We start from the raw sequence: 68686 nt of genomic DNA, 5'->3' as shown, positions 1-68686 counted from the left end.
TTAGATAGTGGTGATGATTGTACAACTTTGTAAATATACTAAAAGTCCACTAAACTGTACACTTTAAGTGGGTGACTTTTGTGGTATGTGAATTACATCTCATTTTTTTTAAATGTTAATAACATTATTGTGTGAAAGTAATAAGATCTAAATAAACTGAGGGATATATCATTTTCATAGATTAGAAGAGTCAATATTATAAATATATCAGTTCTTCTCAGATTACTCTACAAATTCAATATAATCCCAATCAAAATCCCAGATGTCTTTTCCCCCCTGAAGTTAACAAGCTGATTCTAAAATGTATATGGAGAAATGTTAGCTATCTTGATTGCGGTGTGGTTTCATGGGTGTAGACATCTATAAAACTTCATCAAATTGTACATCTGAAATACGTGCAGTTTACTGTCCAGGAAACATACTACAAGAAAGATGTTTGGAAAACTAAAATAAAATGTATATGGAGATGCAAAGGAAAACCCATTTTTATCAAATAAAGAACAAAACCAGGGAACTTACTATACCAGACATGAAGAACTATTGTAAGGACAGGAATTTAAATAGTGTGGTGTTTCTATAATAGACAAACAGACTAATGGAACAGAATAGAGTCCAGAAACAAACCCACACATGACACAAAGTGACACTGCAGTGTGGTGGGAGAAGGATGATGTTTTCAGTAAATAGTGCTGGGTCAACTGGAGAGGCTGTTGTGAAGAAAAAATGCATCTTGACCCCTATAATAGCTTCCTGTGGCTGCTGTAAAAAATTACCACGAACTTGTGGCTTCAAACAGTAGAACTTTATACCTTCACAGTTCTGGAGGTCAGAAGTCCAGAATCAGTAATCACTGGGCCAAAATCAATGTGTTAACAGAGCCAACCTCCCCCTGGAGGCTCTAGGGGAGAATCTGTTGCTTGCCTCTTCCAGTTTCTGGAGTTGCTGGCATTCCTTGGTTCATGGCTGCATCAATCTAATTGCGAGGCCAGCAACTTCCAATGTGTGTGTCTCTCTGCTGTTTCTTCATAAGGGCTTCCGTGTGTGTGTGTGTGTGTGTGTGTGTGTGTGTGTGTGTGTGTAATCTCCTTCTGCCTTCTTCTTATAAGGATGCATGTGGTTGTATTTAGGGCCCAAATAGATAATCCAGGATAATCTACTTCAAGACCTTTAACGTAATAACATCTGCAAACCCTTTGCCATATAAAATAACAGGTTCCAGGGATTAGGAGGTGTGCATCTTTGGGAGCCCATTTTTCAGCCTAACATAACCCCTATCTCACGCCATAAACAGAAATAAATGCCAGACCTAAATGTGAAAGATTAAAACAATGAAGCCTTAGAAGAAAGCACAAGAGAACATCTCCATGACCTTAAAACAGGAAAAGTTTTCTTAAACCGTAAACAAAAAAGCTAATCATTTTTTAAATAGAGTATATTAAATTTAAGAACTAGCTTCAACAAAAAACGCACTTAGAAGAGTTAAAAGACAACCCACAAAAGTGGGAGAGGATATTTGCAACACATGCATACAGCAAAAAAGCTTCTGCTTGAAATATATATAGAACTCCTATAAATCAATATGAAGAACATCCAATACGAAAAGATACCCCAACAGAAGAATAGTAAAGACTTGAACAGCTAAGAGAATACCCATGCAGCCAATAAGCACAAGAAAAGGTGCTTGGTTTCATTAGCAATCAGGGAAATGCAAATTAAAACCACAGTGCAGTAGCACTGCACAGCTACCAGAATGGCTAAAGTGAAAAGGGCAGAAAATATCAAGTGTCAGAGAGGACATGGAGTGATCAGAACTGGTGGGAGTGTCAACTGTTACCATCATTTCGGAAAACTTTTTGGCAGCTTCTGCTACAACAGAACACATGTAGACTTTTGACCCAGCAATTCTGCCTCTAGGTATAGACCCAACATGGTCACCAAAAGACACATACCCCAGGAGAATATTCATAGCAACACTATGTGTAATGGGCAAAACCTGGAGACTATCCAAATGTCCACCAACAGTAGAATGGATAAGATACAGTGTGGTGTATTAACTCAGTGGAGCATCACACAGCCATACGGATAAAGAACGTACAACCACGGGCAACAGCATGGATGGATTCTACAAATAGAACATTGAGTAAAAGGAGCTGCAGACAAAAGAGGACATGATTCCATTTACACAGAGAACAAAAGCAGATCAAAATCTTGAGAGCTCAGGACAGTGATTCCCTTTGCAGGGAGTTGAAAGGAAACACCAAGGGAGCTCATGGGGAGTTGGCTGTGTTCATATCTTTGTGTGTGTGTTCACGTGTTTATCTGGGTGCTGGCTACATGTCACGTTCATCCTGTATACACTTATGATAGATATATAGATAGATAGATAGATAGATAGATAGATAGATAGATAGATAGATATTTCGATAGAAAATTGTACTCCCAAAGTAAATTGTATGTAATCATATGGGTTAAATGCAAAAATGTCATTAAGTAACAAAAGCAAATGCAAATTGTGTATTGCATGCCACTGTTTTTTTAAAAAGTGGACGGGGTGACTATACACACGTGGGTGTATATATGTGTATGTACATATACACATATATGCATATGCAAAGATCCTTCCTGGAAGCATGTGGAAAAACTGCCATCGGCTTATTGCCTCTCAGAGGGAACTTGTTAGCCTGCATAAAGTTGTTATCCTGTAAGTATATTTCTTAAACTATTAAATAGTTCACACATTTGAAAATGTTTAGAGAAAAACAACAATCAGCTAAAAATTTTTTTAAAAGACCGATGTTTGGAAAGTATGGGGAAGCAGCAAAGTCCCTGTGGTGCCTCAGCGAAGGGCTAAGTTCAGGATTCTTCGGGTTTCTCTACAGGGGTCCCCTGGGGGGCTCATGTGCACCCCCCACCCCCCTTACAGGTGGGAAACAGAGACTGAAAAGTCCTGCAGCCGCAGCAGCCCAGGTCGACAGGTCCCGCTCGCATTCGTGCAAGTGTTTGGTTTTTGCCCTGCGGCTTTGGAGTCAGACAGTTGTAGGAGAAGGTCGTGTGACTTTGGCAAGTCACGGCCTCCCAGAGCCGGGGTCTCTAGGTCTGGAAAATAGGGGTGGTAACCCCCGCTTCGCACTGAGGCCGGCCGAACGGATGTGTGCCAGGAGGCTGGCGGACAGCTGGAGCTCTGTAGGTGGCCGCGACCAGCCACTTGTCCCCAGGGCAGGGACCTGGCCGAAGCCTCCCACCGCACTGCTCCGAAACGGACACAAGGTGGCGCCCACCCCCCACAGGTCCAGGGAGGTCCCGCGTCTGAGGGCGTTGGCTGCTGGAAGGAGGGAGGGGAGGGAGGCAGCTGCTTCTGCACACGTGTACACACACTTCTGGGCCCTGGGGGTGGGGCGCCGTGCCTACTCATGGAGGCAGGACTAGGGGTACTGGGAGCCCAGAAGGAGGGGAAAGGGGAAAGACTCTCCACCTAGGATAGAGCACTGGGATTAGAATTTAGGATCTTGAATTGTGTTGAATGGTAACCCCCACAAAAGATAGATCCACCAGAATCCATAAGTGTGACTTTATTTGGAAAAAGCGTCTTAATTAAGATAAGGATCTTGAGATGAGATCATCCTGGATTATCCAGGTGGGCCTGGAATCCAATGACAAGTGTTCTTGTGAGAAGAGACACCGACACGGAGAAGGTGACGTGGAAAGAGAAGCAGAGGTTGGAGCAGAACACCTGTGGTCGCCAGAAGCTTGAAGAAGCAAGGACCCTCCCCTAGAGCCTTGTGAGGGAGCACAGCCTTGCCGACACAACAGTGAGAGAATAAATCTCTTGTTTTAAAACCGAGTGCCTTCAGGCACCCAGTTTGTGTCATTCGCCACAGCAGCCACAGGAAATTAACCCAGATGTTTACATTCTCTTCCTTCTGCTCAACCTGCTGACCCCTTCACACCCAAGAGCCTGCAGATGGCACCTAAGGTTTCCACTGATCCCACTATTTCCTCCCCAAACCCAAACTGCACTGTATCCACTGCTTTTCACCATGACACGTCTGCTTTTGTTGCCCTCTGTCCTTGCAGCTTGTGGGTCCCCTGGGCAACCCCTATGCACCATTCAAGGTGCCCCCCTTTAACGTCCTCTTCTAGGTATATTAGTATATTCTGGATCAACAGCTCCCAGCACACCAGGACTCCTCCTTCCCCTCAGCTCACTGCATCTACTCACTCACTGTATCATCGCTGTCAGTTCAGCTATGTGTCCCCCTACCCAATGTCCTCACCTCCAGGCCTCTCCATCCCCACAGCTACTGCCCTAGTTCAGGCCCCCTCCAAGTCTCACCAGGACCTTGTGTCACCTCCTCACTGGTCTCCCTGCCCTAGTCTGGCCCTCCAGCCCATCACCACTGAGCCTTGGTGCTCAGATCACCTCTCTGCTCAGGGTGCTCAGGGTCACTCCTCTGCTCACAAGCCTTCCATAGCTCCCTGCTGCCCTAAGGAAAGTGTCCACAAGGGAATGACTTCAAACGCCCCTTCCCACCTCTCACCCTGCCCCACCAATGTCCAACACACCCAAGTGCTGCACACCCCTGGGGCCTTGCATAGGCAGTGTCCTTCGCCTGGAATTCCCTCTCCCTTTCTGCCAGGCACACTCTAATTTTTGTCTCAGGTCGTCCCTCCTGCAGTACTCACCAGTTCTCACCATTTAGCAGTGACAACAGCTAAAACATCACCAGGCTGACCACAAGCCAAGGGCTGTTCTAAGTGTTTTACATGCTTTATACATGTTAACCCTTTGAATTCTCATAACAACCCCAAGAGAAATGCTCCATTACTGTGCCCAGTTCAGAGGCAGGAAAACTGAGGCCTGATAGGAGAAGAACCATTCAGAAGAGGCAGAAGGATCTGACCCCAGTCTGCATTGTCATTCCTCCTGGGAGAGGCCTCAGAACTGCTGAAACCTCTCCCATCCATGCTGCAACCACCCAGCCCCAAATTAATCGCTCTCTCCTCTGTAGATTCTGAATTTTGTAAACCACCCCCTCACTGCGCTATGTAGGAATTAGCAGATTACACAGTGGTCTCCCCAAAAAGAGCTCCTGGTTAACTTCACTTTACTTCTCTAGGTCCTTGGTAACTGGCGTGGGTTTGTAAAGGGTTCAGTAAACTGGAATGAATGAGTGAATGAGTGAATGGTTTCCAGGGATGTCAGATCCTGGGGATTTCTCACCCTCCTCAAAGAAAAGAATGCATTATGCAAATTATCTGGGGCCAGACCTTTTCCCTTCTCCCTCCCACGCTCCCTCCTCCTAGCCCCTCCCCTCCCCCACCCCCCCAGTTTCTGGGAGGGCACTGGACTCTCCAGAAAATGCCCCAGGCTCTCTACTGGAGCGTTTTCTGATTAGTGATGAAACTAGGGCTTAAAGCTGGTGAATCACTAGCCGCTGCCAGCCAGGGCACGTTGGGGTGTCAGGAGGGAAGGGAGAAGCCAGGCTCCCCGTCAACCTCCTATCTCATCACTGTATGGCCTCCCCAGCCTTTGAAGTCCTGGTGACACTAGCTGGAAAAGGACCTAGCCCTGGGTGCAGGTGAGTTTGAGCAGCTCCTAGACTGTCCCCACTCCTCTGACACACACACCCCAACCTCCGCCACTCCCAGGTCCCAGGGAACTCAAGGCCCCAACAGTTCACACACCCCATTCCCATCTTTGGTCTGGCGACTCACTGATGACACCCAGGGAGGCGCTGCATCCACATTTAGAGGTAGAAAACCAGCTTAGGGAGACGGAACTCCCAGCGACCACCCAGAGGAAGTAAGGAGGACACAGGAAGTTGAATCCCAGTGCTCTGCCTCCCAAGGGGGTTTCAAGCAGGACCGGCCATTTCTTGATTTAAGGATCGTACCCTTGGAGGACAAAGTATGCATTGCCAGCTCCAACCTTGAGACACCTGGAGGAATCTTAACAAGCGTCCCAGGGGCTTGAGGCAGGTGGGGAAACACCAATCCGACGGTTCAGGGCTCACGTCCAGGTTCAAGTCCCAAGTTGACGCCTAACAAGTCACAGTTCCTGTGACCTTGGACAAGTTTCTTAGCTTCCATAGGCCTCAGTCTGCCCATCAGTAAGATGGGAGCAACTCTGAGTACTTACACATCACAGGATTCTGGTGAGGATTGTATGAGACAACACAGAAAGAATTTAGATCAGGCAGTGCACACTCAATGAATAGCACATTTTTTAAAGGGTATTTTGAAAGAATGGTTCCCCAAGGAGGAAGCATTTGGAGTGAATCCTTGTCATCAGAGAGGAATGCTCCCCACACCTGCCCAGTAGAAGGCTCAGGCCTGTGGCCTCCTTACAGACCCGGAGGCCTATTCCACACCACACCTGCCAGGTGAGAGTCTGGAAGGTGGGAAGCTGGTATTTTTAACAAGAGCCCCAGGGAGTTCCTTGGATCAGGCAAGCCTGGGAATCCCAGGGGCTGAGTTTCACTTTTTTTCCCTTGTAGGCTCTTCTAGTAAAACCCCTTCCACCCACTTGTCAGCATGTCCTTAGGGGAAAACCAACTTTCGCTTTTTCCCAAGTAGTAATAACATTTAGCTGGTATTAAAGCCTCACTAGTGCCAGGGGCTTTGCTAAATCAATTCCATTCACCACCTGAGGACCACCTGGGGCAGGTCCTCTCTTTAGCTCCATTTTATAGAGGTGGAAACTGAGGCCAGGGAAGTTAATAACTTGCCTAAGGTCACAGAGCTGGAACTTGGCAGAGCCAGGACTCTCTCCACCACACAGTAGGGCCTTTGCAAGCAGCCCCAGCACCTTGGGGAAGTGCCTTGATGCTCCAGCCCAGAGCAGATCTCTCAGGAGCTGACAGCCTGCAGTCTGCCTTTTCCAGGCAGCTTCACAGAGCTGGTGGCCAGGATCCCAGTCCCAGTCCCCAGGCCCTTCCCCTCACCATGTCCACCCTGCCACACTGAATCTCAATCTCAGTAGTTCCTTTACTCGACCCCTCCGCCTCCTGGCCCTGGGGCAAAAGAAAGTGCTCTGGAGTCACGGAAAGCCCAGGCTTTGAGGCCAGGATGAATGATCCTGTCCCCAAGCCCACCCCATCCCTCCGGTCCCACAAATTTCCCCTCGCTTCCTCATCTGCACCTTTTCTCAGGCCCGTCATGTCTCTGGAAATGTTTGCCTTTGACCAAGCTGTTTCCCAGTTCAGGCACATCCCTTCCCAATTTTAGGCTTCTGTGTTGAGAGGGTGGCCTCCTCCAAGAAGCCTTCCATGACTGCCTCCTCTGGGTTAGCTGGGTCCTCAGTAACCCCACACCCCTCTAGGGGAGACTGCCTCAAGCACTAATGAGGTTGTGTCCTAAAGGTCTATCTCCGGGTCCTCTGAGCTAGGGTATGGGATGTGGGGGAGGGGAGACAGAGGACAGGTTTCACTGACCTCCTTCCAGATTAGGTTGGGGAAGAGGAAAAGGGCAGGTTTCCCTCTGCCCAGCCTCTTCCACTGGCCATGACCCTCAAGCCCTCGATCAGTACCTCCTGTTGGGCAACCACAGGACTGATTGGCTGGGACTGCCTGGAGGCAAGGAGGGCAGGGCTGTTTGCTTCCCCCTGGGCACCTTTGGCCAGCCCCACCCCACCGTCTGCCCCTGACCCCAGCTCCTCAGACCTGGGGCTTTGAACATGGAGGGATATTTCAAGGTATGAAATGACACCTTGGTCCCAGTTCTCTCTGGCTGGTCCCAAGGCATCCGGCAGCCCTGCCCCCATCCTCCTGGCGTGGAGGCCACAGAGGAAAATGCAGTGGGTGCAAGATGAGGCTGATGGAGTTCTGGCCCATCACTCCCACCCCGAGATGAGAGACTGAGGCCACCAGAACCTGACAAAGCCAGAGCTGAAGCCCTGTGGCCCCACTGGGGCAGAGTGGGATCTGGCCTCCTCCTTCAGCTCTCCCTCAGGCCCTCCACCATCAAAGCAGGGGAGGACTCTGGGGTTAGGGGAGGAGAACGGGGCGGAGCACCCAGACGTGGGGGGGCTGGGCCCCGGAGCCAGGGATGCTTCCTGCGGACACTGGACTCTCGACTCCCACATTCCTGGCCATTCCGAAGACTCCTCTCTCCTCCTCCCTCCTTGCTCTCCCCAGCATGGGGGAGGGCAGTGCCTGGGTCTGAGCTGGCTGCTTGGGGGGCCTCTGCAGGGAGGGACTGAGGTCTAGACTAGAGGGGCTGCCCAGGAGGCCTGGCCAACACACCACCCTGGGGGTCCTTGTGATCTCATAAACAGGAAGTCTCCCTCCTCCCTGTAGACCGGCCCCTGTGTACGCAGGCGCTGGACTGGAGGCCCAGCGGCCCTTGACCTCTCCGGCTGCTTCCTGTTAGCCAGGCCAGAGGAGAGAGAGAGGCAGACAGAAATGGTCTGAGATGGGGGAGAGGGCTGAGGGAGGGTGGGAGCTGAAGAGAAAAGCTCAGAGAGGCTGAAAGGAAGGAGGCAGAACAAGGCTGGCACATAGTAGGCACTGAATAAATATTCCGGCCTGAGGTCGGGTAAGGAGGGGAAGGGCTGCTTTGGGGAGAGCAGCTTAGTTGGGGGAAAGAGAGGCCTAGCACGTAGTAGGTGCTCAGTAAATACTTGAGGCCGATGTTTAGGCTAGGCGGGGAGGGAATGTTCCTGGGAGGGCAGCACTGGATGGGGGGGCGGGAGAAGGGGGCTCCCCTGGCCTGGCTGCTCCCTGTGAGTGAACAGCCCTCAAGACTCAGCATCCCATTGTCCCTGTCTGGCCCCAACCCCGCCTCAGGCCGCCCTGGCCAGGCCACTGTCTCAAGGCCTTTATTTTTAAAATCCCTGCGGTGTTCCCACCCCAAACCAAAGGAGCAGTGCCAGCTGCAGATCCGCCTGCGGCCTCGGCTCAGGGCCCAGAGGCGCCGGGGGTGGGGCATCCGGCCACCCTGCAGCTGCCGCTGCAACTCTGGGAGGGCTACTAGACCAGCCAGCATGCCCAAGCAGAAGGAGGCCCTGGGATGCCCCCCAACACTGGGCCAAAGGTTAACCCAGAAACCCACTAGGGTAGCTAGGGACCAGATTTGCATGTGGAATCCAGTGGCTTGTTCTGTAAAGCAAATCTTTGTTTCCCCACCTTCCACCAAATACGTGCACAGCACCTACTGTGTGTCAAGAGGGAGGCAGGGGCTCGACCTTGTGGCAGGTGGGGCCTGCAGAGGATGCAGGCGATGCAGTTTTGGGGCACTTCTGGAAAGAGCCCGTGCCTGGCTCCATTCCTTCTGGACTGTATGGCCTGGGGCAAATCATTTGGCTTCTCTGAGCCTCAGGCTCCTCCCCTGTCAGATGGGACAATGACAGCTACCATGGAAGGCTGGGGTCCATCTCCAGACCCAGCAGTGAACAAGGTAGACAGTCATGGTCCCTGCCCTCACAGAGCCTAATGTCCAGGGGGAAGGTGATTCCTTCCCCCACCACCATGAACAAGGTCATGGCAGTCACAAAAGGCAGAGTGGAAGGGAGGGTGGCAGTGGGTAAGGGGTGTGGGAAAAACTAATTTAGATGAGTGGTCTGGTAGGTGACATTTGAGCTGAGAGGGAGCCAGCCTTTCACTCACCTGGGGTAAGAGTTTTCTGGGCAGAAGGAATAGCAGTGCAAAGGTCCTGAGGCTGAGGGGCAGGTGAGGGGGACCTGAGATAATGGGTATGGAAAGACTCTGTAAACTCTCCAGGGCTATGAACTTGGAAGAAGTGGTTACTATTGCTATTGTCACTATGTCAAGTCTAGGGAGGAGACAGGGATGTCATGCCACAGCTGAGAGCTGCCCCTGCATCCCTTCCGGTTCACTTACTCCACCTTGAGAATGCGCAGCTGGCCGCCCAGCGGATGTGCCTGGGTCCTTGAACTACAAAGGGCGTTCACTCTGGCCCAACTTGTTTTCTCCTTTGATCCTCCCGACAGCTATGAGGTAGGGCTGGCAAGGCTTATTATCATTGTGTCCATTTGATGGTCAGGGAAACTGAGGCAGAGGTGGACACAGGATGGTGACAGTGGCTTGCTGAGATCACCTAGCTCAGTGATGGCAGAGCTGAGCCACAAGCCCAAGTAGCTGGGTTCCCAAGCTGGTCCATCCCCCTGCCTTGCCCCAGCATCTGGCCCAGCACCCACAAACTAGCACACAGACTCCACCAGGAGGTGCCAGCCACCCCCCAGGCTCCAGCCCGAGAAGAATGCAGCCTGACCCTCCCCGCGGGAGCGCTGGCCAGCAGGCTTTGGCAGGAGAGAGGCCGGCTGAGTCAACAAGAGGCTGGCAGGGGCTCAAGCTGCCCACCGAGGTGGAGTCAGAGACCTAGAAGGGGCTGTCCACTCCCCACCCCTCACTCTTACTCTCCGTGAGACCCTCCCTCCTGCTTGTCAGGGGGCCTGCCAGCCCAGTTAACCCCTGCAGGCCCGACCGGGGAACGGCCTAGTGAGAATCAATGGGTCAATCACCCTGCAGAAAGGTGCTGTGGGACCTCAGATAAGTCACTTCACCTCTTTTGGCTGGTTTCCTCAGCTGTGAGATCCTCTTCGTACCCATGAGGATGTTGTTGGACTCTTTATGAATTAACAAAGATTACTCTGCACATAAAACTGTTCAAGCCATCACATTTCGTCTCTGCGAGCTGGGGTGCAAATTCCTGAATCCAAAGGCATTGCTAGGGGCTGAGCATGAGTGCTCGCTGTGATGTGACTGTTCAGTTCCTGAAACAACTCCACAAAGTACAAGGAGCCTGAACACCTGCAATAATTATGTTATTGTAAAGCTCCTTTCCTGGGCATCTTCTTTGATCACCAGCATTACTGTTCCCATTTCACAGATGAGAAAACTGAGGCACAGGGAGACTACGGAACTTAGTAAAGATTCACAGCTGCATGGGACTAGTTGGAGCGAGGTCTTCTGACTCTTTGGCAAACATTTGGAAGGGAGAACACTGGGGGCACCTTTGTGCATCCCCAAGTGGAGAGAAGGGCAGTGAGCAGAGGTAACGGGGAGTTGATTTCTGCTCCATTTCAGGGAGGAATACTTGACCGACAGAGCTGTTCTCTTGCAGTGAGCTCCCAGTCACCAAAGAGGTAAGTAGAAGCAACATTCAGGGCAGCTTCCGGGCAACTCCGGCCCCAGGAGGATGAGTGTGCAGCATGTGAGGTCTCTCCCTACGTCCTTACGCTGAAAGGACAGGGTCCCTTTGTGGTCTCAGAAGGTCCCCTTTTGCCCTCAAGGCAGCAGGGCACTGTGGACACCACAGAGGCTCAAATCCAGTGGGACCACTTCCAAGCTGTGAGAGATTGAGGAAGTAACTTTACCTCCTTGGCCTCAGTCTCCTTATCTGTATAATGGTGTTGTAAGCATTAGGGCAAATGCGAGGAAATCACCAAGCCCAGGGCACAGACTCGCTTCTGGCCCTCAGGAGGTGCTTAATTTCAGCTCCTCTCACTTCTCATCATCCTCCTCTTATCATCAGTCCAGGAAAGGGAGGAAGAAATCAGAAGCTTCTTAGCAGTGCGGCGATGGGGAGCATCATATGAACCCAAGACTCAGAGCCCGGAGCGCCGGGTTCGACTCCCAGATCAACAAACAACAGGCAGAGCCCGTGGGCTGAGGGAAGTTGGTTCCCTCCTCCACCACACAAAGGAGATCATGTACGTAAAAGCCCTTCATCCACTGACGTGGGCCAGCTTTTGTTAGAAGAAAACAGACGCAGACCCAAGCATCCAGGAATGAGCCAGTGGTTGTGGGGCTGAGGGAGGAGCCCCTACCCAACCCAGGCAGGGCCATGTGAAGCCCCAGGGGCTGGGCCAGCCTAGGGCAGGCGATGCTGGAGATGGTCAGGGCAAGGCAGGGCTGGCCTCCGGCCTACGGGCCTATCTCTCAGGCCAGGCTGGACAGCAGAGAATAGGCCATTGTTTCTGCTCCTCAAACACTTTTCCTGTCCCCCTCCCCTGCCCCTCCTCCCTCCGCACCGCCCCCCCCCTTCTCGAGAACAAAGATGTTCTGGAGAAATCCCCCCAACACTGCCCTTCCATCCAGGTTCCTGGCCACCTGGCCCAGCTCTGAAGAACCCAGCCCCATCACCCCTGGGGTGACAAGGTCAGCTGGCTGTGGCCCTTCTGCTGTCCCTCCCCACCCCCTGCACCTACAGGCCCCTCAGAGCCCCACTGCCTGCTCCATCCATCCATCTGACTGTCCTCCTTATGGGTGGGGCTGGAGGAACTGACCCCACATCCTTCCTCAGCCCCTGTCCAACTTCTTGTCCTGTTCTCCAGGAGAAAAGGAGCCTGCGGTGGGGGGAGGGGAAGCCCCCTCCCCCCACTTCCCCTCCCCCATTTCCCTGCGGAGAGTGAACAAGGAACCAGAGCTGAGTTGGCCTGGAAGGCTCTGGCTGAGAAAACTCTTCCATGCGGCCAGCCCTTTTCCCAGAGCCTGGAATTCCAGAGGCGTTTCCGGCCCTGACAGCTGCCTGCCTCTGGGAGCCATGCTCTCCCTGTGGGCCTCACAGTCCCACCCTCTAAAATACCCTTGAGATTAACTCCCCAGTCTGACCCTGCTGCTCCCAAGAACCCACTCACACCCAGGCATCACCTCGAGAAACCGCCAAACAGGGACAGCCAGGGACTAATCTGTCATCACCCAGCCCCCAGGCCGCCTGCCCGCCCCAGGCCAAGCCCTGATGCCCCAGCATCTCAGTCATCACCCCATGGCACATACACCCGTGCCAGGCACACATACTTAGTGCACCCAGCCTGTCTCTCACACCTTCTGGTTTACACAACTTCACACGTCTGCACAGAGCTTCATCCCACCTCCTCCAGGCAGCTTTCCTGGAAGCTCTGCCAAGTCTGCACTCTGTCTGAACCTTAACTCTCTGTGAGTCTGTCTGCTTTGTCCTGTTAGGCCGGCAGCTGGCACACAGTAGGTACCCAACAGATGCTCACTCACACTAAAGGCAGCCGTGGGGTGTGTGGTGGCTGACAAATGCCCACTCCACTGCTGACTCATGGTGCAGCCCTGGCAAGTCCTACCCTCTCTGGGCCTCAGTGTCCCCAGAAGCCCCCTGAGGCCCTGAAACTTCCCACTAAGTGTTGAGTTTTGGGCTCGGGGATAAGAGGAAGGAATAAGGAAGGAAAGACTGAAGGTTCCTTCCAGGAGAGTCTCTAGCCCCTGGCTCCATCAAAGCATGTTCCTGACCTCGAGTTCAGCCAGGAAAAAAAACTTGGGGCCAGGTTGCTGCGGGCCTCTGCTAATGAGAAACCCCAACAGGGATCCCAAGACACCCCAGGGTCTGTGACATCTGACGGCAGCCATTGTTGGGGAAAGGGCAGGGGTTCATCCTAGCCCACGACACAGAGGGTTCTCCCATGCCCCGAGCACAGTGTACAAGCCCTCTCTCCCATCCTCCACAGTAGACCCCCACCCACCCACCTCCAGTTCATCTTCCACCCTCTGGAGAGACCAGCTCTCTCCCCAGCTCCACCTATGGGCAATCTTATCCCAAGACCCAAGACCCAGCTCAAATGCCACCTCCTCCAGGAAGCCTCCCTGCACCTCCTCAGTCTCACTGGCCCCTTCTACCACTATTCTGGCCCTTCAGCCCCACCAACTCCTGGCCTCTGTCTTCCCCACCAGACCAGACAAGTCTCTGAGAGCAGGGACTGCATTCCTTCCTCACCACTGCCTCCTAACAAGGCACCCAGCTCAGGGCCTGGCCCACAACAAGCACTTACTTAATGTTTATTAAATGAAATCACCTCCTGGGAAAAGGGAAATTCTAACAATAGTAATAATAATAGCTACCCTTCTTTGACCATTAACTACAGGTCAGGTAGCGAACTTTACAGCTCATCACAAATGAAGCTCAGGTGAGGAAGCGGCTTGTCCAAGGTCACTCTGCTAGTGTGACGCAAAGCTGGGATTTGAACTCAGGTTTGCCTGATTTGGAAATGCATGCTGGGTCATAGAGGGGAGAGCATGGGGGATGGCCCCCTTGGCCCCGCTGCCAGTCTCCCCAAGCTGGGGGATTAGTCCACAGCAGAAATCACTTGCAGAACCCGACGCTGCCCCCTTCCCTGTGATGCCCAGGTGTGTCTGAGCCCCTGCCACAGCCCGTGGAGAGTGTTCCTGGAGTGGTCCCAGGAGGAGGGTACCTGCCCTCATGGTGGCTGCAGTCCAGCTGGGATGACAAGGACTCCCTTCCAATGCTGGCCGTGACCAGTTGTTCCCCAAGTATGCCAAGAGCACAGACATCACCATCTCACTGGAGAGCCAGCTCATATTGTAATTGATGCCAATATGGAGAATGGACGAGGAGCAGGGGAGAGGCTCACTCTCTAGGAGGGCCTCCAGGAGGAGGTGCCTTCATGGATATTTGCCCAAGGGTGACGCATTGATAAAAGTGAGCGAGGTGTGTGCCTGTGAGAAAGATGAGGACATGCTCAGAAACTCATGATGGTCAGCAGAGGCCAGGGGTGAGTTGATACAAGATCATCATAGGATGGACAGGGAAATGAGTGGGTGAGTTCATGGAGGGACAGGTGGGTCTTAGATGGGCATGGGTCTGGGCAGTGGATCAAGGGATGCTGGATGGATAGAGTGAGGGGTGGTTAAATGGAAGGACGAATGGGTGGGGAGGTGGATGGGAGGATGGGGGACAGACAGATAACGGATAGAGATGTAGGCAGTGGGTCAACTGAGGGGTGAGTAAGTAGGTAGGTGATGGGATGGGTGTGGGTAGTAGGGATGGGTAAATTGGTGGGTAAGTGGAGGGGTAGAAGGGTGGGTAGATGGATGGATAGGAGTATGGGTGGTGGGTAGATGGATGGACCAGTGGGTGCTCAAGAAATAGAGGACTAGGAAGACCGATCAATGGGACACAGAACAGATGCATAAACTAACCAAAAGCCAAGCCAGACTTTGGGATGGAAAGGATGCGTGCTTCTTAGGGAGGGGCTGGGGTGGGGGCTGATAGATGTGGCCAAGCCAACTCACTCCGCTCTAGGATCCCACACTCCAAACTTCACTGGAGCCTGGTGGGCAGCCACTGGCATTCCTGGGTCCCCAAAGGGGAAGAATCCCTCTTTAGCTGTGCCCTGCCCCCTCCACCCTAACTTCATAGAGGACTCCCTGGCCAGAAACTGCCTCCTTCCCATAAGCCCCATGCCTCAGCCCACCCTGTCTGCAGGGGTGAGTTGAGGGAGCAGCTGAGCTCTGTGATTATGGCCCTTGGGGGCCTGGCTCCTCAGGACTGGGGAGGAGATGGGCCTCCTGAACTCCAGGCAGCCAGTCCCACCTAGCAGCTCCCAGTCCCCAGCTGGGAGGCATTTGTTCTGCATTCTGCACGGTGATTACAGTTCTGCCAGGGTTAACTCCTGCGATCCTGGGCACAGCTTCTCCACAAGAGAAGAAATGGGACCACAAGAAATTGGGAAAGGAGAAAACCATGGAAAGTGGGGAGGGCCTATCCCTGCCTCTTTCACAAGGATGTCAGACCCCTCTCTTTCTTCCATTTTCCAGAAGGAAAAGCTGATCCTTAAATCAGAAGTAGAGCCAGATACATGAATGCAGCCTACAAGGAGAGGAACTTCTATCTGGAGAGAGGCTTCAAATGAAGGGAGAGCGCCTCCCAGCCTCAGTTTACCCATCTGTAAAATGGGACACAGAATTCCTGACTCACAATGAGCTAGCAGAGGCAAAGCGCCTGGTGCATTGCAGGAAGCTTCTCAACCACTGGTTATTCCCTGCCTGCCCAAGCCCAGAGCTAAAGAGGTCGGACGGTGTGTGTGATGGGTTATAACCACTCCCATTAACACTGCTTTCTCGGCCATTTCTCTGGGGCTCACAGCAAATAGTAAATAGCTACAAGCAGCAAACTTCCACACTGGTATTACACCCATTTTACAAACAAGAAAATTGAGGCTTAGAGAGGCCAAGTGCCTTGCCCTAGGTCATAGGGACGCCAATGGGCCACAACTTGGGTTCAGCACCTCTGACATCACACCAAACCACTTCCTTTGCCAGCTGCTCTAGGGACCCTCTGACTAGAGTGATCTGTAATTTATTGTCTAACCAGGTCCCCTTTGAGATTAGAAGGGCTATTAATGACACTGGGACAGTCGGCGTCATCTGGGGCTGTCCTGGGCAAGCCGGGAAGTATGGCCACCCTGCCACAGTTGGAGGCTTTGGGAAAGTCACTTCACTTCTCTGCAAAATGGACATGATGGCAGTGTTGTCCCTACAGGGATCTCATGAGGATTAAACATGATGAATCGTGTGAGGGGCTACAGGACCCAGTGCGCATCAGATGCTCAGTAAGTGTAGGTTATTACTACCGCTGTTCATGGTAACAGCCCTGCCTCCATCTCTGTTCTTCCTGGCCATCCTTGGCTCACAGCAAGAGCTTCCAAATGCTCATCCGATCACGCTGCCTGCTGGCTTCCAATCCCTGCCTTGGTGAGGTGGGACACCCGGCCCAAGGTTAAACCCTCAATGCCTGGCCCAGCCCCTTGCTTGTGCCCCCCATCCAGGCATGTCAGAGGCAACCCCCTTCCTCGTCACCCAAGTTCTTCAGGGCCTCTGAGACTACTCCCATTTCTCCCCTAGGCAAAGCATCTCCAAGCCTGACCCCAGAGAAAGTGCTGACTGACTGGAGTCAATCCTATTATTGAACCAATTGAGGATGTGCTGGAATTCTTTATATCTGTTTCCCCACCTGTCCAGCTGGGGAAATACCCACCTCCCTCAGTGGCCAACATGAGGATTCAGGGAGCCAGTGAGAGAGGCACTGTGCTCTGTGAACAGCAAAAACCTTGACTCTTCCACGTGTGTGTAAATATGGCTCCTTGTCCTCCAGCCACTCCTGCTTCCTCCAAGCGGACCCTTAGCTTCCAAGCCTACTCATGCTGTCTCTCGACAGGCGTGTGAACATTTCCACTGCCCTTCCCTCTGTCTGTGTGTCCTTAACAACTTAACTCAGGTACCACCTCTTCTAGGACCCCTTGCTGAACCCCACCCCTGCCCTGCAGGCTGTGTTAGGAATCTCTGGATGCAAGGACAGCCCCCCAGGTCTTCCTGCCTGTCTTCAGGGGGCTCACAGTTCAAGGAGAGCAACGGAAGAGGTCAGCATGAGGCAGGGATCAGAGATCTATCTCCCCTCCTTGAGGATGGCACCGGGTCCTAAGGCATGGCTGACTCCCTGCCCCTCATGGGTGGGATTGAGGGGTGCTCAATAAAGCTTTCAGAACTTATCCACCTGAGCTGTGACCTCATGGACTAGTTCAGCAAGCCTCCCAGGCGCTGACACAGCAGAGAATACTTAACAACATTACATCTGATGCCTGCTGTTACGATTTCATTTTACAGATGGGAAAACCGAGGCACAGAAAGGATAAGCAGTGACCAGGGCAGGATGAGAAGCCAGTCTGTTGGGTTCCAGGGTCTACAGCCCTGACTACCACACCACTCTACCAGTGGTCCGTCAGTGGACTGCACCCCAGTCTGGCTCAAGTCTGTGTCCTGGCACCCGCAGGGTCTGTACTGGAGTGAAAGGCATGGGGGGGTGAGGAGAAAGGGAGTGGGCACCCAGCTTGTAGACCTTAAGGTCTAAGCCGGTCTCTACCTTTCGAGGCCTCGGGGATCCGGCTTCCCGGTTCCTCAAACTCCCGCAGGGAGCGCACCCAGAGGTTTCAGGTCGGGGCGCCCCAAGGCCACGCGGGGAGCCAACAGGAGAGGGCTTGGGAGCCAGGGACCCGGGTCGCCTCGACCCCGGCAGCCCGCAGTTTCCCCGCCTCCCCCTGCCCGGGGCAGCGGGCAAGAACCCAACCCGGCGCCCCCGCCGCTCCCCCTCCAGCTCTTGCCGCGGCCGTTCGGTGCCCGGGACGGGGGCCCGGCCCCGCCCGCGGGCGGGAGGGGAGAGGCGGGAGGAGGGCGCGCGCCCACACCCCGCCCCCGCCCCCGGAGCCAGCCCGCGGAGCCCGCGGCCAGGGCGGCGCAGACCGGCCCAGCCACTCGCCGGGGCTGCGCGCCGGGACGCTCTGCCGCCGCCGCCGCCGCCGCCGCCGCGTCCGCCCTGCACCCCCAGCTCCAGGGGCTCGCGGAGAGAAGGTAACAGCGAGCCGGCCCGGGGGTCGTGGGCCCGGGGCGGGCGTGGACGCCGGCAGGGGATCCCAGCGCCCGCGAGGACTTGGCACCCTCCTAGGCTCCCGGGGCCAGGGGCAGGGGAGGGGGGCCAGCCTGCCAAAGGCGCCCCGGGTGCCATCGGGCAGGGCCCGAGCGCTGGCCTCGGGAGCCGCGCGCGGGCGCTCCAAGTTTTCGGGTTGTTTTGCAATGTTCCTGGCGGGCGAAGCGGGGCAGAGAATTGGAAGGTAAAACGGGTTGCGGGAGGAGGGGGCGAGCCGAGGGCCGTCTACGCTCCTTCCTGCCCTGGGAAAGGAAGGGAAGGAACGGGGAGGGGGCTATGTGTCGGAATGTCGGGCCCCTTGGCGAGGCCCGCGCGGAGAGCGGGAAGTGGGGGGAACCGCTGGGGAGATGGACCAGGCACCCTGCCCCCTCCCCAGCCGCCGCATTCCAGGCCGGAGCAGCGGGTGAGGTCATCCCGTCCGGTTCCCCTCGAGCCAAGGCAGCCGACTGCCCCCTTCCCCGCGGAGCGACCCTCCACATTCTAACCGCATGTCTCCCAGAGGGAATGTTTTCCGGCTAAAATCTTTCCCGGACTTCCAATCCCAACTGCCCTCGAGCTTGTTCTATTCTGGCTAAGCCATTCAAGACCCGAGAAGTTTGAAGTCCATTTTCTGGACCGAGAAACTGAGGCTCAGATTGGCGAAGACGCTGGCTCAGAGGCCATAGCTGCAGGAAGCGCGGCGCAGGGACTGGAACCCAGGACTCGGGGAGACTCTGCCGAAAGCCAGTCAGCCTGCTCAGTCAGCCTCAGCCAGAGGCTGATTTGGTGCCAGCTTGGAGTGTTGGGTCAAGAAACACCTCCCCCATGTCCCCTTCCTGCCTTGTGGCCCATAGTGTGCCCTCCTACTGTCCCCCTTGGAGTCCTGAGAACAGGGTCTGCGCTGAGACTGCACACAGCTCGCTACCCTCGAAAGAGGCCCCAGTTTCCCCTTCTTGAAGCCGCTGGACTTTGAGGGGCATGGGAACGTAGCCCTCAGGGAGTTAACCCCTTATTCCAGAGGCCAGAGCAGCTCTAACCAAGACAAGGTCCCGCTGTCCTGGTCCTGGGTAGGGGTGGTGTCACCCCTTGCGAAAGGGGGCCTGTGTGCAGCGAGTGGCCTCCAGGATTCCAGGTGGTGCCGATAGCGGTCACCGCAGCCTGCAGGTAGCCCCAAGTGAGTTTTAGGTGCGGTGTCCCATCTCAGCCTTCCTTCTGCCCCATCCCCACGAGGCGGTCAGACAGCCCTTGGCCTCCTCCGACCGCACGTGCCTGCACAGCGGCCCCTGTTGGCCTCTCTGAATGCATGGTCCCGCTTCCGGCCCCGGACTTTGTCCTTGTGGTCATTACTGCTATTGAGTAAGCTCCTACCAAGTACCCAGGCCTGACTATTCTCTACAGGGTAGACACGAGGGCTCCTGGGACACTGAGGCTGCACAGTGGCCACTCTAGCTCAGGTCACAGGCACTGAATCTGCAGAGCTGAGTCTCCTGCCTCCCAGGCCTGCCCTTTCTGTGCTCAGCCTCCCAGCATCCGCCACAAGGCCTCCAACAACTCTTCCCTGCGCCACTGTAGTCTTCACCCACTCCCCTGGCATTTCTATTGATGTTGGTAGAATCCTGAGGAGATACCCAGACACACCACTTTTTTTGCTTTCTGACCTGGGGCAAGTCAGTCCCCTTTCTGTGCCTCATTTTTTCCATCTATAAAATGGGTGTTCATGAGCATTAGCACATAGTGGGCTGGTGGGGGAGATAGGCCGTGTTCCTGGACAACCAGAGCCCTGTTTACTCCAGGGCCAGGTGGAGCATACCTGAAAACCAGCAATACCCTATGGTCAGTGCCAAGTGCCAAATAGCTGCCATCAAGTGTCCCCAGAATGATAGTAGCATAAGGATGTTAGGTTTGAACCCAGCTTCAGGATCCATGGGTTGAATTATAGCATCTTCCACTCTTAAAACTCCCCTGGGAGAGGACCAGCCTTTGGTCCTGGTCTTGTTTTCCACGTGGGAAAACAGATCCCCAGGAGCAGTGCCCTGCCCTCGGCCCCACAGCTCTGCAGGTCTCTCTACAGCAGTGGGCAGGGTGGAGATCTTTTGGAGGTGCCCAGAGGCATTTGGAGGTGAGATCACCACAAGATTGGGGCAGAAGCTGGTCTCCTAAGTCAAAGTGGCCATGGGGTTTGGGTCTGGGCCGGAACCCCTTTTGCTGAGAAAGGAGGGGCTGCTTCAAGAAGAAAGGGAGTTGGGGGCTGGGGAGACATGAGTGTGGCCACAAAGCAGACACAGTGACCCCTTCTTGTGACATTTCAGAATGACCTCCCCCCCTGGAAAATTCATTCCTCATCTCTGCAGAGGTACCCATGCCAGGTACCTGCCGCGTGACTTTGGCCAAGTTCCTTCTCTCCAAGCCTTGGCTCTTCCTATAAAATGGGCTTTTCGGGGCTGCTGGAGAATCAGATGACATCATGTAATGACCAGCCAACTGCAGAGCACTTCATAACTTCAGCAAACATTCCACAAGGACGTCTCCGTGCTGGGGGTGCCAGGGAAAGAGATGATTCAACCACCACCGCCACCCCCCCCCAGATGGGGAGGAGTTAGGGTTAGGGGTGGATCAGATGGTGGGAAGGGAAGAGAATGTAGTCAAGAAAACAAAGCAAGCTTTGTTTTATTGCCTTCTTTGTTTTTATCTTGTTATTTAACCTATTTTGAATTTCAAATAACATTTGAAGGGCAATATTGAGATTTTTATGCTTGGAGGTGGCAGCGAAATTTAAAAAAAAAAAACAAAACAAAAAATGTTGGCACTCAGATCTAGGCAATCTCCTTAAGGATCATTATCAACTTTTATCAGCTGAGGTCCAGGCCTGTGGAGGTAGGTGACTTACCCAAGGTCACACTGTGAGGCCACTGAATCCTCCACCTCCCCTCACTTGGAAGGTGGCAAGAGGTAAGCCTTTGGCATAAAGTATCGCAAAGAACTCCTGTGATTAAACTCGTATTGATTTGGCACTTGCGGTGTGCAGAGCCCAAGCCGAGTGCTGGGAGGGAGGGAGGAAGCAGGGAAATCCAGGCGGCTGCCCCACCCTCAGAGTGCGTTGCTGACCTAGGGAGACAAGCCTGGGCCCCAGTAAGTCTATGTGAGTCAGAAGCTCCGAGTTCAAGTTTCTGCTAGCTCTCTTGATGTGATTGTGGACAAGTGTGGCCCCTCTGGGCCACCGGGAAACCAGGTGTGGGACCATAGGCTCATAGATGTCCCCCAGCCTATACTTTCTATGATGCTAGACAGGTTGGGGTCGGAACAAGAGAAGCTTAGAGAAGGCTGGGACCGGGGAGGGAGTGTGGGCGAGAGATCAGGAGGGGAGGGACCAGGCAAGGAACAGCTTTTGGCACCAGCTGAGCTTTTTCTAAAACTTGTTCCCTGGTGACAAGGCCTTTTACATCAATTTGAAAAACGATGATAATGTTCTTTTCCTACGGGCCTTCTCAGAGCCTTGAATATGCTCAGGCATGTAGTAGACAGCTGGAAAAACCACTTTTGACCACAGGAGCCTTTTTCCAGGAAGCACCTTGAAGGTGAAGGGTTCTGAGGAACCTCTGCACGGGCTGTTTACACAGCAGTTCACAAAGCCTTCCCTGTGCAACCCCCCCTCCTGGCCTCTGACTGGAAGACAGTTTACCCCACAGAGAAGGGAGGGGACTTAACTCAACCCACCAGCAGGAGGTAGTGTAGCTTGAGGCTCCTGGGCTCTGGGTTTGGGGGCCCTGCTTCACCGTGGCCTTCTGTGTACCTGCCGGCGAGTCTCTTCACCTCTTTTTGTGTCAGTTTCTACTAATATAGAGCCTCGCTCGGGGCTGCTGTCTGGGTGAAATGAGTGATGAATGTAAGCCATTGGCACTTAGTAGGTGCTTTATTGATGGGCCCTGTATAATGACCATTCATACTTTTTACCCCTACACATCTGCAGCACACAGCTCTGAATTTTTTTGTGCTCCCTTGCAGTCTATACCTGTTCAAAGGCAACCACAATTCTGATTTCTATCACTGTTATTTCTGTTCTGCCTGTTCTTAAATTGCCAGTCCATGGAGTCATGCAGCATGTCCTCTGCGGGTCTGCTCAGCATTTTGACCGTGATCCCCATCATTTGTTCTCTTTAGGTGTTATTATTTGGACCCAGGATGCCCCTAGGCTCACCCCTACTTTTTTCTCTTTCTTTTAGGTCTACATTTGAGGCACTTCTCTGGTCTTGGACAGAACATTGACAGCTACTTCCACGGGGCTGGGAGACAGGCCTCAGGGAGAGACGAGCCATGGACCCCCCACAGCTTCAGCAATTGGGGGCAGCACCATAGGCGAGCAGACGGGCAGCCTCAGCCCACCCCCTTCCGCGCCACGCAGGAGGGAGCTGAGAAGTGGACCCTCAGCCCAGGCCACCACCCTCTTCCCCAGGCCCCCGGTGGGCATGGACCAGCAACTGTGAACAGCCAGAGCCAATGCCGGGCCCCCAGGGGGGCGGAGGAGCCCCAGCCATGAACCTGGGCAAGCTCTCACCCGTGGGCTGGGTGTCCAGCTCACAGGGGAAGAGGCGGCTGACTGCAGACATGATCAGCCCCCCACTGGGGGACTTCCGCCACACCATGCACGTGGGCCGTGGTGGGGATGTCTTCGGTGACACCTCCTTCCTCAGCAACCACGGTGGCAGCTCCGGGGGCACCCACCGCTCACCCCGCAGCTTCCTGGCCAAGAAGCTACAGTTGATGCGGAGGGTGGGGGCACCGCCCCGGAGGATGGCTTCCCCACCTGCGCCCTCACCTGCTCCACCCGCCATTTCCCCCATCATCAAGAACGCCATCTCTCTGCCGCAGCTCAACCAGGCCGCCTATGACAGCCTCGTGGTGGGCAAGCTCAGCTTTGACCGCAGCCCTGCCAGCTCAACGGATGGCCACTCCGGTTACGGTGAGAGCCTGGGCTATTTGCCTGTTTTTCAGATGCGGAGGTCCAGAGGGTTCGATGGGTCAGCCAAGCCTTCAAGTGAGCTCTTTTCTCCATAGTAATTTGGTCTCCACGGAGGTCAGGCCCAAACCCCAGACCATGGATGGGGAGGGGGTTACTGGGTGAGAACCAGCTCACTCCCCAAAACACACTGAGATTGAGAGGTGAGGAGATGAGGTTTGAGTTCTGCCTGCCCCTAAGTTACCTCCCCATCTCAGGGCCCTCGGCTGGGCCAGCCCCCTTCTTCTAGCCCCCTTCAATGGAAGCAGCCCCCTTGTGTCAGAATGATGTAGTAGAGAGACTAAGAACCAGGGCTCTGGATTCAAATCCTGGTTCTGCCTGATTTCCAGTGACCTCTGTAAGGTCAAGTCCTGCCTGTATAAGGGGTCCCTTAGGGTCATTGCTAAGTTTCAGTGAGGTGATACACATATCATATGTGGCCCAGAATCTGGCACATAGTAGGTGCTCAGGGTACGGGAGCTGTTGCTGTGTTGTTATTTGAACAGAGGTTCCTGTAACTTGACAAACTTGGAAAAACCACTCACATGGACAGAAGCCAGAGCCTTCCTGCCAGGGTGGGGCGTGGCAAGTGCCGCCTTGGCTCCTCCTCTGGACAGCTCACCTGGGAACCAGAGCCCCTGCTGCCACCTGGTGGCCATTCCCTGCACTGCGGCTTTGCCCCTCCACCAGAGGCTTCCTCCAATGCTCCATCTCCAGGGGGTGCTACCCACAACCCCCAAAGGGCTGGTCCACACTCCCCCTCACTGTGTCTCAGGCCTAGTTGTCCTGGAGCCAGGGGCTGGGACAAAGGACCTTTGGAGGGCGTCTGCCTGTCCTTTTGGTCTGTTATTTCTATGCAGTCTGATCCTAGCTGCTGGTTCCATCCCTGTGCCCACAAACCAGCCCATGTGCTGTGGCTTCACCTGCAGCCCTCAGCCACTGTCATGGCAGGGGACCAGGGGTCATGGCCAAGTTTAAAGTTGGGGCTGAGAGTCAGGAGAGTTGAGCTTCAGGCTTGGCTTCAGCCTATCAGACCCTGGCCCTGGGCAAGCCCTTCCCCTCATCCCAAACTGAGTCTCACTTTCTTCACTTGCAAAATGGGAATGAGAATTACGTCAATTTCCAGGGTTGACAGGAGGATCACACATGAGAGGACGGGGTTCACCGTACTGGAAAAATGGGAGAAACCGAGCCCAGAGCAGGGAGTGGCTTACTAAAGGCCACATCGCAAGCTGGGATTGGTCCTGGCTCTCCCTTCCCCAATTCCTGGTTTGGGACCCCAGCCATGACCCTGGTCCCTGTTTCTCTTCTAGGCCTGGACTCTGGTTTCTGCACCATCTCCCGCCTGCCTCGCCCAGAAAAGCCCCGTGACCGAGACCGTGATAGCACCTTCCCCTCTGAGCCTGAGCTTCGCCGCTCTGACTCCCTCCAGTCCTTCCGCCTGGACCTCGACCTTGGGCCCTCTCTCCTCAGTGAGCTGCTGGGGGTCATGAGCCTCTCAGAAGCCTCTGCAGCTGAGACCCCAGCCCCAGCCTCTGCTGCAAATCCCCCAGCCCCTGTCGCAAGCCCCCCAGCCCCTGCCTCAAGCCCACTACCCCCTGGACACTGCCCCAATGGGGTAACCGCTGGGTCAGGCCCAGTGGCTGAGGCGACGGCCAGCCCGCTGGGAGAACGTCCCTGTGCACCTGCTGACGTAGTCCCTGGCAGGCGCTGGGGAGCAGGCTGGGGTGGCAGCCAAAGCAGCCGCCACTACAGTGAGATGGATGCTCGGCGGGAACCGGTGGGGATGCTGCCCCAGTCTCGGGCCTCTTGGGAGAGCCTAGATGAAGAGTGGGGGACAGCCCAGGCAGGTAGCAGGGCCTCTGTGCCCAGCACGGTGCAAGCCAACACCTTCGAGTTTGCTGATGCTGAGGAGGATGATGAGGTCAAGGTGTGAGTGGCTGGGCATGGTCCCAGGACCCTTCCCAGCCTCGGGACACTGCCTAAGAACAGCCCAGGTGCAGAGCCAGCCCCTCACCTGACAGCTGGGTCCTGCCGACAACAGGCAGGAGAACCCAAGTTGTCCCCAGACCCCTCCACACCTCTGCAGGACAGACATGGGAGGGAGGCCAGAGACCAGGCTTGTTCTGGGACCCCGGGATTCCCATGAGCCCTGCAGGACTGATCTGCCTCCCCCCACTGCCACTCTGGACCCAGTGGCCATTCCTTGGCACCCCACCTCCGTGCCACCCCCACTGGCTGGAGGGCCCGGCCTCACAGTGCAGCCTTTGTGCTGGGAGAGCTGCCCTTGCTGGGTGGGGGTGGGGAGCACACCACATAGAGCCTTTGTCTCCTCTCCCAGAGGGGCCACCTGCCCCAGCTCATCCTGGAGCTGCCCTCAGCAGGGTCCCCGCTGCCTCCCTGAGACCCCAGCCCTCCTAAGGCTACTTCCCAGCATTCCCACCGCCACCCCCTCTTGCCCCAGAAGCCTCTGAGGAAACTCAGGTGTGACCTCGGGGAAGGGGGCACTCCCATATTCCTGTGCAACCTGCCTCTGGGTCCTGATTAAAAAAGGCTTTTTTGATAAAAGATGTCCTGCAAAATGCTTGAGGACCTGGGAAACCAGCATCACCGCCACCTGCTTGAATACCCTCAGCACTGGGTTTGGAAAGTCAAGGACTCTCCCACAGGGCCCCCAGTCAGGGGAGAGGCTGAGGCTGGGGGTAATGAGTAACCAGGCTGGAATGAATATTCCTGTGATAAGAGGCCCAGGTGGGAGCCCTTATCTGCAGTTCCGGGCACAGCCCCTGGCCCAGGTGCCGGGAACCATAATCCCACAGGGCAGCTTGGCACTTGCCCCGGTGACAAAGGGGACGGGCAGGCAGAGGTGGTGGCTTAGAGGTGTTCAGGAGCACGTCCCATCCCCCACTGGGCGGTCCTGTGACCTTGTGTCTCCCGGTCTCCCCGTCAGTATCAGGAGGGTGCTGGGAGCATTAAAATAGTGGAAAACAGCAGACCCTACCACAGGAAGACTGTAGAGGTGGATTCTTTTATTTGTTCTTAGCCTTGGCGGGGGCCGGCGGGGACGGGGCTGGGAGCTGCAGAGGGGAAGCCGTGCCCCTAGGGCTGCTGGTCTTGAGTGAAGGTGAGGGGGGGTGAAGCTCGGGCTAGGGAATCGGGCGCCAGGGTCTTGCGTACTGGCGAGGGGCTGCCCTCATTCTAACTTGAAGGAGGAGATGGTGAACCCGCCTTGAACGCTCAGGTAGCTCAGGTGGCTGTGGCCCAGCCTGTTGGGAAAGGTCAGCTCGTGTCCGTCTGGCAGCTTCACCTTGAATTTGTTGTCCTCAAAGGTTACAACGATCTGCGTGTGGTGGGAGGGAGGGTGTCAGGGAGGCAGGAGGCACCCTGGGAACAGGCCAGGGTGGTGCCTGGTGTCTCCCAACAGTCCTGGCCCGTATAGAGGCCAGGGTGCCCCACCATCCTTGATAGCCTCCTCAGGCCCCTTCCCCCTTTGGCCTCACCTTGACCACTGACCCTTGGCTGAAGCACATGTGATCATCTCGTTGCTCCTGTCCCCAGCTGCCATCCCGTGAGTTGCAGACAATGGTGGATTCGCCAAAGCGTGGGTTGAAATGCAGGTTCAGTTTATCTGTCCCCTGGCCCAGATTAATCACAAAGCTGCAGGGGAAGGGGTAGCAGGTGAGAATAAGGGGGCAGCCCTGGGTAAAACAGCTTGGGTCGCAAGATCTTGGTTGACCACAAGCTGGACAAATCACCAATGGTTGTGTTAATAGAGGTTTGTGCCTTAAAACAAGGGAGGTGACAATTTGATCATACTTGGCACTGGAGCATCACATTCCACTTAAAGAGTACAGAAGCTCTTGACAGATGGGTAATTAATAGAGACATTTTAGAAATTGAGAGTATCTGTCCTGGTGTAGGGAGGACAATTGCTGTTCTCAGCCATCTGAAGACCTATTCAGTTTAGCCATAAAAAGGTTGTACACCTAAAGGGATGAGCTCCCTGTCATATGAGGTATATGCAACTGGGTTGTGTGATCTCTTGGGAGGATCACTACAGGGGTCTGGATTAGATCTTCAGGGTCCCTGAGAGGGGGGCATTCTGAGTCATAGGGTGCCTTCATTGGGAGGTCTCAGACCAGAGGTATCCCACCTTGCTGTCACCTTGAAGGACCCAAGTCAGAGAAAGGGTAACTTTCCTCTTGGCTCCTACCCGATGCATCTGCCTGTCTCTCCCAACCAAAAGTTGATGGAGATCAGTCCCAATAAATGTAGAGGCTTTGTTCTGCACACAGGAGAGCCCACTGCTGAGCTGCAACACCCAAGGTGGAGAAAAGCATCTGATTCTAATGGAGAGGATGCAATGCAAACAGTACCACTTGGCACCCCCTAGTGGTTGTCCCTGGTTTAATGTGTGTGAAAGGGCAGCCTCTGACCATCAGCTGGGTCAACAGGGTGGTGTCCCTAGTCGTTTGCGCCTTCAGTAGAGGCACCCAACTCGCAGAGGACTGGGCAGAGTGGTGAGGTTTCTCCACTTGCCCCTTCAGTCTCTATCGGGGCCAAGGAATTGAGTATATGGTGTCCGCTGTGGATTTTGTAGGTCTGCAAGCCTAGCCTCAGATGTGAAGGCAGGCCCTAACAGAGGAGACAGCAGGGGTGTGGGAGGGGCGTGAGAGCAAGCAAGAACATACAGTAGGTCCCCTCAGAGTGGTCTGAGGTCACTGTCATCGTCTGACCATTTCACAAGGCTGCCCTGCCTGCCCCACATCCCCAGCCTGGTTCCAAGTCTGTGGGCAGTCCCCCCGCCCCACCCCCACCCCACCTGCCCTCTTGCTTGCCCACCTATCAGCATCATCGGCGATCTTGCCTTTGATCTTCAGGGTTGACCCCACCTTCATGTCCATGTTCATGATCTCAAATTTCCCCTGCACAGAGAAACGTACCACAAAAATCCATCACACGTGTGCCCAGCGCTCTTCTGCTGGTGAAGCCCATTCAGGAGCCTCAGCCCAACCTGATCTGGCCACAGGCTCACTCTCCCTCTCCCCCATGAAGGCACTGGGCTAGGAAGGGAAGAGCCAGAGTGCTTGGATCAAATCTTCCCAGAGCCCCCACCCGCCCCTGGCCCATTTGGCTTCACTCTTACCCACCCCAGCCTGACAAGAATAGCTGGATCTGGAGACGCAGGGTCCAGCTGAGGGAACCTCAATTTACCCATCTATGAAATGGATAGAGTGGTCCCCACTGACCTCAATGTCCCCAAACGTGTTCAAGTGATGAGGTGCGGTGCCTTCAGCAGAATCCCCCAAACAAGGACACATTTAGTTCTTGCACAAATTTGGAGTCATTTTACTGACAGAAAATGACTTGTATCACAGGGAGGCAAAGCTGGGGTAGGGGTGGGGGCAGATAGTGGTCAGGGTCTAGTGCGGGCTCTGCCCCTAACTGGCCTAGTGACTAGGAGCCGGCTGTGCCCCTTTCTGGACCTCAGCTCCCCACTCTTTAATATAAGAGATTTGCACTATGTGGTCTCTGAAGAAGGAGGAAAGAAAGGGAAGGGGTGAGACAATCAAGGGAAGGAGAAAGTCGGGCAAGTCTCTGAGCACAATGGTCCTCCCTGCGAGGCAGACATGGGGGGAGCACTGTGCCCCCCACGCTGGACCCTCTCTTCCCATCCACGCCCTGCACCCCACCTCTGCTGACTTGAATGGTGTCTCCCAAAAAAGCCATGTTTACCTGGAACCTGAGTGTGACCAAGTTGAGATGAAGCCACAGTGGATTAGGGTAGGCTCAAATCTGATCTGACTGAGGGAAATTTGGACCCCAAAACACAGACACACAGAGAAGGCCATGTGAAGACGGAGGCATAGACTGAAGGGATACAGCTGCAAACCAAGGAATGCCACAGATGGCTGACAACCAACAGAAGCTAGAAAAGACAATAAAGAATCTTCCCCTGGAGCCTTTAGAGAGACCATGGCCCTGCCAACAGCTGGATTTCAGAACTCACACCTCCAAACTCTGAGAGAATAAATTTATTATGGCAGCCACAGGAAACCAATACACCATCTAATCGTCAGAAGACACCATCTGTGATCTAATTACCCAAATGTAGGAGACTGAGGTTCAGAGAGGGACAGTGACTTGCCCAAGGCCACACAGCAGGCTATGGCAGAGCAGGGTTTAGAATCAAAGAATCAGGGAGGGACCTCAAAAAACATCCACTCAACTCCCTACAGATTACAGAGTGTGATCATGAGCAATTTAATCTTCCAGCCTCAGTTTCTTTATCTTCATAAAGCTCAGTAGACATTAGCAGTTGTTACTATTACTGCTATTAGTATTACTGATGAGAAAACTGAGGCTAGAGGGGGAAAGAGGCTCAGAACAATGGTAGGGGGAGCAGAGAACCTCGATGCTGAAAGGCTATGGAGATGATATGTCCGACATCCACACAACAGGGGAAACAGAGGCTGGGAGGGTCAGCAATGCTTTCCTCCAGCACCCACCCCACCCCGACTCAGGGGAAGACGTGAAGGGATGGAGGAGGTGGGCAATGCAGAGTCCAGCATCCTCACCGACATGGTGGCAGCTCCTGGAAGAAGCTCTCGGTGACTCCTGGAGGGCTGGGCTCATGGTCTCATGTCACAGTCCAGCTTATATCCTAGAATATTACACATTAACTCCCCCAAGGCTATAAATGGGGACTTTGGTCCCTTCTGCCAGAGTGTCTCTCCGCCGGCATCTCCTGGTCCCCAGAACAAACAGGCAGGAGGTTCCTCACCCTCGCCCAGCCCATCCAGCCCAGAGCATCCTCCTGGCCTCCTGCCAGCCTCCCGCCTTCTCTCAGAGCCCTAAGGGACATGGCCCTGGAGCAGCACTGGACTGGGTGTCTGGAGCCAACACAAACCAGATGAGCTCGGCATGCCACCCAATAACCCTGAGCTCTGTTTTTTGCCCTTAAACAGAGAGACTTGCTTTGCAAAAATCTCTATGCTTCTATGATGTCCCGATTCATTTTGAGAGGCTTTTGTTTTGTTTTCTCCCCTCACGCCATGATTCTTCTGATTGTACATGCAAGTTTTAAAAGCAATAGGTGGATTCAAAGAAAACGTCTAGAAATATCTACAACAAACTGGCGGTCAGAGGAGGGAGTGGGAGGGTTGGGGGAGGAGCTGTGGGGACTGGGAGTTCAGTGCTTTGCTCATTTCATCTACTACTTGTGTAATTGACATGCTTACTATAGGCAATTAGTGATATTAAATAAAGAGAAAAACGACCACCCTCCCCCAGGATGGAGCCTGCCTACTCGATCTGCACATTTCCTTCCTCGCGATTTTCTACAGATTTGTATCATAAACATCCCTATGCCTCTGCCATTTTTGCTCCTGCTTCATTCAGTAAACATTAAAGCCCACAAATCTATATTTCAGAACTATATTTTAATGGTAGTGAAATAGTCTACCTTTGAATGACTAAATTTATTCAACCAATTCCCTTCTGTTGAACACTTACATTAATTCGAAGTGTTTGCTATTAAAAATGCTGCTGCATTAAATTAATTGCACATAAGGTTTGGCAGCATCATGACAACTTCTTTAGGGCGGCTTCCCAGAAGCAGAATTTTTCTAGAGCCCTGGTTTGGCAAGTCAGAAGGTTTTCCATTAGAGCTGGCAGTGGCCACTCTGGGTGGGGTGCTGGGAGGCCAGCCCTGCCCAGAGCCCTTCGGTGCCAGGAGCTGACGGATGGCTCACTGCCCAGCACTCACATAGGACACCACCTTCAGTCCCCTGCCAGCCCAGAGCAGAGAGTGACTTCCTCATTTTACCCACAAGGAAATCGATGCCTGCTTGATCTTTCTCCCAGGGCCATTATAAAACCCAAGCAAGATAAGGAGTTTTAAAGTGCTTTATAAATGGAAATTCGAATCAACAGAAACTACACCTTGTGGAGGTGATATTTCTCTGATTACAGTCATAATTCTAGCTCACTGTAGAAGGTTCTGGAAAGTACACAAAGTAAAAAGAACTTAAAAGTTCATTTGTTTTAAAACAACAATATCCACTGGATAGCACAGGGAACTATATTCAATAGCTTGTAATAACCTATAATGAATATATTTATCTAACTGAATCACTATGCTGTACACCAGAAACTAACACAACATTGTAAATCAACTATACCTCAATAAAAAATTTTAATTGAAAAATACTGAAATTAAAAAATGAAACATTATATATACTTTTTTTAAAGTTTGGTTTAGAAGAATGTTTAAAGACAGGAGAACATGACCACATTTATGAATTGTGCACTCTTCTGTGTGTATGTTTTACATCAATGAAAGATTTTAAAAATAATAATAAAGGAAAGGAAAAAGAATCACTGACACTCACATCTCCAGTCTTGTTCTCTGTGATGCCTACCTTCTGGAGGGTATACACCTTACAAAACACTTTCTCCAGCCCTCAGCACAATAAACTCAATCAATTCTGAAGGAGATCTTTATTATTACCCCATTTTTCAGATGGGGAAGAAAGGTTCCTAGGCTTTACATAGCTAGTAAGCAGCCTAGCTTGCCTTGTCTACAGACCCACTGCTCAGATGACTGCCAAGTCCTGTCACACGGCCCTAGCAAAAAGAATATTAGACGTTCGGGAGTATGATCTTAAGCCCTTTGTGTGGTGACAGCCTCTGAGATGACCCCCAGTGATTCCTACCCCTTGTATACACCCCCATGTATAATTGGCTCCCCCTTGAGTGTGGCTGGACCCGGTGACTCGATTCTAACTAACAGCATACTAGAATCCCAGAACAGAATACTAGAAGATTAGGTTACAGAAAGACTGATTACAAAAAGACTGTTTGCTCACTCTCCCTCATTCTTCCTCTTGCTGCCCTAGCTCTGAGGGAGGCACACAAGTGAACCATGCTATGAGTAGCCCTGTGGAGGAGCCCGTGTGCCAGGGAGCTGATGTCTCCAGCCAGCTGGCAATGAAGACCTGAATCCCGCTGATACCTATGTGGGTGAATGGGGCAGTGGCTCTTCTCCCCCTTGAGCCTTGGGATGCTGGTGTAGCTAACACCTTGCCTAAAGCCTTGTGAGAGACCTTGAGCCAGAAGGCACCTGGCAAAGTCCTGTCCGATTCCTGACCCACAAGAGCTGTAAGAAATGTATTTCTTATTTTAAGTCCCTAAATTTTGGCTAATTTGTTACACAGCAATCAACTAATACACTTTGCCAAGCAGCTGTTATCAGAAGCTTGGTTTATTGGAGAAATAATACTCATGAAGCCCTCCCGACTAAAGAATTTGAAGTCCGTGCAAGTCCCTGGACATTCTACTACCTTGGTCTTTTTAAAGAACCAGATGGGGAGGGTAGAGTTCAGTGGCAGAGTTCATGCCTAGCATGCAGGATGTCCTGAGTTCAATCCCCAGTACCTCTATTAAGGGTAGATTTAAAAAAAAGAAAGAAAGAAAGAAAACCTAATTACCACCCCCTCCAGAAAGAAACGAAGAAAAGAAAGCACAGCTCTTGGATTTGTTTCCTTCATTATTTTCTGCTTTCATGCTAATTAACTCTTACTTTTTTAAATTGATCTTTTTCTAGTTTATTTTTTAAAAAAATTTTCCCCTTTATGGAGGTACTGGGGATTGAACCTAGAAATTTTTAAGATTTCATATATAAGTGATATCATATGGTGTTTTTCTTTCTCTTTTTGACTTACTTCACTTAGGATGACAATCTCCAGATCCATCCATGTTGTTACAAATGGCTATAATTATTATTTTTTAATGGGGGTGCTGTACTGGGGATTGAACTCAGGACCTTGTGCATGTTAAGCGTACACCACTGAGCTATACCCTCCTCCTCTTCTAGCTTCTTAAGTCCATTGACTTTTGATCTTTTCTGCTTACTGATAAATGTATTTAAGGCTTTGAATTTTCCTCTACCTACTGCTTTGGCTGCTTCTCATAGGTTTTCAGATATTCTGATCAATGTTCCAAACGTTACCCTTGAATCAAGCTGGATGATCAGGAAGTTATTCTCAGCACTTAGTAGTATATGCTTAATAAAGATTTACTCACTGACTTACTGAATTGGAAAAATCACCATCAACATTGTCATTGGGGAAGAGCTGGAAAGTGAAAACATCAGTACTATGGGATTGGCCAAGTTAATGATGCTACGAAAATATAAATGAACTGTGTGCAACGTGAAAAATCACATTTTTGGTGGACCCTTGATGGCCATGGTTCCTTGCCCGTGGTACAGTGTTAAGTGAACAAAACAGCTAAAGAAGCGGGTCCCCAGGGCTTCATGAAGGGCCCTTGCAGATCTGCCTTCACTGAGTTGTGCAGGAGGCCACTAGGCTGCACTGAGAGGCAAGGGTGAGGAGCAGACATAATAAAACTGCTGGTGTGTCCACCTCTAAGGTACCAAGGAGGACATGGCCTGGCTGGCCACACAGGGCTCCCTCGTATAACACAGCCTCAAAAGACTTTATTCAAATGCATGGGATTAAGGGCCTCTGCAGAAGAGAAGTATAAAATAAAGGCAGCTCTTAAGGATGCCAAGTCTAGGTGGGGAGATAAGTTTGAGCACAGGAAACAACTGGAAAATAACTAATTACACCCTAACGGAAGGCTTCAGGAAGTCCCAGATTCCTGGGGCCAGACAAGGTTCTCAAATGTCACTTAGCGGACAGTACAGGACAAGAATCTTGGTTCTAAACCCTCTGGGTTCAGTCTCCTCCTCTGTAAAACAACGTGCTATAAGGATTACGGGCAATAAAGCCTGGCATTTCACTAATACTTAACAGAAAATATTCGTTGTTATTATCAGGGGCCCAGCGCCCCACCTGTGTCGGCTGTGAGGGTCGACTCCTCCTGACAACCGAGTCTGAGCCCCAGACCTGTGGGAATGTTCTTGCAAACTCCCAGGACCCCATCATGACTATCGTGGGCCTGGGGTACTTCTGTCTTCAGGGGCTCCTTCCTACATTAAAAAAAAAAGTATATGTATATGTATTATGTATAAAACATACACAGACACACACACAGAGATATAATTGTATATTATGACTGCACTGAATAAATACATCAATGTCATACATTAAAACATTTTCGTCTACTTAAAAGTTCATTTTCTTCTTCTGATTTTATAAGAGATTAAACATTTAGGTGGGCCTGTGCCCCAAACAGAGAAATTGGCCCGTGGCTTCCTGCGTCTCCCACTAGCCTCCTGCTGTTGGGGACTTTGGTCCTGGATCCGTGAGACCTCTCCCTATCTCCTCTCCTGTCCTTCTCCTCCCAAAGAACAAACAAATCAACACATCAGTGATGTCTCCCTGCTTCCCTCCCTGCTCACGCCCTACTGAGCACCGTCTTTCTGAGATGACAGAGGGAACAGGGAGGTGCCAGGGTGGGGGTTGGGGGGAGGCATGCATGGAAAGCTTTTGGCTTCAAATTGGCAAATGTCACATCCTGGCTTTGTCACCTACAAGCTGAGTAGCCATGTCAAGTCACTGCAAGCCTCAGTTTCCTCAACTGTGAAAGGGAGCTAAGACTATCTTCTTCAAGGGCTGATGGTGAGAATTTTAAAAGATTTTGGGGAAGGAGGGTATAGCTCAGTGGCAGAGTGTGTGCTTAGCATGCACGAGGTCCTGGGTTCAATCTCCAGTACTTCCACTGAAAAGAAATAAATATTTATAAATAAATAACCCCCCAGAAAAAAATAAAGACTTTGATTAAAAAGTTAACCTAGGTAGCATGTGGGACACACAATACCTGCTAAAAATCAAGAAAATAAACAATGTATTTATTTATGAAAAAAGTTAAATAAATCACCCTTCTTGGCTTTGAGGGAGGATTCCTAAATGGGGCAAGGCTTCACCAGAGACAAGGAAGCCAGGTTGCCAGGAAGGCAGTGGAAAGAGCAGCTCAGAGTGAATTTGCAATGAGCAGCATCCAACAGCCTGGACTCTGGCTGGCGCACGCACCCCCTCCCCTGCCCCGGGAGGACAGGTTTCCTGAGAAAGCCAGTGTCCATCCTCCCAGAGCCCAGAGACCCTGGGACTGGAGCATGGTGGGTGAGAAGAAAGATGCTGGTGACAGGTGTACCATCTCAAGGGGCCAGATGCTCACACCAGCAAGCTGGGATCCCCGTCTCTCCTGGATAGATGTGGGGCTCATGACCTGTGTGTTCCAGTCTCTATGCAGAGCAAAACCCTTCATATCCCCACAGTCTTTTTCTTCAGGTGTGCTAGCCTCAGGCACAGGGAGGTCTTTCTATAGCTGTGTGATCTTGGGCAAGTCACATAACCTCTCAGGGCTTCAGTTGGTCCATCTGCAAAACAGGAACTGTAACTGTGACACCTCACAGGGTAAACGTGAGCCTTGCCTTAGGGGAGAATGTCTGTGAAGAGCTAAGCACAGTGCCGATCTATGCTCAGTGCTGAATAAATGTTTGCTGTTATTAATATCAGATCCGCTTGAATGCTCAGGCTACCTGAGCGGATGTTCAGCCTTGCTTCTCCAGCTCTGACTAATTGACTGTCTGTCCTTCAAGGGGCGTCCACAGAGCTCTTACATCATCTGGTCCAGAGATCTTCCTTGTTGAACCTGATCGCCAGGTTCTGCTGGCTGCATCTGGTCGCAATCCCAATGGGCATCTCTCCGGGAATGCCGAGGTCCACTGGAGCTCTCGGGTCATCCTCACCTCACCTGGAATTACGGAGGGCCCATGAGGGAGGAAGGAATTTGGAGATGTAGGAGGAAGAAATGAGCTACGCCACTTAGCTGTCTCCCCTTCTCCACTTCTGCCCCTATAAGCCTTCCACCGCCCTTTGGGGTCTTTGTAAAATGGAAATGACAACACTCCACTCTCCTGCTCAAAACCCTCCAGCACACTTAAAACAAATCCAAACTTCTCCCTTGGCCGACCAGTTCCCCCGGATCTGGTCCTGTCCAACTTGCAGCCTCATCTCACCCCACATGCCTCCTGGCCAGGCTGACACTTGGATTTGCCAAGCTCATTCCAGCCTCAAGCCTCGGTCTTTGCTGCTCCCTGCACCTAGAACTCTTCCTCAGCTTTTGGCTGGACCTTATCGCATTGGTCTTAACTCAAAGGTGGGTGGGTGGGTGGATGGACGGATGGATGGATGGATGGAAGGACGGATGGATGGACGGACGGACGGATGGATGGACGGACGGATGGATGGACGGACGGATGGATGCATGCATGGCAGGATGAAAAGGTGGATAGGTAGGTGGGAGGGTGGGTGAGGGGGTGGATGGATGTATGGGTGATTGTATAGTGGGTCAACCACAGGAAGCACTCATCATAGAGCTCAGAAAGTGGGGTGTGATTTTCAGGGGCTCCAATCTAGTGATGCATTTCATTGCACTGATCGTCCTCAAGTTCTAACTCTGCCTCTTACTGGCTGTGTAACCTTGGGCAGGTGATGTGGCCCTGGTTTCCCCACCTGGAAAATAATTTTAAAGGTCTTTACTTCACAGGATTGCCATGGGGTTAAACGAGAGAATCCACATCATGGGCTTGACATACAGAATCTGGCACATAGTAGGTGCTCAGCCATTATTACTCTTCTGTACCTGACAGCTAATGGCTGGCATTTGCTGGACGCTTCCCATGCTTTGGGCCATTGTGAGGACCCTCCTACACCGTTGCGTTTACTGTGAGGCGCTCAGGAGACTGCATGGGGCCGGCAATCTGTAGACAGTCATTCTCTCTTTTAGACACGTGGCACCCCAACTTTCAGTCTTCAGCAGGATGGTTTGGGAGTGATGACCTTCCTTCCGGCTCAGTATCCAGGGATCTCTGGGTCTTGTTTCCCCCTCTGCCCTGACTACACACCTCACAGCTGGAGGTTCCACTGGCCTGCTCACAGTCTCGCCTGCCCTTCTCCCTGACTAATTCTAGAGCCCTCCAGCCCATGCCGCCTCAGTCATCAGGCCCTATGGCCTCAGCCCAGCCCCCAGGAGTTTATTTGCAAAAATAGATAAAAGAGCTCACCATCAGTTCACTGGAGACTGTCTATTTCCTGGCAGGCAGCAAACACCTGTTTGGTTTTAAAACCAAGGTTTCAACCCTCAGGCATCACTGGTGGGAATGCAAAAAGGTGCAGACATTATGGAAAACTGTTTGACAGTTCCTCAAACAACTAGAGCCGGAATGACTGTATGACCTGCTAGTTTCACTCCTAGGTGGAGTTAAAAGGAATTGAAAACAGGAACTCGAGCAGATATTTGTACACAAATGTTCAAAGCAACGTTGTTCACAATAAGCAGAAGATGGGAAAAGCCCAAGTGTCTGTCAACAGATGAATATGTAAACAAAACATGGTCTATCCACACAATGGAGTACAATTCAGCCATAAAAAGGAATGAACTGTCGATACTGCAACATGCATGAACCTTGAAAACATAATGCTCAGTGAAAGAAGGACGACACAAGAAGCCACATATTCAGACATAGAAACAGCCTAAATGTCCATCAACAGATGACTGGATAAAGAAGATGTGGTATATTTATACAACGGAATAGTATTCAGCCATAAAAATGACAACATAATACCATTTGCAGCAACATGGATGTCCCTGGAGAATGTCATTCTAAGTGAAGTAAGCCAGAAAGAGAAAGAAAAAGACCATATGAGATCGCTCATATGTGGAATCTTGGAAAGAAAGAAAGAAAGAAAGAAAGAAAGAAAGAAAGAAAGAAAGAAAGAAAGAAAGAAAGAAAGAAAGAAAGAAAGAAAGAAAGAAAGAAAGAAAGAAAGAAAGAAAGAAAGAAAGAAAGAAAGAAAGAAAGAAAGAAAGAAAGAAAGAAAGAAAGAAAGAAAGAAAGAAAGAAAGAAAAGAAGCCACATATTTCACAATTCCACTTGTTTGGAATACTTACAATAGGCAAATTCATAAAGACAGAAAGTAAGTTAGAACTTACCGGGGCTGGGGAGAGGGGAGTGAGTTACTGTCTAGAGAGTACACAGTTTCTCTTTGGGGTGATGAAAATTTTTGGAAATAAATGAAGATGGTTGCATGTAACTAATGCCACTGAATTATGTACTTGAAATGGTTAAAATGGAAAATGTTATATGTATTCTGCTACAGTTTTTTAAAATCAATAATGTAATCTACCAAAAATCATTGAATTGTATACTTTCTTTTTTTTTCTTTTTTTTAAAACCATCTTTTGAATTGTACCATTTAAATGGGGGAATCGTAAGGTGTGTGAATTATATCTCAACAAAGCTATCTTAAAAATCAGAGCTTCCCTAGAGTTCATTAATGACAACTTCTTTCACTTATTTGCCGTTTAAGGCTCCACTTGGAGTCTGGGTTCCAGTCACTGCGCCTGGCCATGGTATTTTCCGGAGGCAGCAGAATGGGAAACCGCTCTCCAAGAGAGAGAAAGCATTTGCCGCCTCCTGCTGGCCACTAAGAGAACAACCTAAATTAGGAAGAAAAATAGCTTGTCAATTGCTAAGCATCTACCTTAAAAAAAAAAAAAAAAAAAAAAGGTGGGGAGGGTATAGCTCAGTGGTAGAGTGCGTGCTTAGCACGCATAAGATCTTGGGTTCAATTCCCAGTAAAAGTAAATAAATAAACCTAATATCCTCCCCCACTCCCCCAAAGTTAGCAAAAAAAAAAAAAAAGGAAAGGAAAATTAAGACGTGTGGGATTAAAAAAACACTTCACAAAGCTGAAAAGGGATTTTCAGGGAAAAGCAAGTCCTCCCTCCCACCCCACAGCCACCCAGAGGCCAAGACCCTTCTGCTTCCTTCCAAAGACACTTTTCACCCCACACAGGAGCGAGTGTGCTGTACACACTGTCCTGTACCTGGGTTTTATTCTCCTAATGTATCTTGAGGATTGTTCCATAGCAGCAAAACACTTTTCTCTTTCCAAAGACTGTGTCCAACCAACCTGAGACCCAACTAATGGGAAATTGAGTTGGACATACATTTAGTTTGAGTTTAGTGGATTATAATTATAAGGTTCGCAGTCAATTTCCAGAATAGTGATTACTAGCCATCCTAGGGTAGAGAATGGTTCCCAGAAATACTCCAGTCACCCATACCCGCTCTGCTGATTCACATGGTGTCCTGACACAAAGGTGCAGGGTCAGAGGTCACATCACTATGTCACCATGACATAGATCCTAGGCACTCGGCATGGGAAAAAATGTGGGCAGTGGAGGAGAACCAAGGTCTGCATTGCATAGAGCCAGAAGCTAGTCTATGGAACATTCACTCTTCCATTTCTCAGATGTGTAAAATTATATGTGGAGGATTCAGTTCCCACTGACACCCAGCTCCAGCAGAAGTCCATGCCTCTGGGCTTGCAATTAAAATAATACAGCATGCCTACTTATAAATGCACCACACACTGCTTTCTTCTGGGGGAAAGGAATCATAGAATTCATCAGAACGCGTCTGTTGTAGGACACCAGCCGGTAGCAATACTGCAAACAGTAAGCACATCTGGGCATGACTTTGAACGTTTTATATATCATGACATATGGGGTTCTGTCTCACACGCAACACATTTTGTTCTGACAGAATCTGTAGCTTCTGGTGAAACAACACAGAAAATGTGTCTTTCCCAAATTTGACAAAATTAAAAATTAAGATTTACATGACATTACCAATAACAGATTGTGAAGCTGAGAAAAAAAAAACTTTTCTGAAGTAAAAAAATAAAAAAACATTTTTGCTCAGGCATACTAGAAGCCTGACTTTTCTTTCTCCTTATAGAAAATATAATAAAGTCACTGCTATGTGAAATGCATGCAGCCTAAAATTGTAGAAAAAAGGTATAAAGCCGCATGTCAGGTAGTTAGGTAAAAATTTCTTACTGTTCTGACTTTATGATTATGGTATTTGTCAGCCTTTTAAAGTTTGCAGTGGGGAGGGTATAGCTCAAGCAGTAGAGCATGTGCTTATCACACGTGAGGTCCTGGGTTCAATCCCTAGTACCTCCTCTAAAAGTAAATAAAAACAAATAAATCTAATTACCTCCCCTACCAAAAAAAAAATTTTTAAGGAAAATACAAAAAAAAAGTTTGCAATTTATAGGAATGTATTTTCTCATTCTAAATAAATACCAGATTCTGCATACATAATTTTTGGGGTTTTTTTTAACGAGATCCCCAAATTTTTACAAACTTCAGCCTCCATAAAACTTGAGTTCACCTGGTCCTGATATAAGCCGCATTTCTTACCTTGGATGAATATCTATCAAAAAAGATTGAAAAGCTCTTGACTAGATAAGTTATCTCAAAGCTTTCTTCCAGCTCCAGAATTCTCTAAGTCTGTGTCTGTGGGAAGCACACCCTGTCCCCTCCCCCTCCCCCTCCCCCCAGCAGCTGCAATGCTGACAGAAAGGCAAGGAAGTCCTTTCTTGGAGCTTCTCCAAGTCTGTCCTGCTGTACTTGGAGTCACTGTCCCTCGGGGAGACAGAGAGACAAAGTGCTAGTGTGCGAAGTTCCCGGGGGGGAGAAGTGAAGCCCTAAAGGTACACACTTCGGAGGGGAAGGAAGAAAAAGGGGTGGGACCAAAGCCTAAACGTGGGGAAAAGAAATGAGGACCTCTCCCAGTACATCAACAGTAGTCACCACTTGGAGTTTCTTTATTTAGCGCTTACTGAGTGCACTCACATGCTATGTCTTCCACATGTTATGTCTAATCCTTTGCCGACCGAGGCTCAAGAGGTGAAGAACTTGCCCAAAGTCACATCACTCTGCTCTCTCCTGCCCTGCACACAGGTCCCTCTAGCCACGTCATGCTTCCTGGGTTCCTAAAAATCTTACATGCCACATACTGTCCCCTCGTCTAGGGGAGGACATTCCTCCTCCTTCTTTAGCTGTCTGCTCAAGGGCCCCTCCTCCTCTCTCCCCTCGCTCCACCAGCAGGGTCATTGGTCTCGCACTCCTCTGCTGCACTTAGGATTTACCAATACAGGACTTGCTATGGCACCGCAGGTGTACAGCTGTCTGGTGCACTGTCGTCTTGGCACTGCCCCGAGCTGAATTTATCTTTTTCATTTATTATTTATGTTTTTTAGTTTACTAGAATGTAAGTCCCATAAGGGTGGTGCCTCTCCTCTCTTATTCACCCCTGTGTTCCCTGACACAGGACTTGGCACAAGGTGGGCGCACAATTATTATTGCTTCCAAGTGTAGCCTCTACCTCAGTTATATTACAAACTCCAAGTCTCAGGGCACAAGAATGAATGGTACGCGTCTGTCTATCAGCCAATTAATGCAGGGCTATATTTGCATATTGCCTCCCTATTGGTGAAATCCGGGGTTTCTGGTTTTTTTCCAGCCAGTGGAGGGAGGTTCATAATGCTGGCCTCTGTGGCCACACCCTCCTGTAAAAACCAGATCTTCCTACCCACTGGAAAGGAGTATGTGGGGAAACCCGTTGCTCAGACACTTTACTCCCCAGCACAAGTTTATTCCTCCAACCCAGGTTGGCGCACAACTCAGTCGTCAGCAAGTGTGACCCCACCTGGTACACCTGAGCACCAGAGCTGGGAGAGGCTGATGTTGCCAAGAGCTGGGGCAGAGGGAGGCCAGGGACCAGGGTCCCACTAAGCTGGGGTGATCATCCACATCCCGCAGTCAGACCATCGGGGTGAGTCTACCTTACCCTAGACCTGCACATCTCTGACTTAAGGTCCTTGAGGAACCAGAGCCAGGAAAGGGGGTTCAGGGAGCAGGGGGTGGACTGAGCATAGGATAAGGCTAACTTTGAACTGCAAATTCCTGGGCCACACCCCCAGAGTCCAACTTGAATATGAGGTTGTCCAGGAGCCTGAATTCATAATTAACTGCCCAGGGGATTTTTGACACAGATTGTCACCTCAGAGAAAACCAGCAGAGTAGACCCAGAACAACCTTGGGAATCAAGCAGAACTTGGTACCAGCTCTCCACTAACCCATGGCCTCAGTCAAGATTTTCTTTAGCCTCGCTGGACCTCAGTTTCCTCCTCTGTAACATGGAAGACTAATCCTTCCCTCAAAGGTATGATATATATGTAAAAGTCATGGGACACAGCAGGTGAGTCAATAACTAGAAGTAAATTATCCACAGTGTGGAGTCAGGGCAAAGGCAGCAGAAGAAACCAACTCCCAGGACATGGAAAAGCCCAATAAACAAGTTCACTTCTCTTGTAGCCTCAGTCCTCTCCCTCCACAGGCAAGAAATGACCCAGCCTCCCTTGAACCAAATCTTATTTTTGCTGTCCCATTATTTCAGGCAATCCAGATTTTCTGGGAAAGCCTGAATTGCAAACAATCAATTAGATCATCTTCTGTAATATAGGCATTTATATTTGCTCTGAATTTTCTATTTCCTTCTACCTAAAAGGTCATTCTTTTCCATAAATGTGTTAAATGTGCAGGGAAATAAGGCTGAATTTAAATACTTTTTTGAGCCTTTTCATTTATGTAAATTCATAAATCAGGGCAATAACCTTCCTTATACTGCATGGCCTAGTTCTGATTCAGAAAAGATGAGTCCCCTCCCCGTCTCTGCACACATACATATGACCTCAGAACATTTACACTTGCCATTCTCTCTGCCTGGACATCCTTCTTACATCTGGCTCTTTTGCAGCTTAAATGTCAACTCCTCAAGAAAGGCTGCCGGGGTCGCTCCACACATGGCTGCCACTCTCCTTACACCAGCCTGTTTGGGTAGCTTTGTAATTATCTTGGTGTGTTTTGTTTGTTTTTATGTTTTCTGTCCTTTGAAGACAGGGTCTTGGCCTTATGTGGGTTCTTATGATGGAGCCTGTGTGGGAACGTTGATCAACCACATCCTCAGGTCCTCAGAATTCTCATCTGTAAAACAAGAAGAATAATATCCACCCCTGGGGTCTGTGTGAGGATGACAGGAAGCAATGACAGTCATGGGGCTCTGTGTCCCCACCCCCAGGGGTCTGCCTGGAAGGGAGATGTGAGCCAAGATCTGGCTGGGGTCACAGGGGCTGGACTTGAGGCCACATCTCAGTTTGTTCCCTGGACCTTCTACAGTCCCCCCAAGAAAAGATCTGGTGCTCTCCCAAATATCTCTCCTCTCTCCTCCTCCCCAACCCATCATCACCAGCATCTCCAGTGTTGGAGGGGTTTCTCTGGGATGGGTCTGGGACATTTAGCCACATTTCTGGTTTAGTTGATTACAGCTGCTTCAAGGACAGCACAGCTTTGCTTGCCCACCCTCTCCTAGGGGGACCCCAAGGCACTTAGAGGAACATGTTTGCAAATGGTGGAGATGGGAACAGCTGCCAAAGGTCCAATTCCTGTGTTTCTTGTTTCCGGTGTTGATTCCCCTTCCTTTCACCATCCTCACCTTCCTCACTGTCTTAGGTTCCTCCTTCCATACCTTCTATCCAGACCACCATTCTGGGCCAGGTCCTATCTGCGTAGCTGATTAACTGACTCCCTTACCAAACCCTGCTCTCCACAACTCACTAAGGTAAACCTAGAGCCTTCATTGAAAGTACTGACCCAGCTCCCCTCTCCACCCCACACACTGGCTGTGCAATGTTGGGCACCTTCCTGCACCCCTCCACATAAACCTTATGAATAATCGTTTCACCTCATCCACTTATTCAATGCATGTTTATTGAACACCTATGTACCAGTTACTCTTTCAAGCCTTGGGGATATACCAGTGAACCCAATATATAAAATTCGTCATCTCACAGAGCTTACATTCCGGTGGGGAAGAAAGACAAAACACACGGTGAAGAAAGGAAATATACAGTGGGGATAAGGGCTAAGGAGAAAAGCACAGCAGAGAAAGAGGGTTGGGAGGGTGTGTTTGGGGGTTAACTTTGCAGACACACTTGCATTGAATTCTCACAACCTTGTTTCAGATGAGAAGCCTGAGATCTAGGGAGGCTGTGACTTGTCCTAGGTCATGTAGTTTACAAAGCAGTTAAGTCAGATCTGAACCCTGGTCACATCTCTGCTGTCTTTAAAAAGTGACTCTTGACAGCACATGTATGCCCCTAAATCAATGTGGTAAATGCGGTTGCATTTTATTTCTGTAATAATTCATTTCGGTAATAAAAGAAACGAAAAGAGCTCTAAATACGTATTATGTTACAGCTTTTATTGAGGAATGCAATAAACATACGTATCACTTTCCTGTATAATTTTAATGGCCTGTGGAGAATTTAGAAAAGCGTCCCAGTTTTCTGAATGGTTGAGTTTAGGGGAAAAACTGACCCAGCACATGCCTCAACTCCCTGATGAGGTCACTGCGGTTCTGCAAGGTGAATCGAGGTCACTCGCCAGGGCAACGGCCGAACAGAACCGGATTCGCCAGCTTCTCAGTCTCGATCTTGCTTTAACCCTCGCGGAGACAGGATGGCTCGAGAGGACACCACGGGTCAGTTCCCGGGAGGGCCGCCAGGGGGCGACGGAATGCAACGGACCCAGGTGAGTCGGGGCCCCCGCTCCCCTGCGGCGTGACGTCACAGAGCGGTCCCGGGCCGCGGGTGGGAAAAACAGATAACGAGGGTCTTTAATGGACGGAGAAACGGCAGGAGAAAAGGCACCGAGGCCAGGAAGTCTGTTTATTCTGCCCTCCCTGATTTCAGTCTGGCCCCCACCAGTATCTTCCGCCCTTTGTTGCTGCCTGGAGCTTTCTAAAACAAAAGCCTGACTTTGTCACTACCACTCGTGAAACTCTTTAACGACATCTTCAACACAGTTTACAAATAAAAAAAGTCAAACGCAGGATTTGCGTAATCTTGCCCCAACCTATTTTCAGGCCAACATCCTCTGGAGCCGTATTGAAATACTTTCAATTATCTGACCTCATCATACTCTTTCCTGTGAGCCCTGAAATGTTTGGTTCCCTCCACCTGGAATATCTTTTCGCACCAGGTTTACCTGGAGAATTCCGACCTTCTTGCAACTACACATTACCTTCTCTGTGAAACCTCCCCTGACAAGACCCCTCCTCACCCTGCCCCCCGTACCCACCTGTTTGGGTCCTGTGTTGCCACTACCCCGTGGGCTTCCTCCATCACGTTGTGTAACAATTATCTGGCCTTGCCTTTCTCCCCAGCGCCTGCCCCAGAGCAAAGTGAATGCATAGTACATGAAATGATTGCAGAATGAATGTAGACAGCACAGGGTTCAGGCTCTGCCACTTGTGTGACCTCAGACAAACTATCTGGCTCATGGGTTTGTTGTGAGGAGTAAATAGACAAATGTATTTTTCAAGTGCTTAAAACAATGGTTGGAACACTGTTAAGCACTCGAGAAACTGACCTTTCACAGTGGCCAACGTATGTCATTGCCCTTTTAAGGGCCCCTCCCACTTTTGCATCTAAGCGGAAGTACGCGCTCAGGGGTCCGGAACTGACTTCAGAGCCCCTCAGAAATATGGCCGTGGAGCGTCCTTCCGGAAGCGGTCACAGAGCTCTCTGTGACGCACAACCAGTTAGAGCGTCCCGTGGGGTTTCCATGGTGCAGCCCTCAGCCCTAGTCCCTCAGCTTCCTCTCCGGCCTGAGCGCCGTGAACGAGGCGGCGGACAGCAGATCCCTCCCGCGATGTAGACGCCGCTTGGGGGAGGGTTTGGGAGAGCGGGCGACGCTCTAGGCGAGTTCTTTCTCGTCTCTATGGTGCCGAGTGAGCTTGTCCGCCGCTCCTGCGCGTCGGGGCGGACGTTGCCCCTTTAATCAGCAGAGGGCGGTGTCGAGGAGGTCCCGCGAGAGCGGCAGGGGGTTGGGGGCGGTACCGAGGCTGGGGGCCCGTGGCTGATGGAGCCCGCGATGGAGCCGGAGACTCTGGAGGCGCGAATCAGTGAGTGTCCGGGAGGGGCGCGGGTCGGACCGGAACCGGAACCGGGGGCACTAGGCGGGCCCCTTCCCGACGGGGGCGGGGTACGGGGCGCCCCCTCCTCACGCCCCGCCCCCGGCCCGGGAGGGGCGGTGTCCCGTGCTCGTACTTCCGACCCTGGGATGATAGGAGGCCCCATCAGCTGCGTGGACCCGCGGTGGGAGTGGGCTCCGCCCACCCTTCCGATCCCTGGGCCGAGACCCCCGGGGAGGAGTGAGCTGGCCCAGCTCTGCGTCCAGACCCCTCGGGGTGGAGAGAGCAGCCTTCAGCACCCTCAGGCCCAGACTTCACTGCCGAACGGACACCCAAGTCATTCTCTGGGGCCCCTGGAGGGAGCAAGCGAGCGGCCCCTAGAACTATACCTCAGACCCGGGAGGGACCCTGCTCCCCTTGAGTCCCGAATCCTCCACTCATTGGCATCCATGGCATAACTCCCTCCTATCTGTCCCTTGAATTTGCAACTAGTCTCAGATTTGCTCTTTCCCCTGCCCATGAAGGGAGGACCCACTGGCCCATCTGGTCAACCAAGCTGGGGCCCCACAGTGAGAAACTCCCAAACCGTACAGGCTTGGTAGGATCCTGTTTCAGACCCCAGAAATAATTTCAAGTCCTCTATCACTACTCTCAGCCCAGCCCGTTAGATTCTGCACCCCAAACAAAGACTCCTTTCCTAGCCCTTGCTGAGCTTCCTCCAAAGGCCCCTGCACCCTCTCCTGTCTCCTCAGACACAGCTTCCTACCACTCGGGTTCTCAGTACTGGCCCCACATCTTCCACCTGATTTCCCTATCCCACATTGCAGAAGATCCTCGAATCTGTTAAGCCCACTACTGGACTCTGCTTCTTAAAGCTTGGCTTGCTTCTCCTTGGCTGACAACTCCCACCCACTGGTCAGTTGCCCTTTCCTCCCACTGGGCCCACATCTGCACCAGGGCCTCAGGGAGGCCTCTGGGTCTACCTTCACCTCAGCCTTTTGGCTCCAGGGAGCTGCACAGAGTGATTTGGGGTCTTGAGCAGCATCTTTTAAGCCACTCTTGAGCAGAGTTGAATCTTGAAGTTGATCCCAGAGCCATACCATCTCCAGAGGTGTTTCAGAGTCACTCTGGCCCGTAGAAGGGGAGGGCATGGAAAGGAAGCACTCAGCAGTCATCGAGACTCTTCTGGAATGCCACAAGTGCCCAGGTCTCAGCAGTAACCTGGGGGGATGGGCAGGGCCTGAGCTGACAGATCTGACAGCCACAGGCCTTGAGCTGTGGGTGATACAAAACATGGTCAGGTTTAGCAACAGTGGGGATTTTCTGAGAGATCTAAGAGTCTAATCTGAGAAATAAACAGGAGTCAGGATACTCCGGTTTGGCAGTAGGCTGGACTCTGGTAGAGTGGAGCTGAGATTGTTTTCTTTTTCTTCTCCTTCATGCCCTGGCAAACTTGTAAGCTCTTTTGCAGTAATTGGAGGTAAAAAGTAGCTTTTGGTGGGTAAATGATGTTACTGTCACCACTGTGGAGTGACAGGGTAGAGTCACGTCCTATTGTGAAACACCTCCCTCCCTCCCTCCCTGGGTGTTTCCCCCTGCTGCCTGCTGGGGAAAGTGCTGTCCGCAGGCAGAAGTCAGAGGGCTGGGAGTTGAGGGCCAGGGCCGGAGAGGTTGGTCTGATCTCCTTGGACCCAGAGGCCCTCCCTCTGAACCAGATGCAGAGAAGATGTCTCGTGATGCCACTACTTCCTCCTCCCTGGCTTCTGACTCAGGAGCTGGCTCTAGAACCAGTTTCTCTGTCCTCACTCAGATTCATGTGTCTCTAACATTTTAAGGGACTTCCTGTTTTAGGGTCCCCCAGCTGGGTGTCATTGAGTAGGCAATACCCAGCCACGTTCTATCTTTCTACCTCCAGACTGGTGTTCCCCAGCCTCTGGCCGTGTTAGGGGGCTAGGAGGCAGAGTAGATGGGAGGTGAGAGATTCCTATTCCTGGGATCTCTGGGTGGTCAGCAGGGGCTTCATTTCTCCCAGGGACTGGCAGGCCCTACAGGGTTCCTGGAACCAAGATTTGTGCGCAGAGAGAAAATGCACCATTCAGATCTCTGCTCAGCTGTATCTCTGAAAGCCCTCCCAGAGGACAGCACCCCTGCATATACACATTCTCTGTGCCTTCTCCCTGCTCTATTTTCTTTATAGCTTTCTGTACCCTGTGTTTTGTTTACCTGAGTAGTCAGAGTTTCTCTTGCTGGGCTCTGATCTCCAGGAGGGCAGGGATTTTGTCTTGTTCACTGCTGTGGCCCCACACTCAGAATATTTATTGCGTAAATATGAATTGAATGGTTGGCTGCCAGGCACTGGAACCCTGGGGCTCCAAGCCTCCCGCTATAGCTCAGGGCCCCAAGTAGGCAGGCGCCACACTCTGAGTCGACAGCTGCCTCCGGTCCGCAGATCCTTCTGTGTCCCACCTCCTGGGCCATGTCCTCCACACCCCAGGCTCAGTCCTCACGTTTGGGCATAACTGACCAGGACCAGGTGACACTTAGGGGCGGGCTTCTGGGAGGCAGTGAAGAGCCAGCTCTGGCTACCCCCACACCTTCCCCTGCAGAAAATACTGCGTCACCCCCTAATCACTCCGGATTTTGCTCCATCTTTACAAATGGGGAAACGGAGATTTGAGGAGGCTTTGTGACCTACTTGATTGTAGGGTCGGGGGGCTACCGTCTGGCCTTTACCACCCCTTCTTGTTGGCCTTTTCCTGGCCACTACCCATTCCTGGATTCAAATTCCCCTGGATCCTCCCCCTGCCTGCTTGCAGCTGAGCCCTGATCCTTTCACTCATTTACTGGGGGAGACAGGCTGGTTGCAGTGCAGCAGCAGGTTGGGTCCAGGATGAAGGCAGGTCTGGGGTCCAAGAGGAGAGAGCTGGCTTGGCAATGCTGCCCCAGGCAGGTGTGGGCATTACGGGAAGGAGGAGGCGATACCTGAGCCACACTCCTTACCGAGGCCCTTGGTGCCCTGCCCTGGGCTCTTCTCAGCCCTTGAGCCACTCAGAGGCATGTCATCTCCAGCCTGGTTAACTCCTCCAGCGCTTCTTGTGTTGCCTCTTCCAAGCAGCCTCCAGGGGCCCGAGGCTCAACTGAGTCCCCTCTTCCGGCTTCCCGGTTCCCACGGCTCCTTTGCCTCCCTCTGTTTGTACTGAGAACCTAGCTGCCCTTGGCCCACTTCCCAGCTGCAAAGCTCCTTGAGGTTGGAGCTCTGGTTTTTTTCACTTACCTCCGGATCTCCCCTGAGAGTAGGTTCCATGAGAATTGTGGGGACACTTTTCAGGCGCAGAATCAGAGGAGGTGCAGTTGGGGGGGCAGAGGGTGTACAGCGGCAGAGGTGGGGGTGATGAGGGGTAGGGAAATGACTCCTGAGCTTAATGTGGGGCCCTTCGGGGAGAAGCCGTAAGGGGAAGCCCGCGGACAGCAGCTCCTCTCTGCGCTGACTGGACCAATATCAGGGCTGGGCTCTCTGGGCCCTCGGAGCAGGGAGTCAAGGAAGGCCTTTTCTTTTTTCTTTTTGAGGGGGGCGGGTAATTAGGTTTACTTATTTATTTATTTTAATGGAAGTATTGGGGATTGAACCCAGGACCTCATGCATGCTAAGTATACGCTCTACCGCTGAGCTCTACCCCCCGCTACCCAATCCCCGAGGGGAGGCCTTTTCATGTGCTCAGTCCTACGCCCTCCCCACTCCTGACAGAGGGACCTCTGCCAGGGCAGGGAGTGGGAGAGGCAGGGACCCCTTCCCCAGGCCACACTGGCCCTCTCTTCTCCAGACAGAGCCACAAACCCCTTGAACAAGGAGCTGAACTGGGCCAGCATCAACAGCTTCTGCGAGCAGCTCAACGAGGACTTTGAGGGGTAGGTGGCTTCCCCGTCTTTCACTCTCAGACTCAGCAGAGCCCACTGTGCACCTGCCATGCACCCTTCAGACCCTGGCCTCGCGCAGAGATGAGGGTGGATTGAGACCCGGTTTCCATTCCTAACATGCGCACAAGTTAACAGTGGCAGTGGGCACTGTGTACTGAGTGCTGCTCGTGTGCCACCCTCTGAGGTGGGCCCCGCTGGACCCATTTTACAGGTGAGAAAACCGAGACCTGGGGGAACTCAGCAGTTGCCCCAAGATCTCACAGAAAGAAAAAGGTAGTCCTGGGCTTGATCAAGCCCAGGGCTGCCTGACCTGCACCCATACTCTGTTGGGGAAAGCCTCCTAGAGAACGGCATGCTCCCCCTCTGGGAAGGGCCAGCAGGCCCTCTGCTCAAGGAAGAACCAGAGCTATCTGCATTAGAATCACACGGTGTGCTGGTCAAAAAATGTCCATTCATAGGCTGTGCCCAGACAGGCTAGACAGCCAGGCAAGGAGCTTGGGGGGACGTTGTTAGCAGGCTCCCCAGGTGGTGCAGCAGCTCGGGGAGCACAGCTCAGCGTGCTTCGCCTCCACTGCACCCCCACGAATACAGACACTCCCCCAGAAGCCGTGCAGACAGCGTGACGTGTGTGCCCCACAGTCCAGCTGCTCGGGTGCAGATCCCGTCCCCTCTGTTAGCTGAGTCTCCTGAGCAAGTAACTGGATGCCTCTGAGCCACCATTTCAACCATGGGGGCGACATTGCTGCCTACCTCAGGAGGCTCTTATGGAGATTAGGCAGAAAAAGGGATGTGAAGTGCCTTGCACATCGTAAGCACTCAGTACGTGTTAGCTGTTACTGTCACTGGTGGCAGGTCTTTTATGATCTGGTAGACAGTGTCACCACTGCCACCATGATTTTTCCCAGCTTAATGTTCAGTGCAAATTATCGTGTTCTGCTCCCCCACTGAGCCCTTGAAGGCTTGGTCATCTCTCCATCCTTGTTTCTACTGCAAGCCAAGGACACAGCAGGTCACAGTTCTCAGTAAAGCCAGCCAAGGGGCTGAGCTCATGCCTTTCAAAGGTTCCTGGCTTGTACTCCCTGCCTGGCCCTGCCCTGTTGTGCCATAATCCCTGGCCCTAATCTGGAGAGGGAGCTGGGCCTTTACACATGCCCTGCAAAAGCCACTGCAGGCCACAGTTCTGGGGCGGGAAGTGGGGGATGTGGCAGCCCCCCCTGGGGTGCCTGTGGCTCTGTGGCTAGTCTGTCTCTGTGCTTTTCCTCTCACCCAGGCCTCCACTTGCCACCCGGTTGTTGGCTCACAAGATCCAGTCCCCGCAGGAGTGGGAAGCGATCCAGGCTCTGACAGTGAGGAGAAGGGGAGAGAAGATGCCATCTGTCCCCTGACCATGTGGATGGCACTGGGGGAGGCCAAGACTGAGGTTTTTGGGGCCCAAACAGGCTCTTCTTTGGAGCCCAAGGGAGTTATGCCAAGATGGCCTAGAACAGGGGTCTGGGCCAGCCCCTGAGGGTCCCCTGGCAACCAGTGAACCAGTGGGCTCCTCCCTCCCCAGACCCTGCACAGTTAGGCCTCTTGAGGGGAGAAAGCCCCTCAGTCATCTGGGCCAGGTATTCCCAGCTCTAGCTGTGCATCAGAACTTCAGGAGGCTGAGTAAGGCCTCACCCCAGATCTGCTGACTTGAACCCCTGTAGCGTTTGCATCCAAGAATCTGTGTGTTTATAGAGCTTACCACGTGCATTGCTGGGCCAGGCCAGCCCATTGATGGCCTCCAGACACAGGACAGCACTGTCCTTCCCACAGGGGTGCAAGGGGTGACAGCTGGGCTCAGGCTAGAGCTTTCAAAGCTGTGCCAAAGGCAGAAGAGTAGAGGGTACACCGTGTATGGCCCCCAAGCATGAATCGCATAGCAACGGACCATATAGCAAAGTTGATTTTCAATGGTGGTAGATAAACAGTTTCCCTTTTAATAGTTATGTATTTGTTTTAACATGTTAGCATCGCCCCTCACCGAAATACATATTCTCTGATTTCACAGATACATAGCTTAGGAGATGGCCAAGGTAGATAGCACCTATTTAGGTTCAAAAATAATCAAAGGAAAATAGTAAGAGAGTATTTTACAAGCGGCACTCAGATGTGGTCAAGCCGTGGAGGGACTGAGTCAGTGCTGGGTGTTCGGTGTTGCCAGGTTCTAAAAGTGGCCCAGCCCCAGGGTGTGTGATCAGTCTCAGGGGTCACTGAACCTCAGAATCCTCTTTTTCTCAAGAGTCATCTTCCCCCTTCTCAGTGCCCATCCCTGGGCTTCTGGGCCCTGACATAGGTGTGGGAGAGAGGCTCTGATCCATCTCCCCACTGTGGTGCCCGCACCTCCCCCTCCACCTCCAGGTGCTGGAAACATGCATGAAGAGCTGTGGCAAGAGGTTCCACGACGAGGTGGGCAAGTTCCGCTTCCTCAACGAGCTCATCAAGGTTGTGTCTCCCAAGGTGGGTGCTCCCAGCCTGTGCTCAGACCTGCACTGTCAGATGGGGGTCGAGGAACGAGAATGCCCAGATCCAGGTGGGAGGGGCGGACTATCTGCCCTCATCCTGACCCAGCACACACACAGACCCTTTCTCACTGCCACTTCACACAGCTGAGTCCAGGGTGGCTGGGTTTCTGGAAAGGGTGCTTCCCGGCTGATGGGTAGCCAGCCGGCTGTGGAGCCACTCGGTACTTAGGGAAGGATGACTTCAGGGAATGCTGGACAGCCTCCCCAGCACAGGCTGCTGAGGCTCTGAGATCACTCCCTGTAGGCCTGGCCTCAGCGCCCCACCTGTGTCACTAGTGGAGGGTCTCCCTGTCCTCATCTCACAAGAGTGGTCTCCTTGAGGCCTTGAATGCTGAGGCCCCAAACCTGAATGACAGAGCCTGCTGCTGGCCACATCTGAGGCTTGGCCCAAAGAGCCCTCCCAGAGGGCAGGAATATGTTTGATGCCCCTTGAGTGAGAGCCCACCCCCTTCACCCATCCCTTGAGCAGAGCTGCTGAATGACCCGACTGCTCTTCCCAGGTGATGGGAGGTGACCAGTGTGAGAGCCAGTTCCCTCAGCCTAGTTTGCTGCTGGAGGACTGACTATGCCCAGGGCAGGTCCACAGCTGCTCCTTCCCTGGTCTGCCCAGAGCCTAGTGGCTCCTCCTTCCTGAGATCATAGAGTTAAGCCTTCCATGAGCTGGCCATGAGCGGGCACTGGGCTCTGCACCTTGCCTGTGTCAGCATGGCACCCTTATCACGTGACATTGCTGTCATCCCCATTTAGCAGGTGGGGGACTGGGACACACAGGGCTGGCCCAGCTAGTGAGCGAGAGGCCAGGCTGTGCCAGGCTGGATAGTGGGCTGTGAGGGTCCTGTAGGCTGAGGTTTCCCAGGGAGTCCTGGGGAGAAAGCCAGGTTCGGGCTGGCGTCGGGGCCACAGTGAGCGGGCCATGTCAAAGGCCTCCCCTCCCTCTGATCCCTGAAGTACCTGGGCTCTCGGACGTCAGAGAAGGTGAAGAACAAGATCTTGGAGCTCCTCTACAGCTGGACGGTCGGCCTCCCCGAGGAGGTGAAGATCGCCGAGGCCTACCAGATGCTGAAGAAACAGGGTGAGGTGCCACGGGGTGCGTGCAACCAACACCCCCGCCCCTCCTCCCTGAGCCGGTGTTCCGGAGGCCTCAGAGCCTTCTGGCTGCCAGGTCTTGGGTCTCCCCTTTAATTTCTTTAACTTCTCCAGAACACATATTCATTGGGGCCCCTTTATGGCTCTGCCAGAGGCCAGCTTGGGTGGAGAGGTGGATTTGAGTCAGCCTTCTCAGAGGTTGGCCCCCACAGTGTGGCCTCAAAATAGAGGATCCTAAACTCTCCCCAACGCTATTTGATATGGCATTTCAGGAGCAGGCCCTGACCCCCCGAAGGCTGGTGCCAGCATGCTGGAGAAAGATGGCCCTCCACCTTCCATCCTACCCTTCCTTCCCCTCCAGCACCCCCCCCCTGCCCCAGCCCCCATGACAGTCTTACCACCACTGTCCACTCCAGGGATTGTGAAGGCCGACCCCAAGCTTCCAGATGACGCCACCTTTCCCCTTCCTCCTCCACGGCCCAAGAATGTGATCTTTGAAGACGAGGAGAAATCCAAGGTGAGGTTTTAAGGAGAACCAGGTGAGGACTCCAGGGCCCACTGGGGGTCAGTGCATTCCGGCCCCCGGCTGCCCTGCCCCCAGAGCAGAGGCTCACGCTGAGCTCGGCTGCTGTGGCAGGTACAGGAGCCGTGTGTGCGGCTCCAGCGTGCTGAGTGCTGCCCACACGGCACCCTGCGTCGGTAAACAGGTCCGAGGCTGGTGTCCCAGGTTCACTTTGAGGGCATTTCATAGATGACTGGGAGTTTACCTATCTTTATGTTTGTGACCCTTCCAACAATAATTTTATTAGCTTTTTGTGAAAGAAGCATGTGCTGATGGGCCAGAAATTAAAACAACACAGAAGAAGGTGAGAGAAAAAGTAAAAGCTCCTGTCTACCCAGTCCAGTCCCAGAGGGTAACCACTGTGAAGTTTCCTCTGCATCCTTTGGGTAGAATTCCCTAGCAATACTAATGTCATGTTTTGCACCATTTGTGGAGAACTGATTTCTGCCGGGCGCTGCAGGGAGCACTTACGTGCAGTGTGTCACTTGTCCCATGAACCCCCATAAGGTGTCAGTAGATCCTTGCCATCTCACAAAGAGCTTAAGTAACTTACTCACATCCCACAGCCACGAAGCAGAGCCAGCATATGACCCCACGCCCTTTGGACCCCAGGGTGCCATCACGGTCATGTCCCTCTGTCTCCACAGATGCTGGCCCGCCTGCTGAAGAGCTCCCACCCTGAGGACCTCCGAGCAGCCAACAAACTCATCAAGGAGATGGTGCAGGAGGTGATGGGCAAGCCCAGAGCACAGGGAGGAGGCGGGACAGAATGTTGAGCTGGGCCACCTAGTGGGGGTTGTGTGTACGTGTGCATGTGAGGAACCCCGCAGTGGCCAAGCTAAAGGGCTGTGACAGCAGAGAGAGAGAGCTGACTAAGTCTGGGGGACACCAGCAGGCAGAGCCAGGATCTGTGTGTGGAAGGAAGAATTTCCCGGCAGCCAAGCTAACCTGCACTGGCTTCTGTGAGGCTGATTACCTCATCTGTAAAAGTTAGAAGGAAATGAGGTCTTACTATATATTTTTTTAAATTTTTATTTATTTATTTTAATTTTGGGGGGAGGTAATTAGATGTTTATTTGTTTACTTCGATGGAGGTACTGGGGATTGAACCCAGGACCTCCTGCATGCTAAGCATGTGCTCTATCACTGAGCTATACGTTCATCCCTACCAAGTTTAAAATACAGTAAAATATATGTGCACGTAAAAGGAGAAAACAATACATGTTTAGTTTATAAGTATGTGTATCTATGTATGGGTTCATGCTGAAATCTTTTTTTATTGATACGGGTTCATGCTGAAATCTTTTTTATTGATACGAGTAAGTCGTCAAAAAAGTGGAGGCCAGAGACCCAGAGGGCAGATGTTCTGGGCTGTCTTCGGGCCAGCTGTGTGCTTTGATAGCCCACAGAAAGTCAGGGCAGCCCCTCAAGGAGGATGATCATATCAGGCGGCACAGCACGAGCCTACCTTTCATTCCGCAAGGGAGGAGCATGCGTGGTGAGCAGAGGGTGAGGGGTTGCAGGGTCACTTCCTGCACTGGCCTTTCAAGGCCATGAGCTTCTCACCATCTACCAGGCCCTGACAGACACTGAGAAGGGTCGTGGCACCAATTTCTAGGTTGTACTTGCTGACTGCTAAGTCCCCTTTCACTCTCAAGTACGGGGACCTCCTTTCAAGGACACAAGGAGGGCGAGGGTCATGTAGAGCCACGGTGTAGGTCTAGGGTCCTGGGCTTCCTGAATCTCCTGGCAAGAGTGTTGGAAACCCAGCTTCCTGGGCCACCCCTGGAGATTCTGATGGGCTCATGCAGAGGCCCGGGTTCGGGGGTCATTGGCAGGAGGAGGAAAAGTGAACACTGGCTTGGCCGAGGGTTCCTGGGCCCAGAGTGCCCAGTCTTGGGCCCGAGGGGCTTTTAGCAGGGTCTGATCTCACACCCAGTCAGCAGATGCTCTCCAGGGTGGTGCTGGGCCTGACCCACGCTCTCTGGGGCTATTTGCCGATGCCTCTCCAGGACCAGAAGCGGATGGAGAAGATCTCGAAGCGGGTGAGTGCCATCGAGGAGGTGAACAACAATGTGAAGCTGCTGACAGAGATGGTGATGAACCACAGCCAGGGCAGGGCAGTGGCCCGCAGCAGCGAGGACCTCATGAAGGTGCGCTCACCCCTGCCCAGCCCCCACCCACTGCAGGGCCTCCGCCAGCCCTGACCTGCCTGCCCTGCTGCCCCCAGGAACTGTACCAGCGCTGTGAGCGCATGCGGCCCACGCTTTTCCGACTGGCCAGCGACACAGAGGACAATGACGAGGCCTTAGGTGAGCTGCAGTTGGAAGGAGCTACCACCAGGAGGCCCCCTTCTCCAGCACTGACCTGGGGTTTCTCCACTTTGGGGAGGAAGGAAGCAGGGATCAGGGGCTGATGTGATTGAGAGACCCTGTGGGCCAAGCCCTTCGCAGGCACTTCATTTACTACCTAAAAGCTGCACAAAAGGGAGACTTCTCCCTATTTCATAGCAGGGGCTCAGGGAGGGAAGTGACCTGAATGGTGGCAGAGCCAGGATGGACCAGAGGCTGTCTCCCTCCAGACACTGCCTTCCTGGTAAGGTGAGCTAGAAATCTTGAGCAAATCCCACAGGCCTGAGTGTGTCCATAGCTGGTCCCCGTGGCTCCTGCCAGGGCCACACATCAGGTTCTTGTCCCTGTTCTTTCTGTGCCACCACATCAGCCAGGGCCGCCTGGGCAGTGGTCTGTGTACCACCTCAGCCCCCAATTCAGCAGGAGTTCCATGTTCCAAGTATCTGGTCCTCACCCAAGAAGCTCACTGCTCAGATCTCGCTAAGACCTGGCCCTGGCCCCCGCAAGGGGATAATATGGACGAGGGCCTGGTTTGTGCCAGGCCCTGTTCTAGACCCAGCGGGTGGTAGTGGTCACAGTCAGAACAGCCGCGTCCTCATGGAGCTTGTGGCCTAATGAGAAGAGACAGTAAACCAAGGGCGTGAGCAAGGGCAGTGTGTCACAGAGGGGCACAGAGAAAAGTGAGCAGGGAAGGGACTGGGTGGCGCAGGGCTGGAGGTTAAGAGGCCTCCCTGAGGTGACTTGGGTAAAGACCTGAAGACAGGAAGGGGTGAAGCAAAGTAGAGATACGGGGGCCTCCACACAGCAGCGCCAGTGCGGAGGCCTGGAGACAGGGGCCACCGTGTTCAGGGGCCAGCACCGGGCAGCGTCGGGAGACTGGGCCAGGGCAGGTTGCGGAGGTCCTGAGTCTGAGATGATGAGATGGGCCGCCCTCAGCCCTGCCCCCTCCCACGAGGCCTGGGCTGGATGTGGGGTGCTCGTCTCCCCCATCCCCGCCGGAGGCCCTGCATTCGATCAGCCTGGCCTCCCCGCTCTTGCCTATTCTAGCCGAGATCCTGCAAGCCAACGACAACCTCACCCAGGTCATCACCCTGTACAAGCAGCTGGTGCGGGGCGAGGAGGTCAACGGTGACGCCACAGCTGCCTCCATCCCTGGTGAGGAGGTGGCAGGAGGGCTGGGGAGGGCCCACCAGCCAGAGGGGCACCGAGTGCAGGGTGGGGTGCTGGTCCCAGAGCTAGTGCTGTGACCCTGGCCCCTTAAGATGGGGGAGGCTCCCACTGAGAGAACTGAGGGTGGAGTCTGTGCCAAGCCTGCAGCTGTGGCGGGGAGGAGTCTGGATGCGGGATGGAGAGGGAGGGAGCCCAGGGTTTAGCAAGGACAGGCAGGAGAAGGAAGGCCTTTCTTTCACTTGAGAAATCTGGCACCTGTTGTGCAGGGCCACACGACACCCCCAGGGCTTAGTTTAATTATTAGAAGTCGGCAGGGAGGGTTTGACATAAACATTACAGGCTCAGCTCCAGTCAGGGTAAAGTGACAGCCCTGGGGGACCCCAGGAGAGGTTAGAATTGGTGCTCTTTGGGACAGGGTAGGGGTGAGACACTACACAGAAACAGCAGGATCTAAGAGGAGCCTCAGAGGATGAGAGGCAGTTCGCCAAGTAACAGGGAAGAGGAAATACATCCCGGACAGAAGGGGAGCCACATGCTAATGAAAGGGCCTGATGAGCAGCTTCCAGGGCAAGGACTGTATGGCCAAGGACGGACGGTGCCTTGCAGGACGGTTGCAGAGTGGGGAGCTCACTGTCCTTAACCGCCAGGGACTGTGTCCTCCACCCAAGGCTGGCCTGACTCTCCTTTCCCACCCCAGGGAGCACCTCGGCCCTGTTGGACCTCTCAGGCCTGGATCTCCCTCCGGCCAGCACCACCTGCCCAGCCATGCCCACCTGCCCAGGTGACCAGGCCAGCCCCGAGCAGCCCAGCACCTCAGTCTCCCTGCTTGATGACGAGCTCATGTCTCTGGGTAAGGAAGGGGCCCGGCTGCAGGTGGGGCTGAGGGGTCAGGTCAGCGTGTTCCTCCTCTCCTGGGAGTCCCCTGGAGGATGGGGGCTGGATGTCAGCCCCGGGTCATAGCCGAGGAAGCTGAGGGTCGGGGAAAGGAAGGAGCTGGTGCAGGGTCATACAGTCAAAGGGTGAGGCTGGCCTCACCTCAGATAAAGGAGCCACACCTGGGCTCTGGCGGCCTGAGGGAAAACCCAGGGACTTCCCTCAGCAGGTGAGATCCTAGAATTGGGAGCTCCCCAGGCAGAAGTCAGCAGTCTCCTGCCCAAAGAGCGGGAGCGCTGGGCTCCGCAGCACTAGAAGCCCCAGGGCAGCCAATGGTGAGCACAGGGCCCTCTGTGACCCAGGCGGGACCCAGGCCAGGCCTACAGCCACCACAGGTGGGGTCAGGGCTCTGGAGCCCGCCAGGGAAACAGGCTTACCCGGGGGAAGAAGCTGAGGGCGCCCAGTGGCCAAGCAGTTTTCGTGCTTCCAGCCTTCGGGGCCACAGCCCCATCTGAGCTTGGAAGCAGGAGGGCATAGTGACAGCCTCCTCGCTGTGGCCCTGGCATAAAACACACAGAGGTGGTCTGGCTATGTCAGAGGGATCTCAAAGGATATATTGGGAAGCTAACCTGGAGGCTGAATCAGGCTGTTCTGAGTTAGTTCTGAGGTGGAAACTAAACTTGTGGGATTGGAAGTCAGGACGTGTGCTGAGGCCCTGGCGGGCAGCCCAGCACACGCCCCCTAACCACCGCCACCGCCGCCGCCACCCTGGGTCTTCACCCTCCACTCAGCACCTGAGGTGGCGCTGTCACCGTCCCTGGTTTAAGAAGCCGAAGCAGGGCTGAGTGACGTGCCCACGGGGTCACCAGGGCTTGGACGAGGCACTCAGGCTCTGAAGTCTCGCTCTGAGCGTCTGCCTGACTCAGCTCATCAGCCAGGAAGGGGAAGTGAGGCCTTGGGGTGAGCGGGAGACAAGGGGTTCAGTGGACCAGATTGGGGGTCCCTCTGTGAGCCCGTCAGCCAGCACCCTACCCAGGAGGCTCTGACCCTGGGGTACCCGGGGGTCTGCTTAGGAGTCCCACCCACCTGCCCCCTTTTCTATTCAGAGCCAGGGTAACCCAGGGAGAGAGGACCCTGACCCTGTGTGACCAAGAGGTGAAGGTGGGCTGGTGACAAGAAAGGACACACAGGCTCATCTCCCCCAGCAGGGCCTGCACCAGGCGGCAGCTACCTGACCGGGCGTTGGTGTGTGTGGCCCAGCCCCCAGCAAATGGCTGTGGCAAAGCCACCTCCCCATGAGAAGCAGTGTGTGCTTTGCACTTCCTGTCCCCAAGTCGCTTCAGCAGAGCCCCGAGCCTCCAGCTTCCTCTAGTTGCAACTCAAAGGCAGAGAAAATTTAGGAACAAGAACCAGAAGTGGCAGGGCAGCAGCGCCCAGCCCCACAGCTCAGGGGAGTGGAGGAAGCCTCAGGACCACAAAGGGGGCTTGTCCTCAACGGTTCTCTGTGGCAGGAAGGGTGGGGGGTGGGGTGAGCACTTCCTGGTCTGTCAGAGAGGGCGGTCCAGCACCCGTCGGACACTCCATCTGATTTGTCTGATTTATTGGTCACAGCAGTCCTCTGATACAGATGGCTGCTGTTGTCCCCATCCTACGGATGAGGCATGGGGAGAATGTTGCCAGCCCGAGGTCCCACAGCTGATCGACAGAGCTGTGTTTGAGCTCCAGTGTGAGGCCATGCTCTGTCCAAGCCCGGACTCTAGCGCTTCCCAGTCGTGTGACTGGACAGGTCACTCAGCCCCACTGAGTGTACATTTCTTCATCCCAAAAGGAGGGATGTGAAGCCCACACCCACCTTTTAAGGCTGGTGAGGACTGAGAGCCACGTCTGAAGTGCCTGGCACGGGGGTGTGAGAACCGATAGCAGTCTCCGCTGTGTTGCCCCTGGTCTCAGAGAGGCGTGTCCAGAGGAGGAGACCCCACGGTCCAGGCTCCCTGCACCTCCCTTTGCCTGTCAGGTAGCACTTCATGCTGGACCTTACTTAGTCAGGCTTTGCTACAAACAGCATAACGTGGCTTCTGTTTACATCTGGGGTGAACTTGGCTGGGGGTGTGCTTAGGGCAGAGGTCAGACTGGTCGAGGACCTACTGCCCTCTACTGACCAGCAGGCAGTGAGCAGAGCCTTCCAGAGGGGCCACAGCCCTCCTGTGCTCCAGTCAACCAGGCTTACTGGCACGTGCCAAGGCAGGCAGGGCCTTTAGAGTCTGCCCCAGCCCGTGCACATGGCATACTCGGGGCCACTGTGGCCCGGCCAGCACCTTGCCCGTGGTTGCTCAGACTCTGGGCCAGGCGTGGGCCCAGGGCCCTTTTCACTGCACTGCAGTGCCCTTCTGACACCCAGAGGGTGTCCCTTGAGTCAGTCGTTGAACAGACATAGGATGCTGATCCCTGCCTGCTTGGATCTCCGAGGTTAGGAACCCCACTTGGTGTCCCCCACTCCCTCTTTCCCGCCCCTACCCCCTGCGCCAGCTGCCAGTGGTGAATGAAGACGAAAGTCCTGAGCTCAGTAGTTGAGTTGGCTTCTGAGTAGCAAGAGAGGAAGCGTGTCTGGGCCCAGGGAATGGGCTCTTGGGATCTTCGGTTTCTACTTCTGCTCTGCCGCTGGTTCCCTCTGAAAGCGAGGGAGGAGGCTTCCCTCTTTGAGCTGAGCCTCTCGGGGTGGGGGGTGCAGGTGCAGGGTAGAGGCCAGGGAACCCTGACCCAGCACGTAGTCCCCCCAGCTCTCTCGCCTCTGCTCACGAGTCCAGCTCCTTCACCCCTGTCTTGTTTCCCTGCAGGCCTGAGCGACCCTACACCCCCTGCAGGCCCAAGCTTGGATGGTGTTGGATGGAACAGCTTCCAGGTAGGAGGGGCCCAGCCCTGGGGCAGAGCAGCTGGGAGAGGCGGCAGCCTGAGGGGGCACTGAAGGGAGGTGTGGGTGGGAGGGCCGTGAGCAGGGGTGGCCCAGGGCCAAGGTTCCCATCCCAGGATGGAGGAAGGCAGGTGGCCCTCTCCTCACCTCTGGCACATCTGCCTACAAATCTCAGCCTTGGGTTTCCCTTGGGTTGAGATGGGGGTTCCCATTCCTTTTCTCTTGGGGGTGACTCTGAGGTTCCTGGGATGGATGGTTTCTTGAGTAGAACCGCAGACCAGGCCCGGCCCACTGATGGCCCTAGAGTGAGAGGGGTGCAGGCCTGGCAGGAATGTTGCCCACATCCCTGCTGCTGCCTCCCCAGATGTCACCTGCCAGGAGGGGAAGAGGCCTCAGGGCAGCACCAGACACCTAACACCTTTTCAGCACAGCCTCACCCACCTGCGTCCTTTGTATGTCCAACAGTCGTCTGAGGGCACTGAACCCCCAGCCCCTGCTCCAGCCCCCAGCGTGGACAGTCAGCCCCCAGCGCAGACATCCCTGCCAGCAAGCAGTGGTCTGGATGACCTGGACCTCCTGGGGAAGACCCTCCTCCAGCAGTCTCTGCCCCCCGAGTCCCAGCAAGTGCGGTGGTGAGGGCACGCCCTGGCTGGCATGGGGTGGGAGCGCTCCCTGTCCCCAAAACCTGCAGCTTCTCCTGGGCTGTCCCTGGCCCAGACCCTGCCCCAGGCCCAGCAGGGAGAGGCCTGATGTGTTCCCAAGAGCAGCGCTGCAGAGCACCGCCATGTGCCACTGCCCTTGGCTTGAAGGTCGCAGCAGTGACCACAGCAGGCGCAGGATCCGTCCAACAGGGTGTGACGTATCTGAGAGAAGGGACTGTGACCCACTCACACAGCCTCCCCTAGGCCTGCCAGCACCTGGGGAAGACCAAAAGCCCAGAGGGCTGCCACTGAGGAGGGCATCAGTGCCCTGGGAGGTGGGGAGGAGCAAGAGCTGCCGATTCCAAGGTGAGGAGACCCAGGCCAGAGAAACAGGGGGACTTCTGAGCCAGCCATCAGGGACAGCCAGGAAGCCAGCCTTTCCTGTGCCCCTGATCTCTTGGTCACCGAAGATTCACCTCTCCATGCACCGTCCCTCAACAAGGGAGAAGCAGCAGCCAGCCCCCCGGCTCACGCTCCGGGACCTGCAGAATAAAAGTAGCTGCAGTGTACCCAGCTCTGGTGCCAGCAGCCGCCTCCACACCGTGTCCCCTGAGCCCCCCGGGCCTCTGCAGCAGCCCACGCCGACAGAGCTCTCGCTGGCCAACATCACTGTGCCTCTGGAGTCCATCAAACCCAGTGAGTAGAGTGGGGGCACGGGTGGGTACCAGCCAGGCTGGGTCAGCTCGCTGCCTGCAGCCCCATCGCCTTGTCGGGAGCTGTGTCTGGGGTAGCAGGTGGGAAAGCAGGGCTCCCCTCCCAGCCTGCCTGACTCAGGAAGGAGCTCTGGGCAAGACCCCTGCTCTCCCCAGGACTCAGTTTCTTCATCTGTCCCAGATGGTCGCAAGACTGCATTCTAAACTCCAGGGTTACCAGGCACGAAGACATCTTAGGGATGGCCCCTGGGCCCTGCTCCAGGAAGATAGGACCAGGATATGGGGAGATTAGGGGGTCTCCCCAAGATCACAAAACCAATCCTAGAAAAGGATCCAGGTCCAGGAGCCCTGGCGAGGAGAGGGCCACTCATAGCACCGGGCTGTGACCAGACAGATGGAGACTGGCCAGTCTTCTCGGTGCTGCCCATCTTGTGAGCTCACGGTGACCCAGGGCATCACACCCCTGGTATCCCCGGGAGCTGGGTGGCAGTGCCACTGTCTTAGCAGTATGGAGGTCCTTGAGCTCAGAGAAGCAGAGTGACTGTACCAGGGTCACAAAGTGAGTGTAAGCACAGCTCACATACAACCCTTCACGCCATCGCGCCAGGAGGAAGCCACACAGCACTGAGAGAGACCGGCTGGGACTCATGCCCAGGGTGGGTGTCCTGCCCCCACCATCACACTAGAAGTCCACCTGCCCATCTGGACCCCAGTCTCTACCCCTGACTGCACTGCTGCCCAGGGTCAAGGCAGTGACCTGAGTCTGGGTCTGTTCATTCATTCCCAGCAGAGCAGCACGTGCCTGGTGTCAGCCCAGCAGGAGCAGCTGGTCAGGTGAGCCTGGGCTCAGGCTCGGCATTGCCCTCTCCCCTTTTCCCCTGCCAGGCAGCATCCTGCCAGTGACTGTGTATGACCAGCATGGCTTCCGGGTCCTCTTCCATTTTGCTCGAGACCCACTGCCCGGGCGCTCTGACGTGCTGGTGGTGGTGGTTTCCATGCTGAGCACCGCCCCCCAGCCCATCCGCAACATCGTTTTCCAGTCGGCTGTCCCCAAGGTGACATGGGCATTCCTCCTTTCTCTCAAGTAACGGTGACTTGGGGCTGGGTGGGGAGCCAGCTGTCCAGGGCAAGGCGTAGGGTCTCGCTCTCTTCTGGGGGAGCTGAAGGGTGGAAGGGAACCAGAGGACAGGGCCGCAGAGACCCCAAGGAGGACCTGGCAGGAGGCTGGACCCCATTCCTCAGGGACTGGGAACGAGAAGCCAGGGCTTGCTGGGCCCCATGCCACCCTCCTGTCCGCAGGTCATGAAGGTGAAGCTGCAGCCACCCTCAGGCACAGAGCTGCCAGCATTTAACCCCATCGTCCACCCCTCGGCCATCACCCAGGTCCTGCTTCTTGCCAACCCCCAGAAGGTGAGGGGCCCGGCTGTGACAGGGCTCTGCAGTGGGGTGGGGTGAGGAGGCCCCTTCTCCCCCTCTGACCCTCTGCCTTCACCATCTCTGCCTCAGGAGAAGGTTCGCCTCCGCTACAAGCTCCTCTTCACCATGGGCGACCAGACCTACAATGAGATGGGGGATGTGGACCAGTTCCCCCCACCTGAGACCTGGGGGAGCCTCTAGAACAGAGAGGGGCTGGGGAGAGAAGGGGGCTGCGGGACTGGCCACCGTCTAGCCTGGGTGGGAGGCTGTGGTGGCCTGGGACACCCTTTGTGCCCATGGCCATACACCCCTGGGTCTGGTGCTTCTCCCCTCACCACTGCGGCCCCCTCCTTCCCTGCCCCCTCCCCTGCTGAGCCAAACCCGGCAGGAGGCTGGGCCTGCATTTGCACTGCTGGGAACCTTCATCACAGGCGAGAGCCTGGAGCTGGAAAGGGCTGCCCGGCCCCAGAAGGACTTGGGGTCACGGGGGAGAAGAATGGCTGTCAGACAAGGGCCAGGACCTCAGGCCCAGCCTAGACCCCAGCCTGGGGTGGGATCATCCCCGCCTGTCTCTTATGCCTTATGGGAAGGCCCAGCCATAATTTGGGGCCATGCTGGAGCCGGGACCAGCTCAGGCCTCCTCCATAGGAACTGGGTGAATTTGGGGGTGACGCCTGCACCCCCAGCTCTTTGCACTCTTGGGTGTGTGGTTTGACTCTCTTCGCTTTTGTTTCTGAGTGGCCCTGTGGTCACCATCTCAGGGGGCCCAGTGGGGGCAGCCCCACCTGTCCCCTACTCCTCCTGGGGTTCTCATTCCACTCACCTGGCCCCTTTGCTGTCAGGTGGGGGGACTGTGGGGACCGTGTGACTGCTGGCCCAAGGGTCATGCCAGAGGCGGGTGTCCCGGGCCAGGGACTCCGGGGCTCCTGGCCTGGGAAGGTCCTGCACTGGAGTTCTCAGTGTGTCTCCTCCATTCATTGGCCTCTGTCCATCCATCTGTCCGTGGGCAGAACTGGGGCCAGTGTATGAGTGAGAGCAGGAGTATTTATGGAAATAAAACGTCCTTTTTCCTGGACCAGCTGCTTTGATGGCTCTTCTGAGCTAGAGGGAGCCCAGAGGGGTCCAGGAGCGTGAGGTCTGGGGGCTGCCCCGCCGACCTCTCTGTCTTTGCAGGTCAGGCCGTAGTTCCCCCTCCTCACCAGTCCCAGTCCCTACACCGGAAGAGGCCCTGCTCAGGGGCCCGTGGCCACTGCTGAGTCGCTAGAGAGGACCCAGGGCTATGGTGGGCCCAGAGCTGTCCCAGCTGGAAGCAAGTGGCTGCTCAGGCCTGCCAGGAGCCCCAGCTGCTGCAGGCACTGAGGGGGAGGCCCCTGGCCGCTCACAACTTCCTCTTGCTGCGCTCAGCCCTCAAAACAACTGCCATGCAGCACCACCCCAAGGTCCCTGTCTCAGCTTCTCCCTTTCCCCACAGGCTACTCCCAGGAAGCAGGGCGCCAATTGCAGCTTGTTCTGGAGAGGCCCAGGGACCCCGTGCAGGGCCCCCTGACCAGCTGCGGCGCCCTCCCCCTGGTGTGTTTGTGCTGCTCTAACTGGGAGACTCAGGTCCACGCCTGGGCAGTGGCTCAGAGGCTCCCAGCTGAGAGAGCCAGCCAGTGCGGAGCAGAGGCTGAAGGGGTTAGTCCAGGGGCCTGCTCCTGTGCTGTGGAGCAGCCCTACGTGCCCTGTGTGCTCTGCTGGGGAGGGTTCCCGCCCCCCAAAGCCTGGGAAGGCTGCCCGCCATTTCTTTTTCCTAGCTGATGGTGGAAGTCCTGCAGTGAAGACACCAATTTCACTTTGTCTAACCTAGTGTTTCCCAGTCTGAACTTGGCCACTGAACCCCTTTCACAGATGCTATTAAGAAGTGCTGGAGAACAGTCCAGCCCGCAGGTGTTCCTAGAGCCCAGCACACCTAACTCCCCAGCCGGTGTGCTTTTCCCCACTCAGCAGATGAGGGCCCTCCTCTGTGCTGGGCCGACACTGGAAGTGCAGGGTGAGAGCTTCTCCACGTGGGCCGGGCTGCCGAGGGCAGGAGAGTGGGAGCAAGGCCTCTGAGCCAGCCCTTCCAGCCCCTCACTCGCTGAGGCTATCAGATCCCTACTGTGTGACCCCGTCTGATGCAGTCCTCTTGCATTCTAGCCTCCAAGCACCCTGACCTCTAAGCTGTGTGGTCTCCTTCCTCTTCTCCCTGCCCCTGAGGCAGGACTCAGTCCTGCCTAAACCCTTGTGATATCTGAAAGATAGTTCTAGTTGGAAGGTTCTTCCTTTCAATGAAACAAAACCTTATTCTCTGTCCTGTCCACCTGGGGTCCCAGAAGCACCATCAGGAGGACACGCTCTACTGGCCATGGAAGGGTGGGCGTGGGCCTGTGTGTGACTGCCAGCTGGGAGTCTAGGCCTCTTCCAGGAGGGTCCCTGGCTTCCTGGGTGACTTTGAACAAGGTGCTTCCTTCTCTGGTCTTTAGGTTCCTTGTTTGAAAAGGTGAGAGGGACCCAGTGAGCTGTAAGGCCCTTCTGAAGCCTGAACAGTCTTTGGGCAAAAGGGTCCCCCAGGCTGTCCGATGTCAGGATGTCACAGGGACAAGGAGGTCCCTTCCATCTTTCGGACCACCCACCTTCCTTGTTCCTAGTCTATCCATCCAGCTGTCTGTCCGTCCTGCAAGTGTCTCTTGAGCAGCCCCTGTGCCAGGCACAGCCCTGTCCTCAAAGCTCACAGCCTGGCATGACACGTGTGGACCAGGAGCACAACCACCAAGAGCTGGCAGGGAGGTGGACGTGAAGAGCCCACATCTGTCTGAGGAGGTCGGGGACGGGAGGTCTGATCAAAGGAGGGGACCCTTTGCCTCCTCTGCCTGGAGGAGTCCTTCCCTAAATCCTGTGTAGCGATTCAAACTTAAGTCCAGAACTTCTGGGGTCTGCTGGCTGGAAGGGGGTGCACGTGGAAGGAGAGTTCTCTGTCTCTTCAAGGGTCACCCCCACCCCCACCCCAGGAGCAGTGGGACTTCCCGGATCACGAAGCCACACTTCCACTTCTATTTGTGTGGCTGGAGGCAGCAGCTCTTTTTATCATTTTTTTTTTTTATAGCAACCACAGCACACTGTGCTCATCTGTTCATAGCCAAGAGAAACAGAGGCCACCGCTCGCCTGGGGAGCCTGTCTCTGCCGTTCACTTGGTGCCCCACCCCCACTTTCCGAAGGCCTCCTGTCCCCCCTCCTTACCCCAGCCCCTGGGGCACAGCAAGGCAGACGGGGGAGCCAGGCCTGAGGCCGGGCACTGCGCCAGACCTGCAGCATGCAGCCTCTCCCTGCGGCCTCATTAAGCCCCTCCCTTAAACTGCCTGTGAAGATGGGAAACTGAGGCTCAGAGAGCTTCTGAGGGCACACATGAGGCCTCAAGTCTGACCAGCAGTCCTGTGAGTTGTCCACCCTGACAGCACATTTCCCCCGCCGCCTGAACCTGCCCACCCCACCCCTCTGTCAGCTGCTGTCCTCTAGGGCTGGGGTTAAGGGCACATGCTCTCCAGGACTGTCAAGATCGCGGTGAGGTCCCTGTGCCTCAACCCCACCGAGAGTTCCCTGGGAAGTCTTTTTCGCTTGAGGAGAAGGCAAGGAAGTTTTCAGAGCCCCAGAAATCACACCACACGCCTAGCTGCTCTGGGCAGGAGCCTCCTCTCGGAGGGCAGCACGGATATGGCTGGCCACAACAATTTGTCAAGTGTCTAAAATGGGATGTTCTCGCTCAGTCCTGCCACCCCCCAGCTGACCCCTGCTACCACCAGCTCAGTGCTGGCCACTGGCCTCCCTGCCCACATCCTGCTGGAGTTTCACCAGCAGATACGTCCCAGACTGTCAAAGGTTTCCGCAGACAACCTGTACTGAAGCCTCTGGGTCCCCCTAAGCAGCCACGGGGATCAAGGAGGGGTCAGGGACCAGCATTTCTGGAGTATCCAGGCAGCGCCATCTGGCACAGCAGGAGAGCACATGGGTGCTTTGGAGCCTCTCAGATCTGCTTTGTAACTTGGCCTCTACCACTTAGCCAGCTGGGGACCTGGGCCAGGAACCTGGATCTGTTCATCTACAAAACCACATGATACCAACCTCACTGGAGTATGTACATGACAGTGAGTGCCATTGTCCCCAGGCAAAAGTGCCACTGTCCCCAGGCAAAAGTGCCACTGTCCCCAGGCAGCAGGACACGTTTAGGCTGCAACTGAGGCAGGAATGCGGGTAAAGGGCCTTTCCACTCCTGACTCTACAGGCTAAATAATAAGAATCAGGGCCAGGCGCTATCTTAAGCATTTTACATATTAACTTATTTAACCCTCACAACAACCTGTTAGGTAGACGCTGTTATTATTCTCAAGTTACCTGAGGAGGACACAGGCTCAGTAAGGTCAATGACCCTACCCGCAGGTCACCCAGCCAGTGAG

At 53.7% G+C, this 68686-nt stretch overlaps 3 protein-coding genes and 2 long non-coding RNA genes across 8 annotated transcripts; 3 read left to right on the top strand and 2 right to left on the bottom strand.

Moving 5' to 3' along the window:
• Positions 1-9873: 9873 nt before the first annotated feature.
• On the top strand, positions 9874-17269 carry LOC116156494 (uncharacterized). Its single transcript, XR_004140331.2, has 5 exons — positions 9874-9956; positions 11046-11104; positions 11494-11671; positions 16264-16333; positions 16626-17269. It is a non-coding gene; the product is annotated as an uncharacterized LOC116156494 (long non-coding RNA).
• A 761-nt stretch (positions 17270-18030) lies between these two features.
• On the top strand, positions 18031-25741 carry CDC42EP1 (CDC42 effector protein 1). Its single transcript, XM_031463228.2, has 3 exons — positions 18031-18125; positions 22401-23137; positions 24487-25741. Exons 2-3 carry the CDS (start codon positions 22675-22677, stop codon positions 25107-25109), a joined length of 1086 nt encoding a protein of 361 aa, XP_031319088.1. The 5' UTR covers positions 18031-18125; positions 22401-22674; the 3' UTR covers positions 25110-25741.
• A 484-nt stretch (positions 25742-26225) lies between these two features.
• On the bottom strand, positions 26226-29835 carry LGALS2 (galectin 2). Its single transcript, XM_010983608.3, has 4 exons — positions 29752-29835; positions 28016-28098; positions 26674-26830; positions 26226-26513 (listed from the first exon to the last, which is right to left on the bottom strand). Exons 1-4 carry the CDS (start codon positions 29755-29757, stop codon positions 26367-26369), a joined length of 393 nt encoding a protein of 130 aa, XP_010981910.1. The 5' UTR covers positions 29758-29835; the 3' UTR covers positions 26226-26366.
• A 14466-nt stretch (positions 29836-44301) lies between these two features.
• Positions 44302-45615, bottom strand: LOC135322516 (uncharacterized). The gene is made up of 2 exons (XR_010383109.1): positions 45201-45615; positions 44302-44673 (listed from the first exon to the last, which is right to left on the bottom strand). It is a non-coding gene; the product is annotated as an uncharacterized LOC135322516 (long non-coding RNA).
• A 110-nt stretch (positions 45616-45725) lies between these two features.
• On the top strand, positions 45726-65294 carry GGA1 (golgi associated, gamma adaptin ear containing, ARF binding protein 1). 4 transcript variants are annotated; one of them, XM_064491461.1, is made up of 18 exons: positions 45726-46026; positions 49857-49941; positions 51221-51296; positions 52336-52434; positions 53448-53571; positions 54002-54102; positions 54795-54875; positions 56160-56300; positions 56378-56459; positions 57546-57653; positions 58366-58518; positions 61376-61440; positions 61915-62081; positions 62355-62456; positions 62593-62786; positions 63689-63858; positions 64103-64213; positions 64310-65294. In XM_064491461.1, exons 1-18 carry the CDS (start codon positions 45984-45986, stop codon positions 64418-64420), a joined length of 2013 nt encoding a protein of 670 aa, XP_064347531.1. In that variant the 5' UTR covers positions 45726-45983; the 3' UTR covers positions 64421-65294. The 4 variants fall into 4 exon arrangements, with proteins under 4 accessions (XP_064347531.1, XP_031319090.1, XP_064347533.1 ...); XM_031463230.2 differs by lacking the exon at positions 62355-62456; XM_064491462.1 differs by lacking the exon at positions 51221-51296 and having other exon boundaries at positions 45986-46026.
• The last annotated feature ends 3392 nt before the right edge of the window (positions 65295-68686 follow it).

The sequence above is a fragment of the Camelus dromedarius genome, chromosome 11 (assembly GCF_036321535.1).
Source record: "Camelus dromedarius isolate mCamDro1 chromosome 11, mCamDro1.pat, whole genome shotgun sequence".
Lineage (NCBI taxonomy): Eukaryota > Metazoa > Chordata > Mammalia > Artiodactyla > Camelidae > Camelus > Camelus dromedarius.
The sequence above is the reverse complement of the archived record's forward strand: the minus strand, read 5'-3'. Positions and strand labels throughout refer to the sequence as shown.

Bases quoted from the DNA above. Each gene is read 5' to 3' on its own strand.
- CDC42EP1 (XM_031463228.2), top strand. From the start codon at position 22,675: ATGCCGGGCCCCCAGGGGGGCGGAGGAGCCCCAGCCATGAACCTGGGC. The intron at 23,138-24,486 runs GTGAGAGCCTGG...TTTCTCTTCTAG, and splicing joins GGATGGCCACTCCGGTTACG to GCCTGGACTCTGGTTTCTGC.
- LGALS2 (XM_010983608.3), bottom strand. The intron at 26,831-28,015 runs GTGGGCAAGCAA...CTTCCCCTGCAG, and splicing joins ATCGCCGATGATGCTGATAG to CTTTGTGATTAATCTGGGCC. The intron at 26,514-26,673 runs GTGAGGCCAAAG...CACCACACGCAG, and splicing joins GCCAAGGGTCAGTGGTCAAG to ATCGTTGTAACCTTTGAGGA.
- GGA1 (XM_064491461.1), top strand. From the start codon at position 45,984: ATGGAGCCCGCGATGGAGCCGGAGACTCTGGAGGCGCGAATCA. The intron at 51,297-52,335 runs GTGAGGAGAAGG...CTCCACCTCCAG, and splicing joins AAGCGATCCAGGCTCTGACA to GTGCTGGAAACATGCATGAA. The intron at 53,572-54,001 runs GTGAGGTGCCAC...TGTCCACTCCAG, and splicing joins CCAGATGCTGAAGAAACAGG to GGATTGTGAAGGCCGACCCC.